Here is a 72,089-nt window from a genome sequence, read left to right as displayed (position 1 = left end):
TGTGCTAGCAGCTATTTTCCTTCTGTACGTGATTCTTTGAATCCAACAACTCAGTGAGTTTCTTGCTGTTGTTTTACTATGCCTTGTAATGTTAGCATTGGGTTGTAGTGTGTAGAAAATTTAAAGGAATGGCATGCAAACTATGCTCTGGAAAACCATGGGGTTTCTCAGAAGCTTATCTGGATTTCCCAGTGAGAAGATCTGTAATGGCAGACAAGTTGCCTTGCAAGATAGTTTACTCAGCACAACCAACCTTCTTTTGAAATTCGTGTTGCCAACTCTGACTGAAGCTATTCTTGGAGTCCACCCCCACCCCCAGTATTTCTCAATACCAAGCCATTAAAATCTTCTGGGTTGCTTTCAATAGGCACATGAAGATTGATGCAGACTCCTGGAGAGTCCAGGCCAATCCTGGAGGCTGGTTACCCTCCCTCAAAGGCACCAGCTGAAAGGGGGTTCTTAGCATCATCTGTTCATGCAGGGCCATTCAGTGTCGTCCAACAGATCAGATGACTTGTTCTAGGATTTAATGCCCTCTGCAATTCACAGGGAACTGTTGATGTTCCTCAGCAGAGGAGTCAATGTGGACCGGAATTCCAGAAGGGAGGATGTTTTTCTGCCCATTTTTAAAAAGCTTTAGATTAATGAAGTAGTTAGTAATTGTTATTGTCCTCACAACAACCCTGAGGTAGACCATTTATTTATGTCTACAAATATTTGTTTCACACTTTTCTGTTTCATATAAAATGCTAAGTGGTGGCTAACAGCATAAGTATATGAATATTCACTTTACACAAGAGAATCCAAACGGAGAAGAAGGGATTTGCCCAAGGACACCCAGCGAATTCATGGCAGAGGTCTCTTTCTCATAATAGCTTAGAGACTTCCAGTTGCCTTTCTGACAGAAGAATAATTTGGAGATATTTTCAGAGTGTGAACTACAATTAATCCAAAGAGTACATGCAAGCACTGCCTAAGGCATCTTTCTTGTGCAGTACCAGGTAATTTCCAGCCTAGCCCAACCTTGTATAATTATAATTAAAAGCTATTTTGTCAGAAGTCACATCCTCATCAAATTTAATCTTGCTCATTCTCCTAGTTCTATGTCATCCTTTTGCAATTTACAGTCTGTTTCAGAATGAATTTTTTAAAAGAAGTTTATACACTCTGGATTTATTTATTTATTTGGTAGGTACTGTAATGTATAGTCCATAGTAGCTATTAATGCTAAATGTCACAGGTCCCAACGCTGACATTTGCACACATGCATTCTAAATATTGGCCAGTTTTGCCTTTGTTTAACTGCCCTGTCTTTTAGGCAGTTGCCAGTACATGAAAGGAACTCAACATGACTATTTTGCTTTTGTTTGTTTGTTAAGGAAACTTTACAGGAATTCTGAAAATCTAAAGAATACAACATCAATTCTATCAAATTAATCAAGGCTTAATTCAATGTTACACCTTGTTTTGAATGCTGGGATCAGCCACAGAATATTTTTTTTTGTGGGGGGGGGGAGACTGCATCAGAGCATGTGCAGATGAAGTCTCTCTTCTCCACCACTGAGAAACTACACCAGCCTTAAAACATCAAAGAGGATGCTTAACATCTCCCCCCCCCCCAAAAAAGAGAGAAAAGTATTCCCTAGCATACAGCTTTTATCCACATATATAATGCCTGTTCATTTCTAACAAGTTTACCTGGCATGGGATTCAAGTTTACTTTCTTCCAGGATAAGGAATGCTTTTTGTTTTGTTTTGTTTTGTGTTGTTTAAATTGCTGTTACATTAGCTACATCTTATGTAACACCAGAGTCAATTTTTAGCTGAGTTTGAAACAACCCAAATGGAAAGGGGGAACCCCCCTGCAAAAACCATCTTGCAAACTCTAAAATGCTCTAAACCCCACTTTATGGGCAATTCAAACCATTTTATGAGCAATTTGTGATAATTATTCAGGTCCACCAACCAAAAAGAATGGTTTAGATGCAGGTATCACTCAAACAGCATTCACTTACTCCCCACCCCCCTCCATCCTGGTATTCCTTAAGTACTTATCTCACACCTGGGTGGTCCAAGAGCTACAGAGATTCTTTGGCAGGCTTCCTCTTCATAATTTATTTGGACGAAAAAGAGAAAGAAAAGAAAGAAAGAACAATCCCAAAACAAAATACCACCCTCTATTGTTGCCATTTGTGTTGAATGTCTTTAGCTAGTAGCTCCTCAAGTTCCTTCTTGGCTTATGTTGTTATCCTCTTCTGTTTAACTTGCCAAAGCACATGTTCTCTGCCTTTTTGCTCATTTGAATTCCTGTGCTTTTAAAAGGAGGCTTCCTTCCTCTTAGTGCCTTCCTTGATACTACTGTTGAGCCTGGCTTGGATATTTCCCCTGCATCTCTCTGTTTTTGAGGTGGAGCTTACTTTTATTCATAGAACCATGGGATGGGAAGGAAACCAAAGCCACCCACAACACCAAAAAATAAAAAAACCACTATCCTAAAACGGAATCCTTAATTCCAACCCAATCCTTAATAATTAGCTTCTTCAGATAAGCCCCCTCCCAATTCAGAACATAGCGTGCTGTGAGCAGAAATGAAAAAAGTGCCCGTGCCAAAGTGCCCATGAAAGCCTGCAGCCCAAGCCAGGTGTATTAGAACTCCACAAGGACCAGCCATGGCAGGGAGGGGGGCATTTGGCAGGAAATGGCAAGTGAGTGAGAAAACTGTTCCTGCTCCACTTCTCGGATCACCCTTCCATCAAGAAGTGGCATTTCCCATTTAAACATTTTCATAATGTGCTTTACATGGGACTTTCTGCCGAGTTCTCAGGAATTACAATTGCCATGGTGGAGCCAGACCACGAATGGCCCATGCCCAGCTGCTGCGGCAGCCCTGCTCACCCATTCAGGAGTTCGCAGTGCAGCCAGGAGAGCTCTTCCCTGGCTTAAAGGCAGGGGAGATCCGCTTCTGGCCGTGCTGCGAACGCAGTGTTGGCCGTTCAACTCCCTAATGGGGTGGTGTGGCCCTGTTCGGGAGCTAGATTGGGGCTGGTGCTGCGTTCGCAGCGCAGTCAGGAGCAGCTCTTGGCTGTGCCGCAATCGCAGCACCAGCCATTTAACTCTCGAATGGGGCTGTGTGGCCCCGCTGAGGAGCTAAACCAGCACCCTTCCCCGCGTCTAATGTCAGATGTGGGGGGCCATGTCGAGGCCGCGACGAGCAGCCCCTGGGGGGCGGTAGCCTGGGTTCTTTGAACCCATTCGCCCAATGGTGGCTCCGCCCCTGACAATTGGTCCCGAGTGTGGCTTCCCCTCCAGGTGTCAACTAGAGCAAGCTGTAGGGAATAGGCTTTAAGACAACATCATTGCTTCCTTTTTGGGTTCTGGACCCAATTCAAGATGATGGATTTCATTTTCAAAGCCCCAAATGACCTGGGTACAAGGTACCTAAAGGACTGCCATATGAATCTACTCCATAAGAACATAAGAACAGCCCTGCTGGATCAGGCCCACGGCCCATCTAGTCCAACATCCTGTTTCGCACAATGGCCCACCAGATGCCGCTGGAAGCCTACAGGCAGGAGTTGAGGGCGTGCCCTCTCTCCTGCTGTTACTCCCCTGCAACTGGTACTCAGAGGCATCCTGCCTTTGAGGCTGGAGGTGGCCTATAGCCCTCCGACTAGTAGCCGTTGATAGACCTCTCCTCAGTGAAGTTATCAAAACCCCTCTTAAAGCCATGCAGGTTGTTGGCTGACACCACATCTCATGGCAGAGAATTACACAAGTTGATTATAGATTGTGTGAAAAAGTACTTCCGTTTGTTGGTCCTAGATTTCCTAGCAATCAGTTTCACGGGATGACCCCTGGCTCTAGTGTTATGTGAGAGGGAGAAGAATTTCTCTCTATCCATATTCTCCACACCATGCACGATTTTATAGACTTCTATCATGTCTCACTGCAGTCGTATTTTTTCTAAACTAAATAGCCCCAGGTGTTGTAGCCTTGCCTCATAAGAAAGGTGATCTAGGCCCCTGATCATCATGGTTCAGTGGTTGCCCTCTTCTGATCTTTTCCAGTTCTACAATGTCCTTTCTAAGATGTGGTGACCAGAATTGTACGCAGTACTCCAGGTATGGCCGCACCATAGTTTTGTACAAGGGCATTATAATATTAGCCTTTTTTTTTTCACTCCCATTCCTAATGATCCCTAGCATGGAATTGGCCTTTTTCACAGCTGCCGTACATTGAGTCAACACTTTCAACAAGCTGTCCACCATAACCCCAAGATTCCTCTCCTGGTCAGTCACTGACAGCTCAGATCCCATCAGCGTATACTTGAAGTTTGGGTTTTTCGTCCCAATGTGCATCACTTTACACTTGGCAACATTGAACTGCATTTGCCACTTTGTCGCCCACTCACCCAGTTTGGAGAGATCCTTTTGGAGCTCCTCACAATCCATTTTGGATTTCACTACTGGAAAGAGTTTGGTATCATCTGTAAATTTGGCCACCTCGCTGCTTACCCCTGCTTCTAGATCATTTATGAATCAATTAAAAAGCACCAGGCACAGTACAGATCCCTGGGGGACCCCACTTCTTACTTCCTTCCATTGTGAAAACTCTCCATTTATACCTGTTTCCTGTCCTTCAACCAGTTAGCAATCCACATATGTACTTGTTCCCTTATCCCATGACCCCTAAGTTTCCTCAGGAGTCTTTGATGAGGAACTTTGTCAAAAGCTTTTTGTAAGTCCAGGTATACTATGTCAACTGGATCACCTTCATCCACATACTTGTTGACACTCTCAAAGAACTCCAAAAGTTTTGTGAGGCAAGACTTACCTTTGCGGAAGCCATGCTTGTTCACTCCCAGCATGGCCTGTTCTTCTATGTGCTTTACAGTTTTATCCTTGAGGATGCTTTCCATCAATTTGCCTGTAACGGACGTTAGGCTAACCGGCCTGTAATTTCCCAGATCGCCCCTGGATCCCTTTTTGAAAATCAGTGTTACATTTGCTACTTTCCAGTCCTCCGGTACAGAGCCCAGTTGCAGGGATAAGTTATAGATCCCTGCAGTCCCCAGATAGGGCTTTTTCTATAGTGCTTCCTTTGAGATTAGGAAATGTTCTTCCTAGGGAGGTTTCCCCTGCCCCCACCCTGCTGGCTTTCAGGCACCTGAGAAGGGCAAATTGTTTGGAGAGGGCTTTGGGGGCTAATGGATTGTTTTTAATCTTTGAGAGGATCTGTGCCCAGTGGTTGACATCCTAACAAGATGAGCATGAAAAAAGGCTCTATTGAGGGCACACCAGGTGCTCATGAGTAACTCTTCCATGCAGCTAGATTGGTAATAATCGCATAGGTTTAGTAGAGGATAGTCTGAGCCAGTAGCAGAGGATGGCCATCCACACCCTAGCCTCCAACTTGATCAGGCTTGTCTCCAGGTGCAGAGTGGCACTGGAGACACATTTTGGTACTTGGAGCCCTGCCCGCAGAAATTTAGATTGTACAAGTTCCAGAGTTGCCAAGTCGCCACTATTATAGAGCACTTCTGGGGCATGAAAAGTGCAGTCTTAGCCCCTGTACACAACAGCACACATGTAGGAGGACTGGGGAAGCTGTGAGTGGGTTCCAGGTATGCCACCCACAGAGCCTCCCTTACACTGATGTCAGCCTCAGGTTTGTTATATTGAGGAGGGGAAAAGCAACTGTTCTTCTCCAAACCCAGCACACCATCCTTCCATTTCTTGTTTCTGGTGCTATCTTATATTTCTTTTTAGATTGCAAGTCCTTTTGAGACAGGGAAGCATCTTGTTTGTTTATTTTTCTATGTAAACCACGTGAGCACTTTGTTGAAAAGCAGTATATAAATATTCATAGAAGTTGCCAGTGCCTCTGCTAATTTTTATGCTGCTCAATTCACTGTTAAATTTCTGCTGCTTTATTAAGATTTTAAAAATATGTTTTTGGTTAGCATTTTCAAAATTGTACTATGGATTTTAAAGATTTTGTTAGCCACCTTGTAGATCTTTCGGATCAAAAGGCAGGATACGCATGTTTCAAACAAATAAATAAGGTTGCCAGGATAGAGTTACATACAGGGCAGCCCAAAGTATTGTGAGGCCTGAGGCAAGACCACTAACTGAGCAAACTCCCGCTAACTGAGCAAAGAGGCACCTTATAAAAGTGGCGATTCTCTTTATTTAGCAAGGAGAGAGCAACTGGCCCTATCCATCCCCAGCACAGCATCCTTCCAGTGGATGTTGCTGGTGTCAATCTTATGCTTCTTTTTAAGATTGTGGGCCCTTTAGGGACAGGGAGCCATTTTATTTATATCTATGTAAACCACTTTGGGAACTTTTGTTGAAAAGCGGTATATTTTGTTGAAAAGCGGTATATGAAAAAGCGGTATATAAGACACCAAATGCTACCCTGCCCAAAGACCCTGGTGGGGACCAGCCTCCTTGACTTGCAAACTGACTTGTGGTTGAGGCAGGGCCAGGGGTGTAACTATAATCGAAAAAGGGAGGACAAGTGTCCCTGGGCCTGCAGAGACCTGGGCATTTCTGGAAGCCCCAGAAGCTCTCCCCACGCCCTCGCATCAAAAAGACTGGCCACCCTCTGCCAAAGTGGAGTTTCTTCCCTTTCTGTTGCCCCTCGTTGCTGCTGACGCCATTAGCAGAAACGGGGAGGGAAGGGTTATTCATCTTCCATCTTCCCTTCCAGTTCTGCCTTCTCTCAGGGCACCATCAGCAGCAGCAGCAGCAGCCTAACTGGTGCTCCTGGAGTTCCTTCCCTTGAACTCCTCCCTCACTTGGCATTTGAATGCAAATGCAGAGCCAGCCAGCCACCAGGAAAAGCTGAGCAAGTAAACATTAAAATACCTTATCTGTTCTTCTCTCTCTCTCTCTCTCTCTCTCTCTCTCTCTCTGAGACATTCTCCCCCCGCCCCCCCCCCCACACTTTCTTCCCTGTCTTCTCCTCTGTGTGAGTGAGAGATTTTTAAACTTTTTTTAAAAAAATCATTTTCAAAGCAGCACAAGGTGCTAACTGTAAGCCAAAACTATTCTAATACAAACTTGTAAGCCCCCCCACCCCCCAAATAGTGTACTTTCCTGTGAGGAAGTTAATCACTACAAAAACTATTAAAAGCTTTAAAAACAATAAGAGGGGAGGAAAATGCTCTAACAAAATTGATCTGTTTCTGTTTTCCCCCCACTGTCTTTTGGCTAATTATGTGCGGTTGGGTTTGAAGATACCGTACTAAACTGCTTATAGTCTTCATTCATTCATTCATTCACTCTATTTCTATACCACCCTTCCAAAAATAGCTCAGGGCTGTTTACATAGAGAAATAATAAATAAATAAGATGGATCCCTGTCCCCAAAGGGCTCACAATCTAAAAAGAAACATAAGACACCAGCAACAGTCACTGGAAGTACTGTGCTGGGGGTGGATATGGCCAGTTACTTTCCCCCTGCTAAATAAAGAGAATCACCACGTTAAAAGGTGCCTCTTTGACAAGTTAGCAGGGATGTGTATTTGTAATCCATGGTGTATTTGTTTTCTTATGTCTTTGCCTTATAATTTTAAAATTTGTATACAGTACACTCCTTTTTAGCAACAAAATTCTCAAAATGACTTACATAGCAAAATGTGAGGAAAATGGTTTTCTATACCAATGTGTTTCTCCCTATAATATTTACTGACTATTTTATTTTGCTGTGTGCTTGTAACAGTATATGAATCACTTACATAATGTGTTTTTTAAAATAAGCTTGTAGTGGACTAACATATCCCAAGTTCTTGAAAGTAGCTTCACAAATGGCTAAAATGAACATTAAAGCCTAGGCCTATCATTTCAGTACATGTTCATTTTTTCAGCTGTGTACTGGTACAACACTTGTACTATTCTTTCTAGTGCAAGCTGCCATATGAAAACATGTGAGAAATCTCTAAGTGCATAACTAAGTATGCACTGAGTTATTTTCAGTGCTTCTCATTTCTTACGTCTGGAAACATAGGGCTACCTTTGACCATGGCTCATTTTATTGTCCTTTGTGTACATATCTTGCCAGCCCTCAAAAGTCAAGTCCTTTCTTACTTCTCCTCATGTTGAATCCAGAGACTTTGCAGCAACTTTGATAAGTTTCAGGTCCCCTTTCTGAGATGTGGTAGCTCTAAACTATAATTCCCTAGACTGCGTGCTTGGAAATAAACTGTTTGTGTATGTGTGTGTGTGAGAGAGAAACAGAGAGAGAGTGCACAAATGGGCAAATATTTTATTTATTTATTTTGCACTTATATCCTGCTCTTCCTCCAAGGAGCTCAGAGCAGTATACATGGCTATTTTTATATAGGGATAGTAACATTGCTAGGATTGTATGTAGGCACATATCAGGTCACAGTAGTAGGTATATATGTTAAAAATGTTTCTGAGCTGGGGGAATAAGCATGCACAAGTATATGTGTGAAAATGTATGCATATATGGAGAGGGTATAATATTATATGCATAGAAGGGAAAGAAAGGGTATGCTAAGAATCTGATTTTCATCATGTCCTTACAGTTTTTCCGCAACAAATATATGGGGGAGGAGGAAACAAAGAAGATGGGGAGCAAGGGGGCCCATCTTCACTTTTTGTCCCTAGGCCCATACCAACCTTGCTAGCCCACCGGGGGCGGGGGAGGGAAAATTGCCAGAAGCCTCCTTTTCTTTCTTTGAGCTTCTTGCAAGGAGTGTGAGGAGAGGCACTCTTTGCAAAGTTTGCAAGGACTAGATTGGTCCCAAAGAACTGCTCCAAAGGCAGGGTGGTAGGTGCGGGCATCTTGTCACCCTACTGATAACCCAGTAATCTGCCACCTGAGGCACCTCACCTCATGAAAGGACTGCTCCTGGTTACATACACCTGTGCATCAACTCTAATCTAGTCCTGAGATTGAGTGCAAGTGGAGAATATGGTACTAGATGAAGATTTCAAGGCTGTTTCATACATTGAAGCCAAAAGCCCAACATTCAACAGGGCCCCACAGCTAATCCAGGCTCCAAGTTTACCTGTATTATTATTATTATTATTATTATTATTATTATTATTATTAATTTATTTACACAGTCAGACAGGTGTTATTGACTGGTTTGTTTTATCCAGACATCGAGTCCTTGCCAAGGACCTGGGATGGCTGAATTTTATTGTCAATTGTTATAGATATCGTCGCAGAATATAGGCTGTTCCCAGTAAAGCTGCTTTTTGGAATTGGCTGATGGTGATTTCTGTGACCCCTATGGTGTTGAGGTGCTCTTCAAGGTCTTTTGGAACTGCACCCAGGGCGCCAATTACCACTGGGATTATTTGGGTCTTTTTCTGCCACAGCCTTTCAATTTCAATTTGTAGATCTTTGTATTTCTTCTATTCTGCTATCCCCTGGTATTGCTATGTTGATTATTTTGACTTGTTTTTCTTTCTTCTCGACTACAGTGATATCTGGTGTATTGTGTGGCAGATGTTTGTCTGTTTGTAGTCGGAAGTCCCATAATATTTTTACATCTTTATTTTCTTCAACTTTTTCAATTTTATGGTCCCACCAATTTTTGGCTACAGGTAGCTTGTATTTTTTGCAGATGTTCCAGTGTATCATCCCTGCTACCTTGTCATACCTTTGTTTGTAGTCAGTCTGTGCGATCTTTTTACAACAGCTGATTAGGTGGTCCACTGTTTCATCTGCTTCTTTACAAAGGCGGCACTTGCTGTTTGTTGTTGACTTTTCTACTTTTGCTCTTATTGCATTTGTTCTTAGTGCCTGTTCTTGTGCAGCCAGTATTAAACACTGTTTCTTTCTTCAAATTGTCATTCTTAAGCCATTGCCAGGTCATGGTGATGTCTGATTTTCCACTTATATTGTGCAAATATTGACCATGTAGGGGCTTATTTTTTCCATTTTTCTGCTCGGTTCTTGACTTGTTCTTTCTTGTAGGCCTGCTTTGTTTCATTGGTGTTGAATAGTTTCTCGTTATTGACCATTTGAAGTGCATCTTCTTCACTGTCCTTGATATATTCTTCAAGGCCTCTTTTCTCCTCCTCTGCTGTTTGATGGACTTGCAGCATTCCTCTTCCACCTGAGCTGTGAGGGAGGTAGAGCCTATCTACATCACTGCGGGCGTGCAGAGCATGATTGATGGTCATTATTTTCCTGTTCTTATGATCCAGCATCTCTAGCTCTGCCTGGTTCTAGTCTATTATTACTGCAGTGTATCTGATAACAGGTATAGCCCAGGTATTTATGGCTTGTATGGTGTTCCCGCCATTGAGTTTGGATTTGAGGATTTTTCTAACTCTCCTGATGTATTCACTTCCAATTTTTCTTTTAACTTCAATGTGTGCGATGTTATCAGTCTGGAGAATGCCCAAGTATTTGTAATGTTCTTTCTCTTCCAGGTTCTTGATCTATTATTATTAATTATTATTATTATTATTATTATTACATTTATATCCCACTCTTCCTCCAAGGAGTCCCGAGTGCTGTACTACATACTTGAGTTTCTCCTCACAACAACCATGTGAAGTAGGTTAGGCTGAGAGAGAAGTGACTGGCTCAGAGTCACCCAGCTAGTATCATGGCTGAATGGGGATTTGAACTCGGGTCTCCCCGGTCCTAGTTCAGCACTCTAACCACTACACCACGCTGGTGTAGTGGTGATATATGTTTCCACATACCATATTCATACTTTATATTTGTAGGTGTTTGTTTAGTATGCTCTTAAAATGTTAGGTGTACATCTAAAAAAAAAAAAAATCAGAATATGTGAAAACTGTTGGACTAGGAATGGGGAAACCTCGGGGCACAAAGCTTACCTTGGGCCAGTCACTCTATTTCTGTTTCAGCCTAACCAATCTCCTAGGATTATTGTGAGGATAAAATGAGGATGGGTGAGGACTATACATGCTGCCCAGAGCTTCTTGGAGGAAGGGTGGGATATAAACAAATACATAAAGGGAACCAATACAGTATGTGGCCTGCGATATTCTGAGAATCTAAACTTTGGTTAAAAAGCAATTTTATTCTTAGGAATTTGAAGATAAAGCTTAGAAAGAAGTGTGAAATCTCTGAAGCCCAAGAGAATGGAATTTCCGTTGGCCAAGGGGTGGTATGCCTTCACCTTCCCCACAGCTAGCAGAAGCAGGATGAAAGGTGCAAAATAGGAAAACAAATGGAAACATAAAATTTACATAATTGACAGAGATTGTAGAATTTGACTTTACTTGGCACAGAGCTTGGATTTTTAACAGCAAAATATATAAACCCTGAGTATAAACTCCAGATGATTCAAGAAACCAAGCTGAACCACATGACTTAGGGAAGATAAAAGGGGTGGGTGGGCACGGCAAAAGTTATTCAGTGGCTGGTCTGATGCAGATATAAACTACATAGGAACATAGGAAGCTGCCATATACTGAGTCAGGCCATTGGTCTATCTAGCTCATTATTGTCTTCACAGACTGGCAGTGGCTCTCTCAGCCCCATCTTGGAGAAGCCAGGGAGGGAACTTGGAACCTTCTGCTCTTCCCAGAGCGGCTCCATCCCCAGGGGAATATCTTACAGTGCTCACACTTCTAGTCTCCCATTCATATGCAACCAGGGTAGACCCTGCTTAGCTAAGGGGACACGTCATGCTTGCTGCCACAAGACCAGCTCTTCTCTGGCCTAAAACTAAAAGAGAGGCTGGTGAAGAAAAATGCCTACAGAGGGCATTGTCATTTTAATATACTACAGCAGAGGTTAATGTGTTAGTTTCAAGGCAGAACTGGATACAGTTATAAAGAATATCTTTATTTCTAACTCAAACAGCAACTAAATTGCAGTGACTTCAAGAGGATTTACTTTCAAACTAAAGATAATCATAATCTATCTTAATCTAATGCTTTGCTCACTAGAATTAGGAAGCTTCACTATCTCATTTCCTTTGGGGCATCATAAATAAGGTTAATGGCTACACCCAGAGTGAAAATTGTACTCCTCAAGTTATTGGTCCTGGGAGGGAAGCTACCATTGGCATTAACAGAAGTTTCCCCCTCAGGGCTAATAGCAGTTTTGGAGGGGACCACAGCAGCATATATTAAATGAAATGGGTCTGTGCCATGGATGGTCCCAGTTCTGATTGATCTTCACTCCATTGCTGCTATTTCACTCAACACACACACACACACACACACACACACACACACACACGGCCAAACTATGTGTTTCATGCAATATGAAGTTTGGCCCTCAGAGCTTGTAGACAGGCATTTTATAGCAGTCTTGTGAGCATCTCCACAAAGAAATATCACACATGGGTTAGCCATCTATGTCACTTTCCTGAACCTGACAAAAGTCTAGGGTCTTGGTCACACATATTTATGGAAGAAGCTGCCATATATGGTTTCCATGGGGAGGTCAGAGGCATATCACATGTTACCCATACAAACACCATCTGCAACTATCCATGTTTTCATACAGTACATTGCAATGATCAGTTTTTACAATGCTGAACACACATGGCAGGATGCAGGCTGAGAAAGGTACTTAATCACGATTCAGTAGTGTGGGAAAGGTCAATCTTGTCATGAGGGTGTTCATGAAGCTGCTTCCCACTGAGACAACCCACTGCTGCCGTTTCTGCAGCACCAGGGCTGCCCTTAGAGAGCCCTGGCGGGGTGTGGGGCCCCCTTCCAGTTAATTCTAAAGGGGGTTAAAAGAGCAGAGCCCGGAGCAGTCGCCCTGCTTGCCATGCCCTAAGGACAGCCCTGTCCTGCGTTGACTGGCAGCAACTCTCCAAGCTTCCAGACTGAAAGAGGTCTTCCCTAGGCACTACCTTGAGATGATGAGATGCAACCTGGACCTTCCGCATGCAAAGCACCGACTTAACCCCTGAGCTACAGCCCCTTCCTGAGCCTTATTACGACACGGAAGAGGGAAACATCTCACAGTTCAAGCTGTAAATTCTATTTAGGCACATTTCAAACTGGCTTTTGGGTGGAGACTGCCTTGGTCAGCCTGGTGGATGATCTCCAATTGGGTACTGACAGAGGGAGTGTGACTCTGTTGATCCTTTTGGATCTCTTGGCAGCTTTTGATACCATCAACCATGGTATCCTCCTGGGTTGCCTGAGGAAACTGGGATTGGGTGGCACTGTTTTATCGTGGTTCCGTTCCTATGCCTCTGGCAGATCCCAGATGGTGTTGCTTGTAAACTGTTGCTTTGCAAAGTGGGAATTAATGTACAGAATTCCACAAGGCTCCATACTGTCTCCAATCTTCCACACATGGTGGCGCAGTGGTAAAACTGCTAAAATCTTCCACACATGGTGGCACCTGGTGGCGCAGTGGTAAAACTGCTGCCCTGTAACCAGAAGGTTACAAGTTCGATCCTGACCGGGGCTCAAGGTTTACTCAGCCTTCCATCCTTCCGAGGTCGGTAAAATGAGTACTCAGAATGTTGGGGGCAATATGCTAAATCATTGTAAACCACTTAGAGAGCTCCGGCTATAAAGCGGTATATAAATGTAAGTGCTAATGCATTTTTTTAACATCTACATGAAACTGCTGGGAATCATCAGGAGGCTGGTGCAGGTTGTTATCAATATGCTGATGACACCCAAATTTATTTATTCATATTAACTTCATCAGGAAATGGCATAACTTCCCCAAATGCCTGCCTGGAGGCAGTACTGGGCTGGATAAGAGATAACAAACTGAAGTTGAATGCAAATAAGATGTAGGTACTGACTGGGGGAGGGGATCAGAATTGAGAGATGGTTTAGATCTGCCTGTTCTGGATGGGGTTACATTCCCACAGAAATAACAAGTATATAGCTTGGGAGTGCTCCTGGATCCAAAATTCTTTCTGGTTTCTCAGGTTGAGGCAATGGCCAGGGGAGCTTTTTATCAGCTTTGGCTGATATGTCAACATGTCCATTAGATAGATAGATAGATAGATACTGTCATTTGAACTGTTCTCCACTACCTACAACCCAATGCATTTACTAAGAAAGCAAGTCCAATTGATTTAATGGAATTTCTAACTTCCAGATGTACATAAAAGCTTGGCAATGTGATTTAACTACTATCCAAGCAATGCCCTAATCAACAGCATCAACAAGAGTAGCATTTCCTGTATGGCTTTGACCTAAGAATGCAATGAAATTAAGAAGATACAAAGGAACAATATAAAGAATTTGAATTAACTTCTAACTGGTAATGATTCTGTTCCTATATTGTATACATTTGGGATCTACAGATTAATGTCACATATCAACCGCTATCCTTGCATTTCATGGCCTTTTGGATTCACTGTTTGCTTGACTTTTAAAATGCATGTACACACAAACACACACACACCCCTCTATATCCATTTGTATGTGTAGCAATTTATCTGCCAATTGATTATGATACTTCATTCATCTGACAAAGTGGGCTCTCATTCACAAAAACTTATGCCACAATAATTCTGCCAGTCTTCAGAAATCATTATTAGGTAATTGTCATGGCAATTCAAGATTACTTTTACAGCTTATCCAGGTCTGGGGAAAAAGTCTAGTTCTGAGCTAAATGTGATGCATTATAAACCCACAGTTAAAATCTGCTGACCATGCACTTACTCCATTGTTCTTTAGAAATTTATGGGCATATGCCAGGAGAATTGTAGACTCAGGCTGAAAATGTAAGACAATTTGTTCAGCAAGCAGAAGGAGGTTCAAAAAAGGAATGGCTTTTTATACGATGTCCCCTCACGTTCATAAACAGGTCTTGCCAATTTTTGCATTGTTTGACCTGAGTGATAAAAACATGTGCACTCCATGGGATCCTTTTCTTACATTGCTTTCCCCCTACAAAGGAGTGGCTGTCTCTAGTCTTAAGAATCACTGTAGACTTCAGCCTTGTTCTCTGATCTTGGACACATGATTTGGAAGCAAGTCCCATACTTTCAGTAAGGGATTTACTTCCATTTATTTGCATTTAGGAGCAAAATGCCCCCTACGCCTGAATCCTCACACATTATAATTTAAAATTCCACCTTCTTTTCACATTTGAAAGATTCCCCTTACAATTTTCTATTTCAGCATATTCAGCAGGAAAGCAAGTCCCATTGATGATAATTAAATTTGCTTCCAAAGATGTATGTACAATATTATTGTGATGGGATCACAGCCTTAGAAACAAATTCACTGAAATCCATGTGCTAAGTAATGCGTTTAGGGACTAAGCCAACTTCTTAGAGGTAGATCCCACTGAAATCCATGGGGACCTCAAATATATTCAAGTTCAGGGTTACAATAGGACAGTTTCAAGGTATGCATACACCATTATACTTTTAAAGATAGCTGCGTCAATACAATATATACATATGTGGCTCATTCTATGACACACACATACACATATTCCACCACAGGACTGCAGTGTCAAATGTAATCCTTTCAATATCCCTTTGTTATCAATATCCTTTCAATATCAGTAGGAAGGGGAGATATATATAGATAGATAGATAGATAGATAGATATATGAATATGAGTCTGGACACTGATATAACTAGAAAGTAAGACTGAAAACATTTCAAGAGGGTTTTTTTATTATTATTATTCCCATGCTCTTAATTTTGAAAAAAAAAATCACAAAAACATAACTTATAAAACAATATATATACTGCATCCTCCACAACAGTATTATTGAAACATCCAGCGTAACGGTTACCACAGGTGGGAATACACTGGGAAAGAAGTACCTTGTGCATTTTATATTATGTTTGTCATTACAGGTAATAAGTATCGACAGAAAGAAGCAACAAATATAGACATAACGAGTAAAACTTCATATGCGTTTTGTATGCGTATTACTATTTAAAGATCATATTTATCATTTCCATTTTTTTTAATTTGACAACAAAAACAACTCATTTAAGTATTATCTACATTTACATCATAACACCTTTAATATTTCTAGTTTGGGTTCCTTGTTTTTTTGTTCAGAGTTGGAAAAACAAGTCACTTTTTCAAACATTTTCCCATCCGAAGGTCACTCAACTCCTTTATTTAAGATGCAGTATCAACATTTTAGGATAGTCCTTTTTTGTGACTTTTAGATTCCCCCCACCCCGATTCTCTAGGAGAATTCTTTTTTAAAAAATTTAAATCCCACACACACACGCCTTTAAATAAGGATGAATGATAATTTGATTATCAGGGTAAGGCTTTAGAAAGGAAGCGGGCAGTTCCCATAAAGTTCCTTGTTTGTAGGGTTATTTTTTTTTTAAGGGAGAAGATTTAAGAGGGATACTGCAGTCTTGGGAGAGACAAAATGAGACAGAGGTAGGAACCTTTTTAGCTGCTTAGTGCTCGGAATGGTTGAATCCTCATCGCTTTCAGCTAATGAAACAAACCCCTTCAAGAATCATGCATCGTATTCCACGGCCAAACACAAGGAAAGGCAGAGCTATAAATAGAACCTTACTGAAGTAAGTGGTTGACCCTTGTCGTGATGACTTTGCTTGCAGACTCATCCTTAATCATCCGGAGTCCCTCCCATCGCTCCCCCTCCCCCACAACCCATCGCTCCTGCTGAACTGTCCTCCCCACCCCTTCCCCTGAAGCGGCAAACACTGAACCTTGCCCGCCCGCCCCCGCTCCCCACGCACGCGCCCACCCTCAGCCACAAAGAGACCCAGCCCAACCCAGAGAGTCCACCAAAGCCATCGCTCTCCTCCCCCCCCCGCAACCGTTACCGTATTTCCTTGTATAAAGTGGACGCTTATAGCAGAAAGTCCTGTGCAAGTTCAAGTAAACACACATACAAAACCCGCATCATCCAGAGGAGAAAAAAAAAATTGCAACTCATCCATGAATTTAGGTTCGATTTGGGCGTCACTCTCCCTCCTCTCTCCTGGCCAGAGATGGCTGGTCCGTCCGTCCTTCTCTTCCCCCCTCCAGAGCGTCTCCTCCTCGTCGTGCCTCCTCTTGCCCCTGGGCGCCGCAGCCGGTCCCTTGACGGGGGAGGCCCGTCAACTGTTGTACTGGCAGGCGTTGAGCGTGGAGCCGGGGCTCTGCAGGCTGCTGTAGCCGAAGTTCGAGTGCTGCTTGGATTTCAGCCGCAGGCTGGCCAAGCTGGAGTTGCAAGTGTCCCTGTAGACGCTGTAGGGGGAGCCCGGCGGGCCGTAGGGGCAGGCGGGCGACGACATGGCCGTGTTGAGCGACGAGCCGCTCAGGTTGTTGAGGCCGGCGTTGGGCACGCCCGGCACGGCCGAGTGGCCCATGGAGGACGGCATGCTCATGGTGGGCAGCGTGCTGGGCGCCGAGAACATGGACTGCGCCGACGAGAGCGGGCTCATGGAGTTGAAGAAGGTGAAGCTCTTGGAGGAGAGCGGCGCCGGCGCCAGGCTCTTGGCGTGCCAGTAGTTGGACGGGTAGCCGGCGTACACGTCCTCGTAGGGCTGCATCAGGCCGCTGAACTGCGGCACGTAGCCGTTCTTGCACAGGTCCATCTGCTGGTTGCGCTCCCGCTTCCGCCACTTGGCGCGCCGGTTCTTGAACCACACCTGCGGGCGGCGAAGAGACAAGGCACGCCCGGAGGCTTAGCGCGGGCCGGCAGCGGCAGCAGCGGCAGCACACACACCACCCCCCACCAGCCTCTGCCCAGCACTCGCTAGATGCCCCCACCCCCCACCCCTTGCCTCGGGGCAAACATGGAGTAGGGTTGCAGGCCACCACCTGAGTCTCTCAGGGCTGGATGATTGGATCCGGAGGTGGGCCTAGGTAATTCTGGAGCCTGGACCTAAAGGCCTTTGGAGGCCACCCCCTTGCTGCAATTAAGCATCATTTTTCTTTTCTTTTTTAACACGTTGGTTCTTGAGGGCACAAACCACACCACCCAGGACAGACTATTTGGGGGCCCCAGGGGGTGTGGAGGCCCTGGACCTCGGCCCCACAGTCCAGGGGTAAGAGCACCTTGGGGATCACACCCAAGAGCACCCTGCTGGATCAAACCAAAGGCCCACCTAACCCTGCATCTGGTTTCCAGCAGCCAGATGTTTGAGGAAGTCACAAGCAGGTTATGAAAGCAATAGCTCTCCCGCCCCGGAGGTTCTATTCAGTTATCATCATAGCTGCCTGCCTTCATCCTTGCATTTTCATCTCAAGAAAAGGTATCACCTGCTGAATTTCTGTTCACTGTGCTGCTATTTAAGGCTCAAGAGCTCTGCCAAAGAAAGGGGGGCACCCTAGCTAAGGGGAGGAGGCTCTGTACATGCTCAAAATAACACTTCTTTTTAAAGAGATGCCAAGGCGCAATGCACATCTGCTGGTTGACATAGCTTTCTCCCCAGTCCCAAAATTGTGAAGTCTGGCTATGGTTATTCAGAGAGGAAAGACAAACTCCCTGCACATGCTCAGAAATACTCTTCACATGGTCTAGCCCTGGCAATGAAATAGATTCGGACCTTCATTGACTTTTGGTCCAAATGAAGTTTGGGGGATGGAGCTTTTTAAAATGTCCTCATGTCCTACATTATTTTTCATTTTTATCCACAGATGTACAAAGTAGATTTGGAGGGTGGTTGGAGTTTTAGAAGTTCACCTTTCAGAATTCATTTGTATCTATTCTGTCACAATCTAGGTTAATATATAAACCCTAAACATTTTGCTCAGTTCATGTATCTAATGGTGTAAACTCTCACCTACAAAAGCACAAAACTGTCTTTAAGGCACTACAGGACCTTTGGGCATCTTTCTACTACAGATGAATATGGCTGTCCTGGACTGTCCTTCCTCTCTGGCAATGTACCCCATGCTCATACTGCTAACTCCACCAACCTCTCTGCAAAGCAGGGAAAGGCTTTGGGTGCCTGCCACAATGCAGAAGGCTTGAGAACAGCTAGGAGAAGCTGACGTGCTGGAGAAACCATTCAGCCTTCTCTTTCAAAAGGAACAGCTTCAGCTGTCACCCAAGAGAGTCAGTATATTAATTCAACATTTCCATTCTGCCTTGCTATAAAATCATACCCAAGGCAAACAAATACAATATAAATTTTAAAAAATAAATAAATCTAAAATTGTCTATAATAATACTTAACACCACAGTAAAAACCACAATTATGTAAGAACAGCAATAATATTTTAAATGGCAGCACCTAATATAGCAACATTTAGAATCTCCTAGGTGCAGCTTTCAGTCTCCAGAGAGCAGTTATAATGGATGGGAATCTTTAGATTTGTCGAGGCTTTTAAATGATATACATTAAATGAATTAAATTTAAATCAATAAGCAGATCAGTAAAACTACAATATAAGTGGCTGGTGGGGATACTGAAAAGGGGGCATTTCCCCCTTCTTACACATAACATACCCAACCTGATCTGATGAGCAGTTGGGCTTGCTTAAAATCATCTACATCAGGCTAATATATTTCCATCCACCTAGGAATCTGGCATATAAGTTATTTTTGTATCTGCCCTTGAGGAGCTCATGGCAGCAGACAAGGTCAGACAGCATATCCCCTTCTACAGTAAAATACCAAAGCTAACGTGCCTTCCAAAAAATGAGGACATTCAAATCCAGTTAATATTATGCAAGATCAAGATTTAAGAGGCATCTTGATTTCAGTCTAGCACTGCCAGCTCTAATTATCTATGGTTCTTATTGCTAGAAAAGCCGCTAAGGTTTTGCATTGAAACACAGACTCTGGTACTTTACATACAAATTGGAATGAAATGCCATCTTTACATTGGCATCACATTGTTATGGGGGAGGGGTTGGTGCACCTGCATGGCTTGGCTTAGCCTTGGCTTAAAGGTTAACCTTGGCTTAAAGGCACACTTGTGTGGCTTCAGCCTTGGCTTAAAATGATTAAAGCTTGCAATCCTAGTGGAAACCTCTTTCAAGGAAATGAGGATAGGACCTGTAGGCCTTAGGAATCCCCTCGTTTTGCACTGTGGGTTCCAATTTAGAGGCAACTAGGTACTTTCTTTTGGAGTGCTCTAAGACTTCCCCTTCCTCTGCTAACTGAGCAAAGAGGTACCTTTTTAAAGTGGTGATGATCTTTATTTAGCAGGGGGAGAGCAACTGACGCTATCCACCCCCAGCACAGCATCCCCCCAGTGGGTATTGCTGGTGTCTATCTTTTTTAGATTGTGAGCCCTTTTGGGACAGGGAGCCATTTTTATCTCTTTATATCTATGTAAACCACTTTGGGGACTTTTGCTGAAAAGCGGTATATAAATATTTGTCATATTTGTATTCTTTTGAGGGCTATGATTTCAGTTGGGATTCCTTCACTTTTCTACTGAACTTTCCCCTTGATCCACAGAAGTCCCTCACTTTATTGAGATACACTCTATTTCCTTTTGCAGTCTTTTGCTTTACTTTATGGATCCCAATTCTCTTCAATGGCTTTACAGGGTTGTCTTTGGTAAAATACAGGAGAGGTTTACCTTTGCCATCTCCCGCACAGTGTGAGATGATGCCTTTCAGCATCTTCTTATATTGCTGCTGCCCAATATAGGTGTTTTCCATAGTCTTGGAAACATACCAGGGGGGTTCGAACTAGCAACTTCTGTCAAGTAATTTCCCCACTGCACCATTGTCTGTAGGAGTCCATTATATCTTTAGACTTGTTCACTACCTTTGAGAGGCTGTGCTTTCACTTCTCTTTAGATAACCATGTTTGTACCCCTCCAGTTCCCTTATCAGCCCAACATTCTCATGGGAAAGTTCCCTTATATCAAACTTGCTTTTAGATCCGGTCCTGTCCCTGGATAAACCTGACCCAGAAAACACACACCTCGCTTCTGCCTCATATATCAATGCAATCAGTACTGCCCCTTTCCCCAACATTATGTATTTGGGTTACCAGACCTCCATGACCTATAGCTGATACTGAGAGATTTACAATGTAGGAACTTTTTTTTTAAACCACCATTCTCTATATGGCTTTATCCATCTATAGGTGGCTAGGCTGGCTTTGCATCCCTCCTTGATGATCTCCAAATTTACTCTGCCCCTATCTGCAGAATATTCTCTAGCTTTGACAAAGCCCCTTGCCAAACTGAGTTCTGATCAGGCTTTGGTTGAGGCGGCTGTTCTGCTTTCTCTGGTGCTGTTAATGCTGCCCTATAACATGCCTTTGTTACAGATCTGCAAGGGGAGGGGGTTGGATTAGGCTGTTGAAAATAAACACACACACACACACCTCTACATATTTTGCATTTTGAATGGAGGAGGCAGACTTGGACTTTACATTTAATAAACAGAATTTACAGCTTGGCTGCCGGAGAGAAAAGGAGGACTGTCGGAGGGGCTTTAATGTTTAAAAGAAAACATTGAGGGGGTGGGGTGGGGAGAATCTGATTGAGGTTTAAGGAAAGGGCATCTTAGGAAAAGGCTTTGAGTCCCCTTTCATAAAAATCCAGGACCCACAGAACAGGAAAAGCCACCCATCTGGTTCAGCATCCTGTTAGAGGCTGCGTGATCTAATGGGAGGTATCAGCGCCATCCACGTGGTGGCTCCAGGTTACAAAATCTTCCCCTCCTCGGATGAAAGACACCGGCCTCTGGAACTGCCTTTTTAGGGGTTGATTTAGCCAAAATCGAGGAGAGGCCGAAAAGAAGGGAAAGATATCCTGTCAATTCGATCGAATTTGGGAGATGGAGGCCCTTCCTCTACAGAAACGTATTTTCTTTAAGGCGGGTCCTCCTCAAATGTAGAAGGCCTGCTCCGTGATTCAGGAGGAATTTTAAATCAGTTCTCTGTATTTCAAAATCCACTCCATAGTGTGTGCATGCATGGAGCTGTCAGAGACCTCTGCTGCTTTTTACGAGATTTTAAAGACAACAACCCAATCTTAAAGAACGAAAACAGAGAGGCAAATTTCGAGGGGAGAGAATCCGGTGTAAAAATAAAAGAGGAAGCGAAGAAAGGCAACACGTTCAAAACCCGTAATTCACTTCTCAGAAGGTGCTTCCAGACAGGAATTTCCTGAAAATGAGGGTAAGAGCTTTAATGATGGCTTCTAGGCATTTTAAAGGAAGGTTTCCCTAGCAAATTAAGGTTGGACTGGCAATACTAGAATTTGAGGGCAGTTCCAGTGAGTTTCTTTTCACAAGAGGGGAGGGAGGAACAAAATCTGCTGAACAGTAATGCCCTGATCTCCAACACTTTTCCTGGGAGGTAAGCCCCCCGACCTTTATTTCCGTGGGACTGACTGTCCCACGATTAGGGTCGAGATCTTGGTCTCTGTGCGCTGTTCTGAGTTTGCTTGTTTGTTGAATGTCCCCGACAAAATAAAGGGACATTCTTGAAAGCGATTTATACACATATAGTCTTAAACATGGAAATGGTCACGCTTTGGCACAAATCGAGTTCCACTGGTTGTAATGAGCCAGTTAAACACTACTTATGGGTGCATTCCTACTCCTAGTTAGCTGGAAGTAAGCTCCTGTAGAATACCCTGTGAAATTTCCAAGTAAATACGGATAGGCCGGCTGAACATTACCCGGAATAACATCAAGTGGGCTTTAAAATGCTTCACTTTAGTTGGATTCTGCCCAAAATTAAGTTGAATATTCCGCTACAAAAATACAGCATGTTACCCAATGTTCCGCAGGAAAGAAAGCCTACTGATCTCTCTGGGACTGACTTGGGGGTAAGCGTGCAACTTTGATTTCTCTACAAAACCGCCCATTCTTTTCGAAGATTAGATCCCCGCTCTAAGTCTTCCGACAAAGTGTTTGTCGCAATAGCATTCCATATATCTTCAGTTCTGAGATATCAAGCCGCCTCTCAGGATTTACCACCTCAAACAGCCCGATCCCCAAGCCCGTTAACAATGCGACCTTTTGGCCTTTTGCTTCTACCTGCATTCTCTTACAAACGTTCCGCTGATTTCGGGTCCCACTTTGGAATCAAATATTCCCATTTAAGCCGACTAAATTGAGGTCGAAGCACACTTACTTATGAGTAAACACGCACGCGGATCGGGCCGCACAACTTTTTTAAATCTACATCTTATAAAACGGCCTACAGTGTTAACCAGACTGTAGGAAAAATCCAGGAGGATTTCCCGATGCCTTGCCTAGCTTTTTAGGGACGTTAGAACTGCTGGAGTTTTCTGTTCCCCAAGACCTATCACTTTTGGGATGGTTGTTAGTCAGATACTCATTAGGAGGCTTAGAATGCATCATAAAAAGAGAAATCCAATTCAATGGGCGGGTGGTTTTTTGGTGGGATGCGGGGCGGGTTGTTGACATCACCTTCAGTCGTGCGGTGGGCTCTGCATTGGCGTTCCTTAGCGAATTCAGCAGGGATTAAAGACATTCAGGCCTCAGGCGTTAGGAGGATGCGCCCTTTTCTACTAGAAGCTCAAAGGAGGGTAAGATCCAGGACTAAGAAAGTGGGGGCGGGGGGAGCAGAGGAGCAATCTTCAGACAGACTCCATAAACTAAAAATCCAAGGTAGAAACAAGTAAAGTGAAAGTCTAATGAAACCCTAATCCCCCTCCCTCGGCACTTTCTCTTCTTCTACCATTTTGGGCCACTTTAAACACACACACACACACACACAACCTCTGCAGAGATGCAGTCAAGACAGACCGGTAAAGTTCAGCTCTACGAATATTTGTGTCTCCACCGGTTTGTTGATTTGAGGTCGCAGACTGCAACCCTGCCCAGAGATTATCGATTGACACAGTCTGTACCAGTGGGCTAGCCTGTAAGGACATTGCTTGGAAATAAGATCCATTGATTTGAACGAAGCCTTTTTAAAAATAAAGGCCCTTAAGTTTGTTGTTAAGGTGAAAGTGTTTTGCTCTCACTTCACACGGCTCCACGTCCTCACTTGAAGCCAAAACACTTTGGCTTCAAGTGAGGGACTACTTCTTGCCCTCCCCCTTCTCCGTTCCAGACACTGAACTTGAAAGCCAGGGCCCTCAGTTTCAGGGAACTTCTGCTAAACTTGCGGTCCTAAAGACACGTGGTCGAAATTAACTTCTAGTGAAATCGGATGCACAAGAAGATGTGATTTGGCTGGCGGGCGAAAAGCCGAGTTCGTGAATCAGGCTGTAAAACAATTACTGTAGGAGCCAGCCAAAATCGAACTTAAAATGGGAAATTCCTCAGATTGTACCACATTTCCTATAAGTCCCCATGTTGGTTTTATGGGCCGTATATAATATCTATCTATAAATAAATAAATATATAGATATTATATATATATATATATATATATATATATATATATATATATATATATATATATATATATATATATATATTACAAGCGCCTGTATCGTTAAGGTGAGAAGTAAAAACAATTCGCTTCCATAATACGCCTAAGCATTCTATAGGTAATAAAATGTGAACCAATCCGCCGCCCAATCCGTCCGATGTTGGCACACACGCATTCGAACACACCTAGAGGGAGCAAATACCATCCACGACACAGGGGTTTACCTTCCACGGCCACGACATGGGCATTGCCGCATAAGCCAGCCCCTGGCTCATGCGGTGCGACCCTAAGCATGTTTCTCAGAAGTCAGCCCCAGGGAGCGCAAGGACACGAGCTCCCCCAAGAAGCGTGCTTCGAACCGCAGTCGGAGGAGTCTGGTCCTCCTGAAAAGCGGGAGGAAGTCGTCGCTGCTGAACTCTCCCGCTACCATCCGTGGCACTTTCAGTCCAATGCTGTGCACTGGGAAAACTCGGTCCCACCACGGAGCTCCCAAGGAGGTGCTTCTCTTTCGTTGGACCATCGAGACCAGATGTTTAGGCTCCAGGGACCCCCCTCGCTGTGAAATGAGCGGCAAGAGGCCCATTTCTTTTAAAGCGACACCTTTCATATTCAAAACGTCAGAACTACTCCTATATTACCATACCTGGATTACTAGCTGCGATGTATGCAGCTAGTAATCCAGAATACACAGTTGCCCAGATGCGGCCTGGCTTTAAGACAGAGAAAATGCGCGCCCGCCAGGAAACGGCACGCTATCTTCTGGAGGAAGGAGCCAAAGTGTTCCTCGGATTCTTCCCGGCGACTTTCTCCATGTTTCTCTATTTTATGCCTTTATTTCTCAACAGAAAGCGCCTTCATTTCCTCAACGCCCCAAGAGTTCTGTTCTAATTTGTATCCGTTTGTATTTCCTTGGAAATTTCCAACTTGTACTCTGCTCTGGTCTATCATCTAGAATATGGGGGGGGGGGATACCCCATCCTTTTCGTTGGGGCCCAGGTTCCGCAGCAAAGAATGGGAACCTCAAGCATTCATTGCCTTCCTAGATCTGATGGTAAAATTAATTTAGGAAAAGAAAAGATCCCTCTCTGGTCCCATGAAAAAGAGTGCATTCATAAAACGTATTTACCCGGATGCCTGTGTTCCCTCTCTCCCCCAACAATCGCCCGAAGAGAAAATAGATTTCCTGCTTGGTATTAAATGGCTGCATTTAATTAATCCAGGGGAAAACAGTAAATCCTGAAAGATGTCTCTCCTGGCCAAGTCCCGTTTTTCCCAGGCCACAGAAGAGGACAATGCTTGGCAACCCAACTGGGGATTTTTCTCTACAAGGATTACATTGTTTTTTTGTAACAACTGTAATGGAGGGAAGATGGGGGTGTGCGGGCACTTTTATTTTAAATAAGCTATCCAGAGAAGGGTCCCACCTCATCACCGTTAGTTGCCCCTAGACCCCCGAGGTCTTCCCCGTATTTCCCGAGGGCACCCTCTCAGCTCTTAGGACTGCGAATGCCGGGATGCCCTTCCCCAGCTGGGCTTGAAAGGCACCGAATTCATTTAAATAAATGGAGTAATTGAAGCACGTTTTAAAAACCTTTCTAAAAACACTTTGCATATTTACTCCAGGAAGCTCCCAGGCTGCTTCCCAGAGAACGCCTTCCTCTGGGAAGCAGCAGACCCCTGTCGACCGAGCTAACTTCGGGGCCGAAGTTTCCCCTGGATTTACGCCTGCTGATCACAACACAGCAAAGGGGTGCCTGCTTGCGCCTGGAGGTGCCTGAAAGCACCTCTGGACCTCCGGAAAGCACCCCCGGACGCGGACGCCCGGTTTAAAAATGCACAACAGCCCGATGTTCACTCAGGAGTAAGTCCCACTGATTTCGGTGGGAGTTACCCCCAGAACTGCAACCTGTGCAAACCAATTTGTTTGGCATGCTTCCTGTCACGGTTTCCCGGGGAAATGTCTTGACAGTAAATAGACTTGCAACCCCAACCGTGGGGGTGGGGGTGGGGGTGGTTGTTTTGAACTCGGAAGCAAATATTAATTTCTCACTCCGAGTCAGTGTGTACGGGAGGATACCGGCTGCAATCTCATACGCTTGCTTGGAAAGAAGTCCCCCTGAAATCAGCGAGGTTTACTTCTTGCTCCGAGTCTATTTCCTTTCAAATCGAGCCCAAGGAACGGAGCACGCCACATAACTTGCGCTCCACCGGACTGGGCTGTTGAGTGTTGTACTGAAAGCCTTAGCAAGGATTTTATCGTGACTGAGGCTCGAAGGCCTCGAAGCCCAAGGACAGAATTCTGCGCGGAGCACCGACGGAGACCGGATTTCCCGCCGAGCCTTTATTCTGGAGTGCTGAAGACCTTTTCCTGCAACAATCGGCTTCGATCTCATTCTCTGCTCTGAATTTAGAGTTGCAGTAAAGTCATATATTATAACTACATGCCTCATATTTATTCATCTATATATGCCTCTTACGTTTCCCTAAAATATTTCTAACCAAGTGAAATTGACAGAAAGATAGTTTACAACAACAAGGTCTGTAAACAGACAGAGTCATTTTAGCCTCTAGAGTGGTGGTGGGCAAACATCCCCCCGTTCTCTTTCTTACCCCCCCAATAGGCCCCACCCCTTCATTTTCCATCCTAACCGCCTTACATTTCCTCCCAACCAGCCTATTTTATATGCATATTTTTGCTGTATTGTTTTTTAAAAATATCTATAATAATTATTATTAATATTAATATTAACGTAATAAGACACAAGGTTCCGATAACCAGTAAGCACTCTTACTGGTTATAAGACAGCGCTCCAGTGAACACTTACTTGGGAGTAGGCCCCATTGAACACAGTGGAACTTACTTCCGAGTAAACATGTTTCCGATCCCGGCTCCAGCAGTGCCTGGTCAAAGGCAGCGGCCCAGGGGAGTTGCAATTGACTAGACTTTTACTAGCGGAGTTCTAGTTCTCTCCAGACAGCCTGGGAAATGGCTGGATTAGCAAGGGACTCCTTGGAGACGCCCTGCATAGGGGAGCGGAGCGGGGCTCACCCTGACTCTGGGCTCCGTGAGGTTGGTCCACACCGCGATCTCCTCCCTCATGCTCATGTCGGGATAGCGGTTCCTCTGGAAAGTGGCCTCCAGCTCCTGAAGTTGCTGACTGGTAAAGTGAGTCCTTTGCCGCCTTTGCTTTTTCTTCTTTGCCGGATCGTCGGCATTCCCATCGTCGCTCTTTTGAGCTCCGCCTCGCTCTTTTTCTAGAAAGCATAGGAGCAGACATAACAAGACAAAATAAAACTGTTCATAAGTGAGAAAGTGAATCAAAATGCTTCTCTGGGCCCCTTAACTTAACACTTCACCAAGACTCCAAATTTAATAAGAAAAGCTCGATTCTCCCTAATCCTCCTTTTTGCACGGCACTGAATGTGCTAAAGATTATTCCACAGCACTGAGAGCCCTTGGATAGGAACCAGCTCCTTTGCTCAACCACAGGCCAGAAGAGTTTCCATTACAAAATCAAAGTCCAGCCAAAGCCGGAACTAGATGAAAACTTCCTACTCTGTGGAGAAGCTCCTGAAAATTGCTAACGTGAAAATAATTCATTTTTCCCTATGGCCTTTCCCCCCCCCCAAGTCAGAAAAGAAGGGTTTGGTTTTGTCCTATGAAAGAAAGGAACCACAAAACTTTCTTTACGAATTATTCCTCTCCACAAAGATGGAGAAGTTCGTTACAAGATTTTTGTTGAATTCTTTGGACATCATGTCAAGAGGGTAAAATAAGGAATAGGGGGGAACCTTCCACTGCCCTGGGGGCAAGGGAGAGTTGTTGGAATTTGCTTAACCAGAGAATGAGGCTTTTCATAAAACCGAAGTAGTTTTCTGTTTTTAAAGGGCCTTACTTTGAGAATGTCAGACTCATACACTCCAACCGATTTGTACATATATCAGCGAAATATATGATCAGTTATGTTTGTTTTTAAAATACCAACCCCTTTTAGTTACTCATTTGGTCCTACCACCAATCTAAGCGTTTGGAACAAAGACAAAGATGAGATCTTGACACTGTACGTTTTAAAATGCAAGATGTGTGCATATTTATTTACATTCCCACCAAAAATAGTATCCACTTGCGCGTGGATACAAATGGTACATGAGAGAACGGGTTTCAATAATTAATGAAGATAAACTTTCAGGGCACGATTCAGTTAGCTAGAAATGTCTAAGCTATATTGATTTCAATAGAGACAAATTAAACGCACGCTCAACTCGTATCACAGAAATCGATAGGACTGCAATCAACAGGCTACAATCCTGCGCACATTTGAACTGGGAACAAGCTTCCTTCAAAGCAGTAATGGGACTTCTTTCGCTTGTACTGCGCTCATTGAATGAGCTCCGGATTGCTCCCCATGTTTGTGTTTTTATTATAGTATATAGGTTTTTAACCAATAAGTATAGCAATTAGAGACCCTTCATTTTCACAGAAGTTGATTGTACAGTCTTGAAAAAATCGACGGGGAGAGAAATCAATGGCTTCTTACACAGATGACATGTCTGGACATGGGCCAGTTTTTAGTTTATGTCCACCGCAGGGGCACTGGGTCGCTAGTACAGTTATATAGAAGCCACTGATTTCAAGCCGACATGGTCCAAATTGCTGCCCAATATGTGTTAATTTAAAATTAAGGCCCAGTAAATTCAATGGGATTTACTCCCAAGTAAATATTCATATTAATTAAAAATAAATGCTCATTGAATGGGAGGGCGTGATCTTTGACGTAGAGAGTTTTAAATTCAAATACTTTACAGTGTACATGAATATTAAAGAAGGCTATTCCCATTGAAGTCATTTAGCTTGCCTACACCTCCTTGGGAGTAAGGGCCATTGAACTCAGCGGGGCTTGTTTCCGAGTAGAATTGTTCCAAATCAGGTTTATCAGTGGCCTAATCTGGATTAACATATTTCTTCGTTATTGATGAACCGCTCTGGTTATATGAAATCAAGCCTTGCAACCCGATTTCTAAATTAGTGTGACAAAGAATTTTGAAATCCTGCTAGGGCTTGCGTTAATCTATGTTTACGGACTGTGTGTTTATTCGAATACATGCGACTGTAAATCCACATGTAAATTCTTAATTTAGTATACACACACACACTCCCCACACATAAGGCTGCAACAGCAACAACTTTACTCCACAATGCCTTTTCTTCTGAGGTATCTTATTTTTAAAAATCGCGTGGTAGAGAAAAAACTATAATTCAACAACCTCAGCCTTAGACTATTGTGCGTATTTGTAGGAAATAAGAGAGATTCTATATGCCCCAATATAATGCTATGTTATCTGCATGAACACAAATAACTATATACAGAAACTGTGTATCTAGTTTCTGTTCCGTCCTCTTCTGTTCTGTTTTCTTTAAGTCCCCTTACTTAACACCATTATTTGAAGTCTCCTTTCAGTGAGATTTACTTGGGCTCATCACCTTCTGCTTTTTGTGTGTATCTCCGTGCACAATGTATAACTAAATGCCTGCGTAAATATGTGCACAGCACATTGGTGGTTATATACATGTAACAAACCGGAGGGCACAGTCCGGCCATAGTTAAACTCCGTATATTTCAGTGGTAGAGGGTCAAGGATGTGCTTAACTTCTCTTCTGGAAACCAGTGAGATTTCCAAAGTGCTTAACTTTTGCTGGATCGTGCGCTACGGAAAGAAGACAGGAATCACATGTGCCCATTTCATAGAAACAGGACCAAGAAAGTGTACATATCGCACAGAAATAAGATTAGATCCATGTCGATGTGTAACTAGCACACTGGTTCACAAAAATATATTTACAAAAGATTTTAATCTATCAGATAGTTCGGATAGTCTAACCCTTACAGACCCTATATGCATAAATAAATCTATTTAATTATTAAATTTCAGCTCATGTGCGTGTGCGTGCTGTGCCTGTGTGTTGTTTCGCTACTTCTTGCCAGAATCGCCAATTCATTATCTCTCTTGCTTTAAAGTCATTTCTGCGCTAATCTGTGAGCTCTGAAAGTCAACTAGGCGAGTTCAAACGGTTAAAAGCAACCCCCCGAGTGGTAAATGGCCTTATTTGCATCTCTGAGGGCCCCTCTCTCCAGTAAGCGGTTTGCAAAGCAAACAAGGCCTGGAACACAACAAGCCTCGTTAAAATGTCCTTGGTGGGCTCCAGACATTCTTACAGCTCAGCAATCGCCCCCCACCCCACCCCGCCCGGTCCCCGGGGCTCTTTGTAGGATCCAGAAACTCGCCGCCGGTCGAAAAGTGGGCTCGGGGAAGGATCTCCGCTTTGGAAAAGGCCAACTGTGGAGGTGAACGCATTTCTGAATGCTCGCGAGGGAGCTGAAACAGGGAGGGACGGGCGGGAGGCGAGTTGCTCCTTCCCGGGAGAGGAATACGGAGAGCAAAACTCGCGAGGCAAGGGGAATCTCTCTCTCTCTCTCTCTCTCTCTCTGTGGCCTCCTCAAGGCAGCCCTCATCCATCAAGGTGATGGCGATCTGGGCTATTGATTTATCCCCCTGCCCGCTTCATTAAAAAGGCTGCTTTCTCCAGCCGGCCTCTGAAGCTGAAATCCAAACTCGAAGGGGGCTTAATTAGCCTCAGCATATTCTCTCCCCCCGCCCCTCGCCACTTGCAAGAAGTGAAAAGGGACTTTGTGCTTCGGCGCGGATGACTTAGGCCCGTTTCGCCGAGCTAGTCCGCCACACCTTAGCGGTAAGACGACAAGGTGGAGCAGTCCCCCGACCTCTCTCCCACGGGCCCGGGTAAGCCCATCTCCGCGGTCCGCCTAGGCCTTGCTGGGTGTTGCCTCCCCCGCTCGCTCCCGCGATTTGGTTTCGAGCAGGCGCTTAGTTCTCCTCGGAGCGCCGAAAACCGAACTTCCCGGTGAGCGAAGGACTCCGGCGGCAGAACACTCCGAACGCGAGAGCCGCGCAGCGAATTTCAGGCCACCTTCCATACCTGTGGTGGACTGAAAGGCTGCTTCCAGACGACTGGCTTTTTTTACAGGGAGGTTAGCTGTGATTACACAAATGAAGCGTAATTCTAACTGGAGATAGTAAAAACAAAACGAAGACACCCCCGACCCCCCGCAATTGGCCCTGTACTTCTTCGCCTTTTTCTTCTGAATTTATGCAGCAGCATTAACCACTCACGGGGTGTGTCTGTGTGTGTGTGTATGCAAACGTGTACCACCTCCCCCCCCATCATTTGTTTTCTTACACTCTTGTGGGATTTACATTATAAAGCCACGACCAATTCACATTGGGGGCACTCCTGAGAGACTCACTGAGGACACTTAGAAGCCTTTGAAATCAAAAGGAATTGCAGACCGATCCTCCCTACGTGAGCTCGGGCGTTAGGTTCCGTGTATTTCGATGTGTAATTCAATGTGTTTAGGATGGCAACCACAACCTCTTACGATGCAGCAGCTTGGGTTGCCTTCCTAAGCATGTCAGCTTGGAGAAAAGATCGATCGAAACAGAATTTACTCCCAAGTGACCATCTGTGATGACATCTGGGCCTCTTGGATTCCGGCGGGCCTCTGAGCATGGGATTGCAACCTCTGAGGCTGCAACCGGAACAAACGTTCAAGCTCAGAGACCTGCTGGTGGCCAGCACGCACTCTCTTTGGGGGCATGCCCTCAGTTCTGTGAGGCTGTATGCTGGCTGCTGAACTAGAAGATCATCTCACCAGCGGAAGGACCTTTTTGCGCAGGGGAACCGCCAGCCTTGCTACACACTGACACACTCTTTTTTGCAGGGGAGCAATCCAGCAGCCTCCTTAAAGAAGCATTCACTTGAAGTTATAGCATTCACTTGGAAAACGGCAAACTTTTGCACAGCCGCACTGATCTCAGCGTGACTTACTCGCGAGTAAACACCCAGAGATGCTGTACATCTCGCCCCCCTGTACAATGTGTCTTCTCTCTACGAAGACATCTTGTGTGAAAAGTCAAGTCGTGTGTCCTGTGCAACTTATGGAATAATAGGAACCTTTAGACTACCTACTGTCCTCCCAAATCTGGAATGTTATCTCTGTTTTTCCCCCTTAAACACTGCCCCCTCCAACCCCGCGCTCTTTTGGATGTCTTTCCCACTCCCCTCCCTGTTTGACAGGGAGATCTTTTTACATGTGTGCACTGGAAAATAAATCCAGCAGAGCTGACATGATTTCAGAAGCATTCTGTAAAACCGCAGCCCGAATGGAAGCCCTCCGAGAAATTAATAGCAACAAATATATTTTTCACACACACACCCCTACCCCTTCTCGAGTGGAAATTGGTGGCGATCGATATGCTGTTACACATGGGACGTGGAAAAAAGCCCTTTGAATCTCTCCCTGTCCCCTTCCCATTGGGAGGCGAATGCATTCATCCACCCAAATCTGAGCTAACAAACCCCTCCGATGTGCCTTGCCTCTTCAGGGAAAGAAGGAAGGATTTGTCTGCAGATTTCACGTAAACAACCCACAACAGGAGTAAGGAGACTGAGTTTTACCTGGTGCCTCGGTGTCTGACGATTCGCTGGCGGAATTCTCAATCGGTTCTCTGGCTTCGGAAGATCTTTGCAAATGGAAGCTGGAAGCCATGTCGTGGGGCGCCTGAGAAGGTCTTAAGCCGTCGGGGAGCCTTTCCAAATTCATCCCACCTTTAAAGGAATCCATAGCAAGAAGAAGAAGAAGAAGAAGAAGGCTCAGTCGCCGCCTGCTTCAGAAGCAGGTGGGTATGGGGTGTTTGGATAGTTTTAAGGATTATTCCACACAGGTCGAAAGAGGTCTGCTTGGGGGGGTGGCTGATGTGGCTTTTAAACTTTAAATCCACTTGGCTTTGGCATGGGCTCTGCTTGCTCAAGGATAGCCGATCGCTTGGCGAGAGCTTCGACGTGCTCCGGCCGCCTAGGCGGCGAAGTGGCACCGAGTCTCCCCGCCGCCCCGTCTAGAGAAACAGGCTAGGCGCGAGAGGTGGCTGGTTTCGAGCGAAAAAGCTCCAAGTGACCTGCCCCAGAACCGAGTGCCTGCAAGTGGAAGCGGAGCTCCTCCCCGCGAAGGTTCAAAACCTCCCCGTCCTCCTCCTCGCTCAGAGCGCTCTAGCAGCCTAATGGAGCCGCCTGCAAACGGCTGGTCCCGGCGAGCGCTCCCTAAGGCCGGCTTGGCACATTTCTCCTTAAAGAGACAGCGCCCGCTCTGAAGCCCGGGAGGATCTTCTTTCCCCCGTGGCTTTGCCCTCCTCGTCCTCTCCCCTTTGCTTTAAAGAATCCAGACTGCTGGAAGGTCGCTCTTTCCCCCAGAGAAGCCTTGAACCAATCAGCTTGCTCTCCTCTCTCCAGCACCGCCGGCCTCCTGCCAGAATTTATGGTGCGCTCCCAGGTCCATTCCAATCAAGGGGACCTTCTGTCATTGACATCACGAGGAGGTGGATCAACTCCTCATGATGCGATCTTCGCAGGAAGCCAGTCCTGCTGAAGTCCACGGGGTTTTCTCCCGGGAAATGTTACCCACTCAGGCATTACCCACTCAGGCAACATCCTTACACCCGCATCCTGCTGAAGTGCACAAACAGCCCCCTCTGTTTGTAACACCCACTATTTGGAAGTCAGGGCGCATACTCACCCTCACTTCCAGGGGTTTAGTTACTCCCTGAGGCTGCAACCCTGTGCACACCGAATGTGCGAAGTGGATCCAGTGGGGTTTTGCTTCCAGTAAACTAGCATGGGATCGGCCTGTGCGGCCTTTGAACAATAGTCCACCGTGCTCTTCATTAGGGCCGGAGAAAGAGTCCACTGTGACTTGGGTGGCTAATGACTTTACCCTTTGCATGTTTACTCAGACGTAAGTCCCACTTTATCGAAGAAACTCGCTTCCAATTAAGCGTGCATAAGAATTACTAAACCACTAGGGACTGGGAATAAACCACCACCGCCTTTTAAAAGCAAAACAGAATACATAGATCTGGAAATCGCCTCTGCCCTGCAGTGGCTTTATGGTAAAGTGGAAACGTTGAATACAGCCTACTTTTAAAAGCCTTAGTCAAGGAACCGGCTTTCAGTTTGGGGTAAGAGAGCCATCCTTTGTTTCTATGAGGCAGTGGTCCCACCGTGTCCGCCAACGATATCTGAAGCCTTTGGGTGGGTAACACGAGGATTTAGATTCCCGCCCACTGACTTTCATGGCTTCAGCGGGGCTAATCCATGCCCTACCCTTGTTTCTTTAAGCCCACCCAGAGGGCATTTATGTTTTCTGAGGCATCAGGAGGATTTACATGGTTTTTAAAGCAGGGTTTGGGATGTTTCGAGATGTTACCGCTGTAGGTGGGCTACAGCACGTGTGAATGATGTTGTTCCTGAAAGATCCCATTTCAAACCAATTCTTACATCTATATGGGGGACATTTTTACATGTGGCACTTGAATTTGTGTTTGCAGTTCCTTCTGACTTCTGTAATTCCAGTATAAAACGTCTGGAGCATCCATTGCCTTTATAAATGGCTCTACTTCGATTTCTAATGCAGCACTATTACCATGTATAGCCCATGCTCCCTAGACTTACAGCACTATCTTAACCATGGTTACTTACTTTTAATAAAAAGCCCACGTCTGCAGCTTAGGGGTGTTCACACGTGACACTACACTAGTATCGCTCGAGAAACACCTTTAAAAAGTGCACACCAGAGCCATTATATTCAATGGGCGTTTTGTCACGGACTTCCCTTGCTATTTGGATTGCAGCCCACGTTTACTTAAATTCTAGTTCTTCTGGTTCACTGGGCGGGCGGCATATTGGAGCTGTCACTATCTGCAACGCACTCATACCGAAGCAGTGCCAAGGACTTTAGGAGGACTACTTGGTAAACTGGTTGTGGATTACAGACTCAAATGATTCCCTGTGCTTCTATGGCGACATGAAACTTGTCACCCGATTGGCTCCCGAACTCATCCTCCTTTGGGCCAATTCCACCTTTTCTTTGGTGGCTGATGTTAGCAAAGTGCTGGTGGGTGTGGGCGTGTGTGAATGACTTTGGGGATTCCGTACAACGTTGTTTACAGATTTGCTACTCACTCTGACCCGCTATTAACCCGCAAGAGGCCAGCCTCTGAAGCTCACATACTGAAGTACTCAATGGGGATTTCAATGTGTGAGTGAGTGCAGCGTCTCTTTCCCCGGTTGATGTTCCTTCCAATATATTCTTTGAGTTCGCTTTATGATCTGTCTGACAGGCGAAAGATAAAGCTTGAGCCTCCCCGCATATTCCGAAAGCAACAACTCCAGTTTCGGATCCACTCCACGCCAGACTAGTTTTGCTGTGCTGCTCTGGATTGCGGTCTGATCACTCCCTAACTAAAACTTCACAAACATAACATGTATCATGACTAGGGCTTTCAGAGGATGGCCATAAACCAATGGGTAACTGCCAGAGAATCGAGTATGTATATCCCTTCACATGAATCCTCTTCATACATTGTGTTCAACACTCTTAGAAGGGTATAGAGTACAGAGGTACAGATCTGTACATGGGTACAGTTATTCACACATTATGCTGACACTTCCTATCCGTACCATGTATCTGAGGGGCCTGTACTCACATTAACTTCTTAAATGAATGCAAGTACAGCCATTTAAACGAAAAAACGTACTTGCGTACAGACATCTATACACTCATGCAACATAATGTCTGAAGAGGGTTGTAGTATTGGCATATGTAACATTCCATATTCATCTTGGAAAAGACCATTTAATCTCTCTGCTTATTGGACAAACCTGTGATGGAAGTGTGTCTGTGTATTTGTACTGTGTGTGTGTATGTATGCACATGTGCGTGTATAGATAGATTGTGTGTGTGACTAGAAAGATTGTGTGTATGTATGTTCACATGTAAGGATCAGGCCTTACACCCCTGCTAACTTGGCAAAGAGGCACCTTTTTAACGTGGTGATTCTCTTCATTTAGCAGGGGGAGAGTAACTGGCCCTATCCACCCCCAGCACAGTACTTCCAGTGACTGTTGCTGGTGTCTATCCTATGATTATTTTTAGATTGTGAGCCCTTTGGGGACAGGGATCCATCTTATTTATTTATTATTTCTCTGTGTAAACCTCCCCGAGCCATTTTTTGGAAGGGTGGTATAGAAATCGAATAAACAACAAACAAACATCATTTTCTCCACACCCATTATTGAAGTATTTAGATTAATAACGAATAGTAATTAATGCTGGCATTAGGCATGGTTCTCCTGAGAACGAGTCTGTTCTGCATGGAATAGGCATTTGGATATAAACTTCTAGTTTGGATATTGGACAGGTTGCAATAAACAGAAAGCAGATCAAAAGCTCAGCCTTTTCCTATTGTCAAAGTAGATTTTTTTTTTTTTTTTAGATTGTGGAATACTCCCCCCACCCCCACAAAAATGCCTTGAAGGCAGGAGGCTTTCAGTGACATCAGTCCTACCTGGTGCCAAGTCAAGGCAAACCAAAGGCAAACCGAAGTTTGCTTCCTTGGATCCCACTCCATTTGAAAACAATGAGGACACTCGCTCCAGACATATGTGGTTAGATCCGGAGGGTCAGCCAGGCCAGCCGTCCAAGATTCCGCTCGCTTGTTGGCTCAAGGTGAGCGCTTGACGGAATCGGGTAAAAGCATACCTCAGAAGAACTCAACTCCAATGGTCAAAGGCTGCTGTCCACGCCCAGCTGAGGTCAGAAGCAAACCTTTCCATGGAAGAACTGTGGATTTCATTTAAAATAACAGAATCATGGAAAGCATCTAAAGGGTCGACTTCTCCAGTCCCCAGAACAGGCTGTCCTGTGAATCAGAGGAACTCAGCCTTGTCTGTCACTTTTGGAAATGGGACTGTGACCTTCTCTTGCTTTGCTGTGGGAGAGTGCCTTTTAGGTCTTCTTTGAAATGGAGTTTTCCGAAGGAGGAAAAATACCCCAAGAAGCCAGTTTCGGTTTAGCAAACTTCTGAAGTCCACTGTATTTAGGATCAGTGTAAAGAGAGACTCTCTTTCAGCATTCTTTCAGTCCTCCCCTCGCCTCCCACCCAAGCGTGCATTAAATGATGACTGAGTGGAGTCCACACTTGCTAGTACGTTTACTTTCCCGAAACATGTCCAGAGTAAATGACTTTTAGGGGAGTGCAGTCTTCAAGCCGACCTTCTGCCTTGTTTAAAGGGGCCTATAACGATTTAATGCCACCTCCCTATATAAACTACCGGCAGCCAGTTCGGAAGTTAGGCGCTTGGAGTGTCATGGAATTTAAAATTTACACGTCTAAGTAAGTGTGATTCGGATTGCAGCCTTAATCCGACATCCTTGCACTTAAACTGATTTAGGCTCCGATCCTAAACACACAGCGTGTAAATAGCACTCAGATAGATGGGCCAAGCTTCCAGTGTGGTCAGGAGCCCTGTGCCGTCTGCTAAGGGGACTTAGGCTACACTCTATAAATCCCACACTCTAGAAGGACATATTCAAAGAAGTCTGTGGCCTGCCCAGGATAACTCTGGAATCAAGGTGTCAGAGTCGGTTCACGTGCCAATGGACTGATTAAAGGGGGTTGTCACCATAATCTGCCTGAGATTCGGGTCCACTCAGCTGGGTGTGTGATGTGTGGTGTGTTTTAATCCATTCCTCCACATTTAGCTCAACAGGACGTAGCACTTAAAATCCAGATACTTTTTACTTAACCGATGTGTAGCCTTTGGCTTGGATTGAAACATAACACCCTTTTAAACAGTGCATTTTTGTAGATGAGCTGCTGAACAAATATATTTGCCATTTAGCCATCTTTTCTGCCATCATCTTCATGGTTTCTATTGACAAAGCACAGCACGTTGTGACTATCTCAGAAACTAACCACTTAAAAAAATAAAACAAAATCCCTTCCCCCTGTTCAGTCCCAAACCTGCGACCTCTGGACTGTGCTTTAGAGTGACAAAATATTTGCGTATGCTGATTTCAGAGACAAGGAAGCCAATTTGTCTTGAGTGTGGGGAGAGATGGAATGATTCCCCTTGAAGTGGAGTTTTCCAAAACAGAGACACCCCGCGAAGACAGTTTCGGTTAAGCAAACTCCCAAAGTACACGGTACTTTGCTCTCCTTGGGCTAATCCAGTCTTATTGCTCACCCAGCAGCCTCCCAGCGTCCAATGCGCACGTGGCAAGGTAGGAACTGAAGGCTGGAGTTTGGAGCTTACTACTGCTACTTGTTGCTTAGCTCAAGAAGGGGCCTCTCATTTCAAATGATTGGCCCTAGAGCCAGAACATCTCGGCGGCTCAGAACAGAACAGGTCTCCCCGATTTCAGATATCACCTCAGAACTCAGGATATCACCTCAGGAATCACCAGAAACCACATACAGGCCTCTAAGGGATTTTTTTTTTTTAAATTGTTCGTCTTAAATTTTAGTTGCCACCAAGCTAGAGAACATAGCAGATATTTCGAATTCAGAAAACTTCACTGCAGCCAAACACTATACTAATGGAATGTAATATTCTGCCGGAGCACGAAACATCTTTGGTACTTTAAGGTGGCAAGTGGCACTCCGCGCCCGTTTATAAGACTTGTTAGACTGACTGGTGGTCGTGACTGGCCCAAGTTCACCCAGGAAGCCCCATGGCTGAGTGGGCTTTGGACTCAAGACTGCCCGGTCCTAGTCCGACCCCTAATCAATACACGGGGCTGACTCAGTCTCCTTTAGAGCAGCCAGCAGACTAAAGCAGGGTGCTGTGTGGTACCTGCCAGATGAGTTTCTTGGAGGCATGGGCTCACACTGGGCAGCTTCATTTGTGCCAGGGCTCATAACTATAACAGGGCAAGGGGCACATTTTAAAGTGGTAAACATAAGGTAAAGTTGTGCCTTCCGTCGGTGTTGACTCCTGGCGACCACAGAGCCACGTGGTTGTCTTTGGTAAAACACAGGAGGGGTTTACCATTGTCATTGTTTCACATAGATTGTGAGCCCTTTGAGGACAGGGAGCCATCTTATTTATTTGTTATTTCTCTGTGTAAACGCCCTGAGCCATTTTTGGAAGGGCGGTATAGAAATTGAATACATACATACAAACATACAATCTCCAGCGCAGCATGAGATGATGCCTTTCGGCACCTTCCTATATCGCTGCTGCCGATATAGGTGTTTCCCATAGTCTGGGAAACATGAGCCTGAAAAGACTATAGATCTCGGTTACCATGAAAAGACAAAGAGGTGTGAACAGCAGACTTGATTAAAAACAACGGATCAAACAGCGTTCTTTCAAGACTAAGATTTCCCCAGAAAGTCTTTCCCCAGAAAGTCATACTTTCTCGGTCAAGCCCCTACATTAAATCCGGTGCGGCTAGACGTCGCTTTATCATTAGAATGCAGACATCCTTGGCGAAAATGTTGAGGGAGATCATGGATGGAAGCCCAGCATGACACCAGGGCAGGGGCAACAGTCTCATCCGCTTCACACGTTTTCAAGCTTACAAAGATTTCGATCTCCCGACCCACGATCCACTAATGTTAAATATGCGGAAGTAGCCACTTCAGCAACGTTTCCTTAAGAAGACACTCGTATATATGACAGTATATATACGAGAGTATATATGACAGCAAGTCCGACGGAAATTACTGCTGTCAAGGTGCAAACAACACTCTCCCGTTCCCGAAGTAAGTCCTGCTGTCATCTGTGGAACTTTCTTTCAAGCGAAGTGAATGATTGGGCGACCTCAGTTTGAATCTAGATGTTTTCTCTCAATTGGGGTTCTATTATTATTATTAATTATTATTATTATTATTATTATCACATTTATATCCCGCTCTTCATCCAAGGAGCCCAGAGCGGTGTACTACATACTTGAGTTTCTCTTTCACAACAACCCTGTGAAGTAGGTTAGGCTGAGAGAGAAGTGACTGGCCCAGAGTCACCCAGCTAGTTTCATGGCTGAATGGGGATTTGAACTCTGGTCTCCCCGGTCCTAGTCCAGCACTCTAACCACTATACCACACTGGCTCCTTTTATGCATCCTGGTTTGCATATGTGTGGAGGATCACCAAATTGCTAAAATGCGACTCAAAGACCCTATTGGCACACTATTGCTAAAATGTGAGTCAACATCTAAAGCTGAGATCCATAAATCACACAAATTTACTGATAAGTAGCCTCTTAGACTTCAATTGGACTACTCAACAGTAAGTTTCTTAGCACTTGGGAGTTTCTTTCCTTGAGCTAAGCACTCCTGATCACTGAGAGTCAGTTAAGGGAGCTGCACTGCCTGGTGTCTCCTCTTCCAGGGTCACCAGGTCCTGTGCTAAAGATGGCAGGTCTGGAGCCTGTGTCCTTGAACTTGCTGTGCCCGTAATCACTGTGCAGAATGTGGACAGGTGCAGCCAGGCAAATGGTTGGGTGGGTGGGAACCATCATGCTACCCAGATTGTTATTAGGACCAACTAACTGTCACAGAATAGTGAGCAAGCTTTGGAGTTCACCAGAGCCACTTATTCCTTATTCTGGCTGGATGTTCAGTCTAAATAAATAAATAAATAAATAAATAAAGTAATTAATGTGGGAGAGAAAAATATGTTTTGTTCATAATGAAACAGCCTCAGTCATGTTTCCAAGCTGGTTCTTTCCCGCATCATGCACCCCCAAACACCTATCCTATCCTATCCTATCCTATCCTATCCTATCCTATTGCTTAACTAAGTTCCAGCCTGAAGAAGAGTCATTGTGAATGCTAAAGTTTACTCTCTATTCTGTCATGTCCAAGTTGGTCCTACTTTTTTTCTAACGTCTAAAAGAAATAGTAGGACCAAAATATAACAGTTGCCATCACTGACTGTTAAAGAAAACTAGCTGATACACATATTTTCAGCACTTCTGTACAAAAATGGGGGGAGGGGGCTTGTCTTCCACTGCATTTGGTCACCCGGCTGCCACGGCTTCAGCAAAACTAGTAAGGGTTTCTGCATCCTGGAGACCCCCTTGGGGCAGCTTTAACATCAATAGGCCTTTGTTCCTAGATTCCTTTGATAAGGGAGTGTCAATCAAAGAGTTAAGAGTATAGCGTTTTTGGTTGATAAAGTGGACATAGACATTTGTAATATGTCTGTTTTAAACTTCGGTGACTTCTCCCAAAGTATTCCAGCAAGTTTAGTTTTACTACTGTGAGAATTGTGTCTGTGGAGGACTGTGAGATTGCCTTTCCTATTCAGTTACAGTTCCCAGAATTCCTTGAGGGTGAAGCCATGACGGCTGAACCAGTTCAACTTTGTAGCATGGGTGTGGGGGGGGGAACAACTCAGGGAAGTATAGGACAGAGGTAGCAAAATGTTAGGAAGAAGGGTTCCAGTACACACTAGGTCATTCCCTGGCTCAAATTGGAGCAGCCATTTCTAAACGTCCTGTTCATGGACATCAAGGAGAAACTCAGAATCTTGGTGTACCTGCGACTGGGCACCAGCGTGTCCGGCAAAAGCAAAGAAAGGAGTCCTAAAGTCTTATTTTGAGAGATTTTTGTTAATTATGTCTACAGCGGCAATCATAGAGAATCATGGCCAGTAGCAGGAATTTTTACCTAGCATTCAGGTTGTAATACTGTATGTCACATTAATTCAACTTAGTCTAGAGGAGCTGTTGCTTCCTCTCTTGGCAGTTTTTTAGGGTGCCCTTTAAAACCAGCGGAACTGACTGCATTATATAGGTTCTCATTCAATGAGAAGGAACAGAAAGTGAGAATTTTGGTTAAGGGACACTGAAAGATGCTACCGTGGAGGCACAAAATCTTTCTGATAGGCCTGTTCTCAGTGGTGAATGTGACCTTCCCATAATAGAATGAGATGTCTTTTATTCTCTAGGACCACTTCTTTATACATGGATTGATCCACTCAGGTTCCTGCTACAAATCACTTGCCTTGCACTAGTTGCTGTTGGATGTTCTGGCCTTTCTACACCCAATTTAAACAATTTTGCTTCCCCTAAACTTCCCCTGGACTTTGGGACATTATAAGCACCATTAGACATTATATTCAACCCTAATCCAATGAGTACAGAGCGTACACAGGTACAGATTTGTATGCAGGTAGAGTTTTTCAGACGTTATGCTGAACCCAAGTGCATACCATGCATTTGGGTGACGTGTGCCCAGGTTCATTTTTCAATTCACACAAAACCCTGTACGAGTGTACAGACATCTGTACACTCGTACAGCCTGAATAGTTTATTGGGTATTTCAGCGTTCCTTCTGGCAACAAAACTGCACTTCTCACAGTTCACTGCGGGAAGACATGGCTTTTAAGACGGGTTTCTTTCTAGCACCGAGGAGAATTTTCTACAGAATTGATAATGTTTCGTTGTTTCCAACCGTTCGAAGATCCTCGGCGAATTCACACGGAACTCCTGTGCCCAAGATATTCCGACTGACTTCCTGTTGGCTCGGGTCCACTTACACAAACGTGCTGCCCATCTCCAGAAAACTGTGTAAAAAAATCCTCCCAAAAGTCGTTTATCTGGAATTCCAATGATTTCCTCCAGGGCGGACTCCTTACAAGGAAGCTGTTTAGGGTCGAGGTGTTAATCGGAACCCTCCCTTCCCCGGTGGGCATTTTCTAGGAAAATGGACTAAGGCATCCACCCCAACACGACCCCCCCCCCCAATATACAAATCTGGAAACAAATCTGCTGTTTTTTTCCGCCTAAAATGCCCGACGAGAAACAAGAGCGGATATATAAACCCAAACAAATCCTAAAAATCCGATTCCCAACCCAAGCAAAGACAGACACAGGTCTGAGGAGGGGCAGCACTAACATAGGCCCATCCACTCCAGTAGGCCTACTAGGCCATTGTGAAATGGACATATACACGCAATACAAACGCAAGCTCATTCTTTAAACGCAAGATCTTCCTTTGGCTCCCCTTTACTGGGTTTCTGTCTCTCCCCACGGCTCTCTCTGCAATGGGCTGTCGAACAGGGGAGGGATCTAGTAGGGAGCCAAGCTATATTGTGAATGAAGTCTTAAAGTCCTGCAGCAGCGCCTTCAAAACTGGGCTCTGCCAAGGCGCTTGCGACGGAGCCGCAGAAGGGTCCCAAGCCTGGCTTGCCTCTTCCCTCTTGGCGCCTTTCAAATTGGTCATTGTCAGAAGCAGCAGCAGCGTGTCATCTTTTCCGAGCGCGGAGGGGCGTCCGGAGGCAGCAGTCTGGTGCCAGCGGCGGGACTCTCTTTCCTCCTCTTGGAGCTGTCAGAGTTACACAGCCCTTTCCACTGGAGGGAGGGAGGGACTAGAGAGAGAGAGAGAGAGGCAGGGCGAGTGGCTTTCAATGAACTCTCCCAGCGGAGCCTCCGGGTTTGTGGCTTGGAGACATTTTCCAAACTAAACAACCAAACAACCGCCGTCGGTTGGTTAGCAGCTTTAGGGGAGTGCAAAGTACAGAGGCAGCCTGCAATTGTCACCGCGGCCAATCTCTGCCGTGGCCAGCGAAGAGTAGCTGGGATTGGGATAGCCTCGCCAGCTACTGTAGCGCCGCAGACTGAAGCACCAGTTAGGCGCAGTCTCAGGTTCGAGTCCGGGGGAGAGGCTATAGACCAGCTGATTTCCCCCTGTCTGCTCTTGCCGGATTACAGTCTAACGCACAGAACGGAATATTACCGTTTTCTGTTAACTTGGACCCGATCCCAGACATCCTTTCTTGCTTGGAATTACGCTTCTTGATCTCAGTGGAACTGGCTTCAAGATCCGTATGAACCCCTAAGCATTTACCTGGAAGTAAATCCCTTAGATTTCATTTTGGATTAGTTTCCAGATCAGCACAAGTAACATTACAGTCCATTTCGTTAAGCACATATGTATCCTCTTTCCCTCTTCCACCTATTATTTCATCAGAACATGCAATCCTGTGTCTATTTATTTGGAAGTAAGTCCCAATGGCTGACGTCCACTCCTGACTAAATTTACTAGAGAGGGTTCTACTGAAATTTAGTAATCTAAAGTAACTCCTGAGCAGTATTATTGAGCAATTTAGTCAGGCTGTCAGCCATTGTATTAAGTGGGTAGGAAGTGTGTTATGAGTACTCACCTTAAGTGGCAGGAAAATGCTTGACTAACAAGCAGAAGGTTGCTGGTTCGAATTCCTGCTGGCACTATATTAGGCAGCAGCTATATAGGAAGATGCTGAAAGGCATCATCTCATATTGTGTGGGAGGAGGCAAGGGTAAACCCCTCCTGTGTTCTACCAAAGACAACTACGGGGCTCTGTGGGCGCCAGGAGTCAACACCCACTGGAAGGCATACTTTGCTTTAAGTGTGTTTTGACAGCAGTACCGAATGGTGCAGTGGAGAAATGACTTGATTATCAAGCCAAAGGTTGCTGGTTCGAATCCCACTGGTATGTTTCTCAGACTGTAGGAAGTACCTATATTGCAGCAATATAGGGAGATGCTGAAAGACATTATCTCATACTGCGCAGGAGGAGGCAATGGTAAATCCCTTCTCTATTCTACCAAAGACAACCACAGGGCTCTGTGGTCACCAGGAGTCGAAACCGGCTCGACAAGACACTTTACCTTAAGTGTGTTGTAACTGCAGCCTTGGGCTGTAATCCTCTGCACATTTAGCCTGGGAGTAAGCTCTAGGAGTTACAGGGAGTCTTACATGGGGTGTACTTCCGAGCAAACATACATAGTTCTGAACAAAAATGGCGTGTACGCGTCATATGATATCCAAGAAAGGACGACCTGTGTTCTAGTTAGGCGTGGTAGCCGTGGAAATTGTCTAGGTGGAGTATCTACAAAGACTGCTCAGATATTATTCCCATTGTACTGATTTTGTACTGATGCCATAAGAAGTAACTAACCCACATTCCTAATACTGTATGACTACCAGTGTAATACATTACAAAGGTTACAACCTTGTGTTAGGGTAGGACTATCGCTAGGTTTGCCCCCACCCCAACCCCACCCCAGTCTTTCCAACTAAGCAAGTCTGGTCCGGGCAGCGTCTGCTTGGAAACCCCATCTGCGCCGCCTTGAGCTCCGTGAGGGAAGAAGGGCGGAATACTGTACATGAGAAACAAATAGGCAAAATAGTCGCTCTATTTTAGCCATGTTTACTCCTCCGAAGTAAACCCTATTGGGTGACATGATGAAGAAAATAGTGCCATTGGAATCGCAATAAGGCTACTTTGAGTAATTTCCCTCACCCATTGGATGTCAGCTACACTTCAGATTAACCGTTTTTATTTGAATGAAAATAGTTATGTATACCGTATTTGAAGGTATTAATGTTTTATGTATTTTATTTATTTTATTGTTGTTGTTTCCCTTCTTTTTCTTGTATTTATGCTGGCTTTGGGCCGAAATAAACTCATACATACATACATACATCGGTCAAACTCTTTTGGAAGTGTGCTAGGACTGCATATTCCTTAGGCGCTCTTCCCCCGTCCCCACTACGTCTATATCAGTAGGAATCGCAAATGCGGGGGGGGGGGCTGATGTCAGAGTATTTTAGTGAATTGGGCGTGTGGCGTCATCACACGGGGGCGCGGGGGGGGGTCTTAATCCCTGTCCAGTGGACACTCTCAGCCTTGGCTCCTTCTATGGCATTCGCGGAGCAATGCACGCCCGGAAATCCTGGGCGGGACTCTCCGGGTTTTGATTTTCCGCTTTGCTTTTCGTATAAATCAACGGGATCCGTTCGTAAGGAGGTGTATAAGCGCCGTACTATTAGTTTGTACTACCTTGGCTTGTTATTCTTTGTGCAGGACAACATAGCAACGAGGAAGGGAGATATGTAGGACTCTGGAAGTATCTAGGGGGGGAAGTTCTTAAGAGGTTTCATAGGAGAGGATGGAGAGGAGGAGGAAGGGGGGCTCTGTCTTGCAGGGAACGTGGGTGCAACGCCACAGAGCAGGGCGGTGGTGGCGTTGCGAGAAATAGTGGCGGGACATGAGGTTGCTTATGCTTAGACCCAATACGATGAAGTAGGACTGCAGGATCGCGCAATGGGCTAGTCTATAGGGCCAGGGCAGACTCCGGCCTGATCAGTCGTCTGAAGGAGAAGATGTATCGTGAAGAAATGCCGTTTAATGTTAGTAGCAGCGCGTCTCCATGTTGAGGGCTGCACTTCTTTACGCTGGATGGGGATTTATTTCTGAGTAAAAATATGTAGGATTGCAGGGCACGCACGTAACCTAACACATCTATATTTGTATCCTCGCACACGCTGGCTGCTGTCAGATGCGCACCTAGTTGAGCGGAGGCTCCACTGAACAACACGGTGGGTCTTGCTTCACGGTTTGAGACGGGACCGTAAGTCCCCGATCCAAGCTGGGCTTGCTGGGTCGCAGATACTGTTGAAACCAGTGCAGGCCTCCTTCCTTCCAAGCAAATAGGTTTCGAAGCCGGGATGTGGTATAGGCATTAATAACAACTTCCCTCTCCCCCTTGAGACTAGACAAAGGGCAGGCAAGAAGGTTGAAAAAAAAGCAAATCATATGGCAAACACACACCAGCCGATTCACAAAACCGTTGCGCCGGAACGGTTGACTGGCGCAGCCCATTTGGTTCCAAATAGGCATAAACTGGCTAAACAGTCAGTTTTTACCAGCGTGTGGGTGTAGCAGGTTAGAAGCCACCCAGATTTCAATGCATTCTTCCTGAAAGACTGAGGTCTGTTTGCGTTCAAGGCAATCCAGTGAACTTCCTACTGAAGATCTAAATGATTCGGAATCGATTAACCATTTGATTACCCCAAGCGCCCCATGACAGGTGTGACACTTCCATGCAGGTGCTTTCCTCCTCTTGCCAAGGACACAGGCCCATTACATATCCTGATTTCATCCTGATTGCTGAAAACATCCTGATTTCTACCTACTGACTAATCAAGTAGTGTATGTAGGGACGCTAAATTAAGGACCAGTTATGAAACTAGATGTCTGAAGTGATAAAAAGTTGTAGAATTGTTTCTAGCAATCCTGGCAACAACAAGCAACCTCCGGTAGGAAACTGTTTTAAATCCAAATCGTCTGAATCTTGTTAGTTCTATGGAAGAGTGAAGAAGAGAAATAGTGAACGAAATCTGCTCTGGCTGTGGCGATTCCCCTTCTCCACTCTTTCCGAGGAGAGGTTGACAGGTGAAAAAAAAAATACCTTGGCTAATCTACACAGCCGCATTAAAGCGGGAAATGGCGGTGAAGAATGAAAAAAAAAGAAGTGCTTCAAATATCACCAGTGACGCAACAAACGGACGAAAGGGAGTTGTAAATCAAGCTCCCTACAGAGGATTTTGGTTTAAACCTGATACAAGGGCATTTCCACCGTCCACACATGTACACCAACAGTTGGGAGAGTGGTTCAGAAGCACTTTAACTGGTACGTGTGATGTTTGGGGTTTGTGGATGCCACTGTCAAGGGCTGCTCCTTGCCAATAGTGCGCCGCCTCTGGAAACGTTGCAGAAGACGCTCTTTAGAAATTATTTTTGTTTAAAAATCGAGACCAAGCGTTGTTCAAGTTGATCTCCGCGGTTCGCCTAAATGGAACTGTGGATTGGTGAGTTGATAGTTTTTACTAACAAAGGTTGGCGCCCTCCTCACATTCTGCACATGAGAAGTAAGCCTCCTAGAGTTCAGGGGCACCAACAGGCCAGCCTCATGCAGGTTTACTCGGAAGCCACTCCGATCGATTTCTATGGGACTTACTCACACGTACGTTTGTGCATAGGAAGAGCCTGCATAGGTCTACAAACCGATCTGCCTTTTTCCTTTTTGGAAAACCCTCCTGTGGATGAAATATTCAAGTCTGCAGCCCTAGGGGAAATAGGCTATGCAGACTTCTTGCTGTCACAGAACTCAGAGTGAAATCCAATGGGGCTTTGTCCAAGCCCTGTGACAAACAAGAAAGAATGTGTATCTCTCCCGTCACATTGCCACTACTCTCTCTCTCTCTCTCTCTCTGTGCTCTGTGTGTGTTTGTGTGCGGGCGTTCAGATAGTTTAAACTCCTTAGATGCTGCTTAAAGATCTGTTAAAATATTTTGATACACACACTTCTTAAGCCACAAAAATTAGCTTGCTTGTTGAAGAGGCCTATGTACACAGTTTGAAAACCGACAACAACAAATATTTATATACCGCTTTTCAACCAAAGTTTCCAAAGAGGTCTACACAGAGAAATAATAAATAAATAAGCTAGATCCCTGTCCCCAAAGGGCTCACAATCTAAAAAGAAACATAAGAGAGACACCATCAACAGTCACTGGAGGTACTGTGCTGGGGGTGTAGAGGGCCAGTTACTCTCCCCCTGCTAAATAAAAGAGAATCAGCACGTTTAAAAGGTGCCTCTTTGCCCAGTTAGCATTGGGCACAGGGATGCATTGGTTTCAACGCAGTCGACTTTCGAGCCAGCGGGCTTCGGGGAGCAAGCCTGAAATCTCCTTGAAAAGCCACCTGGCTGCACAATGCGGGGTCCGCCCTCCCGGCGGATTTGGTGCAGGTTTATTAGCGCTAAACAGAGTCATGTTTCGCCGATAAATTATTGAAAATCGTTAAACAGTAAGTGACACCGTTTCCTCTCAGATTCCAAGGAGAAGCCTATTATAATGAACTAGTAATTTAAAAAGAGGGGGGGGGTGAACTACTCCTCTGTCATACAGGACACATTTCTGGTGGGTATCTCTAGACTTTTACGTATAGAATGTTTAAAAAAAAGTTTGGGGGAAAAAACATTTTAATCAGGTTGATGTAATTTAACGGATTGATAGTTCCCGGGCATTTCATGGTGGTTTCAGTTATGGGGGAAAGCGTCGGTGACCCTCAACAGGGCAGAGGGCTTCTGGATTGGAAGTATTCTCGATGCCCAGAAGAGACTGAGAGCAATCAACTGCTGATGCAATCGATCGATTAATGCACGGTAAACAAGTGGATTTCAATAGGATGTGATCTGTGCTCATAATTGCCTAATTCATGCAGGGAGTTTTGCTCTCAGGCAGCTAAGAGCATTTTGCTGTTTCACCCGCAGAAAGAGCACGAGATACAGTCTAATTTTCCCAAGTCCCATGGGCTTCGGTGAGTATGTTATGCTCCCATGGAAACAAAGGACTTTAGAGTGGATCTTGTCCCAAATGGTAGGGCTGCAGCAATCCTATCCATACTTGTTTACACAAGTTGTAGAATAACTGGATAAACATGTATGGGAGTAAACCTGTACAGGATCTGGCTACAGCTCCAAGTCAGAGGTCAGCTGGTGAATGAATTAATGAGGTTCTTTTCCCTTCTTTAAAAAAAACCATATTGCTCGAAAGTCCTAACCAAGGGGCACCTAGGAAGACTTCGTCAATCCTGTGGTGGAGAGTCCCCAGCTACCAAGGAACTTGATTGCTCGTAGTGCTCTCGCTAACTTCCATTGGGACATCAGGCAGGAGTAGAGGTCGTAGGGTAAACTCTGGTGGTAAGATAAACCGTCAGGGAGAAACAGTTAAAATCCTTTATCATGCAATAAGGGCCTACCCCTTTAGGCTCTGGGACTCTATTTCATTGTGTGCTGCTTACCTAAGCAAAAACGCCCTAAGATTTCCAAGGAAAATATCTCATTCTTTTATCAGAGGACAATGAAGCCCTTGAAAGATGCTCCCATTCTCCTCTTCCAGACAACAAAGAGCAACAATCATTTCTGTCTCCTGGGGAAAGAGAAGGCCCCTCTCTGAATAAATGTTCTAGGACAGGTAATTGGTTTCCACGAGGGACAAATATGCTTCTCTCGTGGGTGCAGCCTAGGAAGGGAGGCGGCGAGGAAGCCAGAGATGGATTGAATAGGCAAAAATACTCAAATATTAGAAGTGAGAATACAGCTACTGCAGACTATATATGAGGCTTTAGCAACCATTTTTACACCTAAAACTTGAAAATAAGGCTCTTTGTTTATTATCATTTATTATACACTGTTTTGTAGAATGTCAGCTTCCATGGCCCTTGACAGTGATGCAAACCTAACTGAAAACAAAACAAACAAGTCTCTGCCCCGAGGACCTAAATTATGCCAGGAGGAAGAGGATAGGAAAAATACAAGAAGCGTTCACAGGCTACGTGGCAGTAAGGCCGGCTGGCTGATTAAACCTGAGCGGATCTAAAATTAACTGAGAAGACGTCAACAAAATGTTAGAGGGAACACTGGACACAAGTCTAAACTCACCCATTGGCTGGCATGATAAGGAAAAATACTCAAAGTATTTCCCTTGAAATCAAAATGACCATGGGACTCACTATGAGTAATTTTCCTAATGGCCACTGGGACTTATTTCCAGTAAACATACATAGATTGGGCCGCAAGTTAATTTGCTAATTTTCCCAGTCCTGGTTTATTTTAAGAGGTGGCTTTTTTCTCATATCAAAAACTGCTGTCCACAGTTAGCTCTGAGTAAAACCATTGGTTTATGGGTTCAAATTGCACCCATCAGCTTAAAATTTGGGGCACTATCCCAATTCCATTGATTTTAATGAAAGAATTGGGAACGTACATAAATCTTTCCGACCTGGAATTTACTTCAGCTTAGTCCTCTTCCTTCATCTGCCTCCCCCTTCCCCATTTCTTTGGCCAGGGGTTAATGCCTAATATTTATCTGTCTGCTTACAATGGAGCAATTTACTATATAGGTGATAGAAAAAAACCTTACTATTCTCTGTTTAATTTTAGTAGTGTTGTTGTTGCATTATTATTCGTATTTGTATTTTGCTTACTTTCTGTTTCAGCATCTTCTCTTAGCCGTTTGTGAACATATTACAGGCTCACCAACAAACTACATGCAGACAGTCTCATGTTAAATAAGAATACCTGGATTTAAACCGATTAAATTCAAATCGATTTATACAGTCTGAATTAACTGGTTTGTGGTAATTTTACAACATGTCTGTTTACAGTTGTACAACTGGTTAAAACCATCGGGAATATATAATACATACTGATGTTACAGAACACAACGGTTGTTATACATATATTCACAACTGAGGGCGCACCCGCGAAGGCACACTCACTCTCACACAACACACACTAATCTCAGGCTATAAAAGCATTAAATCGAAAATGAACACCCACATGTGGTATATGCAACCACTCAGGCAAATCCAAAGCATACAACTGCAACATAAGGTCTTACTTGAGAGGAACGCGCCATCCACACACAAACCCCACTGAGATTTCGGTAGGCAAAATTCCCATTGATTGCAATAGTCCCGCGTTAATTAGGCGAGCCTATTCGTGCAAGAAATTTACGTCCCAGAGCACGAAATCAAGCGGGATTAAAAAAACAACCACACTTTCCCAAGTGCTGATGCAACAACGCCAGTCACTCACAGACATGACCTGCCGATCCACAGCCTACATAGTACAAACCTCAGGCCAGAAAGAGCTGGATGCGGTCCGCTCCTGCGCACCTTCACTCGGAAGTGAAGTCCCGACAGACCACAATACTCAGTGCCCACCTATCACAGTTCGATAGTGACCCGGCGGGAGTGACCCGACTCCTGACCTCATTGAGGCGCTAGATGGTTCTTCACGAACTCGCTGAAATCTGTTTTGGAATCATTTGTTTGGGATCGATCAGGGTGTGTAAAGTCATCAAGCCCACTGAACGGGTGTTTTTAGAATGGGTATCAAATATTCTGTCCTTCAAGACAAATGTCATTTGTGCTCATCGATCTGTATCCCTGGGTGTTTAATAAAGTGCAGGGGTGTGTGTGTGTGTGAATTCTAATAAACTTTGGCGGCAATTCTAATGGCCCGCTGGCCGCTTTCTCCCAGTCCTCAAGACAAGAGCTGTTTGTCACTCCGAATTGCCACCGAATCTGGCCTCTCTAGTCTAGTGCCGACAGCGCGGCACTTCCCCGGCACCACAGCCGCCCTTTTCTAGGAAGGCTCGGGCGCGAAAGGGTGGAGGATGCGAAACCGATCAAAACAGCCTGTCCTTGGAAGCGACTCCGCTCCTTTGGCCCTTGCAGGCGGACTCTTCGCCAGAGGGGATGCTAGAGGGGGAGGCGGCGTCGGCGGCTGCCAGGGCTCGAGGTGTCCCCAGCGTCCACCTCCGTGGCAGCAGTCCAGGGCCAGGCAGATTTTATAGAGCATTTTGTTTTACGTGGGACAATAAAACGGCTCCCCGAGCCGTTTGGGGAAGAAGAAAAAATACCCGGCGACGGAGGTGCCAAAGTCAAGCGAAGAGCAAGAGGTGGGCAGCTTGAAGGAGACTGGTGTGTGTGAGGGTGTGTGGGGCTGCGGGGCGGGGGCGGAGGAAGACCCTCCCCCCCCCCCCCATAAGTGCCCCGCAGTCCTTTGGGGTTAGAACGGGCGAGCCGCTCTCCCAGGTGATGTGATGGGGCAGTGAAGGGAAGAAGGCACAGGGAGGGGAACCGCGCTAGAGTGCTTTCTGGGGAGGGGCGGGTCTGGTGGTCAGAGGGGCACCTCGGGAGTCTGGACCTAAAGGCCTTTGGAGCCCCCCGCCCAGCTGGAGCCGTCCCCTGCAAGTAAAGCATCACCCACCCCACACCCCCGCCGTGACACGTAGTATTTTGTAACATGTGGGTTCTTGAGGGCCCAAACAGCAACTGCTCACAGGAACGTAAGAATATAAAATGGGTATATGTATGCAAGTATGCATTAGCGGGCACATTTCAACACGCAATCTAACATATCCCCACCCCATCTATTTCTTTCCCCACGCCCCCCTCTGTCTCGAAAGCACCCAGCGCAGGTCACAATCACCCTCAGGCAGCTGGTACAGTGCGGGCCAGCGTTGACCACACCACCCAGGACAAACTGAAGAGGATTTGATGGCCCTTAGGGGGTGTGGAGGCCCTGGACCTCAGCCCTGAAGTCCTGGGGTAAGAGCGCCACTACCCACAGCCACTGATACAGCCGGCCCGTTTCCGTGGGGCGGCGGATTGAGGGCCATGGGAAGCTTTCTAGTCCGTTACTCGCCCCGCTTGCTGCTGTAGTGGCCACCGCCTGGTTACTGGCAGCCAAACAGCGAGCAGTAGTTTGAGGGCCCTCGTCCAGAGGTGGGGGGAGGGGGGCTAGGAGCCACACAGGCTGCATGCTCAATCGCTTAGAAGAAGGTGGCAAGTTACAGGGGCTGCCCGTCACCTGCCCTCCCCGCCTCCTTCACAAGGAAGGAGAGTTTTCCTCTTGGGTGTGCACCAGGCCATCGGCGAGATATCGACACACGTGAGAAAGGCTAAGCTCCTCCAAGATCAAACCCATTCCGACGCTTGTAGCCGACAGATCAGCCTCCACGCAGACAACGGGATTTTAGTAATCCCCACCCCCACCCCGTCATTACGCTCCAAAGAAGTGGCCTCCTCCTCCCTTTACCCCTTTTGAAGTATAAGGGAAAAGGGGGACACGAACAAAAGAATCGGCTTGGGAGTTTGGTCTGCGAAACTGCCTCTGGGCGATCTGCTCAAGCGACATTCCAGCTCTAAATCCCACAAGTGGAGGATACATTCAACCTAGAAAACCCAGATTACTTAAGTAAATGGGCAGGGAATGGGACCACCTACCTCTCTCTCTCGGACCCCCCGCCCCAATTCATTTTGCAAAACAGTCCAATTTCTAGAAAAAAAAAAGACGGGCTCCTTCAGACATTGGCAACAATACACGCCCAAGGACAAGAGCGTGGCTTCACTTTCATATGTGCCTGGACCGCCCATATGAAACTTTGACTGTAATGCGATGAGGCGGCACCGCCGGAGACCCGTGGATGCAAAGTCCTTCATATATTACTGTCCAAACAAATGATGGGACTTTAATAATAAAGCAGCAGCCCTGAACCAAACGTTGGGAGAGTTGACAAAAACCTGGGCTAAAAACATTGCCAGCTTAATTTCTCCTGACAGATACAAATGACACCCCAAGGCTTTTCCGAAGAGCAGCAACTGGCTGCCGGAACCGTGGCTGTTCCTTTGCCTTTAGCAGGCTTTCCAAAGCTGGGAAGAAAGGAACCCTCCCCCCCTCCCCCTCCCCCCCCTCCTCCTGCTGTTCAGGAAAGTCGACGGAGTTTTCCGCTTGGCGTCGGGACAAGCGTCCGCCCAAGGCGCGCCTGTTGAACTGCAGACCTCCAAGGCCGCCCAAACACGCGGGCTGAGCTTGCCGGCCTCCTCTAGTGTCCTCCCCAGAATGTAGTCTCTCTTCTGTACCGATCCTGACACATTCAGGACGTAGAGAAATGAGATCGCTGCAAAGCATGAACTCTGCTGGGACAAAACATGTCACAGAAAGCTTGATAAGTCTCATTTCTTTTCAGAGGGGCCGGGACCTGATCCTAAGGAAGAAGACGAGGGGTTTCAGCATCCATCCAGATGCTAAACAAAGTAGGCCCGACTGGCTCCTGAAGAAATCACACTGGAGTCAATATGCTTGGGATACAACAACGAAGTGCAAAGAAGATGGGGTAGAACTCAAATGAGACATGGTGTAAACAAACGTCTAAAGCAACGGTGAGTCTGCTAAATGTGAACTATAAAACACATATGATGTGAAAAGTACACTTGTGCAAACAAGCAGAGAAAGCTGTAGCGCCGGATGACCGTTTCGTAAACATTTAGCAGACTCTCACCGGTTATTATCTTGGTCTCATTTGCTTTTGTATGTTCAGTCTTCTATTGTTTTAAAACTCTTTAGCATTTCATTCTAGTTCGTACTCATTATACAGCTTGGGAAAACAACTCATCACACCTTGGGAAACAACAACAACAACAACAGCCTTACAGCACCGAGGTTTTTCAGTGGGAGTCACCACCCAAGTCTCTCCCACTGAAATCACTGAGACAGAAATGTTTAATTGTGACAAATCAATATCACTTTCTTGGGATTTATTCCCAAGCGTTGTTTAGGGGTGGAATCCCAGTCACGTTTTCTATGGGAGGGAAACCCATTGAATTCAGAGCCAACGCGCTCAGGGAATCGAGCCCGCAACTGATGGGGCCTGTTGATGGGTTTGGGGTTTATTTGCTGCTCTGGGCTGTATTCAAAAGGATTGCATTCTGACTTCGAAGCCCTTGCAACTCGCTCCTATGCATCCTTACTCCAAAGTAAGCCTCACTCGTTCTGATGGGATTTACGCCAAAGCAACTGTGCAGAGCATTTTCTCTGGGCGGTCCACTTAGTTCAGAGCCGCTCTACTGATTCTAGTAGGACCCAACAGGTCAATGAATTGTAGTCCTCCTAGGGCTGAATCGCTACAAGGGGTTCGGGGGCGGAGGCACCAGAGTAGGAAGGAGAGGAGGGAAGAATCGGAAGCGGCAGGGGAGGCAGGTCAGAGAACCATACGCCCTCCTGCGAACATGCTTTTCAGATTAATTGATGGAGAAAGGGCCAGAGGAGTTAGTTAACCAGCCTGCTCATGTTACCTAAGGCAGCTCTTCATCTGAATTGGGTGCCTTTTTTGTGGAATCAAAAAGATGCCTCTGATCCATTGTAATCAAAGGTCCAGGAACCAGGCCCCCTCCTTCGTGAGGGCATCTTCCAAAGCCGAAAAAGAAGCTGCAACCGGAGCCATTTGAGATTATGTTTCCATTTGGGTTTTAACTCCACTGCGTTCTCTCTCTCTCTCTCCCCCTCCCCCCCCATCTCAGTGCTTTTCTCTCCCTCTCCCTGTCCTTGTTTCATTCCAGCAGCCTCTTAATTATTGGCAGTATTTTGAAGGGGGGGGGGGAGGGAAACCACATTTCCCCTAAACAGGACATTTCCTGAAAGGCTGAAGTATTCTAATAATGCACAGTGCTTTTAATGTGCTCAGAGTAGCTCTGAAGCTTGCTAAAGCCAGGATATTTCCTGTTTCAAACTACAAAATCAGACAAATAATTAACCTTTGTGAAGGATCAACTCTCTCTCTTGTTTTAAGCCCAGAATGCACACACCCCACCCCACCCCACACACCGGATGATTCTGGTGAGGAAAATCGCAAGGACCGATATTCATAGTCACGATGACAAACATTGCAAAGGGAATCAGACAGCTCGATTCACAAGACAGCTATTTGCGGATCCGACAAGGGAACCTACTTAACTCTTTCGCCTTTGAAATTAGCCACAGATCAAGATGTACGTTTGCTCTGGAAAGCGTTTATATAGACGCTTTCAGCTGTTGAAAATCAAGCTGAAACACTACGAAAAGCGACCCACAGGGACTGCAGTCGTGCACACCATGTAACTGCTTAAACTTATGCTAGTCTAACAAAGATGTTAGTCTTTAAGGTGTCACAAGACTCTACTGAATCCTATGGGCCTGGGGGATCGCGCCCACGGATTTCAGCGAAGCTTCCAAATAACGGCCCCATCCTAACTAAACACGCATCCATGGAAGTGAGAAATCCACAGAACTGTATACTTCCAAATCCACCCGTGTCAGCTCCGCTCCAGTCATTATCTTCCTTCAGCCATGGTCGAGAAAACAAACAACACGACCGAGAAATAAGCGAGATAAGAGGTGACGTCTTCACAGTTTTATTGTAAGAACTGCTGTCTCTTAAGACAAGTAGCGACTGGGAGAAAGGGGGCAGGGTGAGGGGAGTCAAATATTCCCTTAAAGGGCGTGGGGAGCAGAGCTAATCGGCTGCACACGCAGGGTTATAGATAGGAGGAGGGTGAAAGCAAATAAAAGGAACAAGTTTCAATTAGTGTCTTCAGGAATCCGTCCAGCAAAAGGCTCATCAGACTTTACTAGAGTATTAAAAATGACGCAGATCTAATACTCAGGGCGCTCAGGAAGCCTCTCCCACCCCCACCTCCCTCTCCCACCCGGCGGCCTAGTCCCAATTTCTCTATAGAAAAGACACCGTCTTACCTAAATCCACATAGGGAGAGATAGTCTTGGGCAGACTCAGTTCCATAATACAATCTGTGTGGACAACAAAACAAACTGTAAACGAACAGCCGCGGGGTTGGACTCGAAGAATAATGCATACGATTTGTTGTTGGAAGAGTGAAATAAAAGGCATCAACCCTCCCCCCCACAATTTATTTTAATGCACATTTACTTTAAAATGCATGTGTACACTGAATTACCCCTATGGAGGACTATACGCTGTCATCCTAAAGATATGTGCCCGAACTAGTCCAAGCTAATTTTTACGGATTTCAGTGAGAATGTTAAGTATGTGGTTTCGCTGAATTCAGTACAAGATCAAACTGTTTTGCTTTGGCTGGATCATGCCCAGAATTTATTAGGAAGGAAGTTACACTGTTGTCAATGGGTCTTCCAAGCGACCCAGGGTGTCAATACTATTTTCATAAGGCAATAAGGAAAGGTTGCTTACTTGGAAGTAAGCAACTCCCTTTTATGGCACATTTTAGCAAAGAGCATCCCCAGCAACACACACAGATCCGAACGATATTCACATAGGTAAGGTCTGCACACTTACTTGGAAGTAAGTCCCACTGAACACAGTAGGACTCGCTTCCGAGGAATCATGGATGGATTTGCCATTGGATATGACTCAGATAGTCAAATGCTGGATTTATTATATGAAAACGTGTCAGATACTTCAAATAAAACGCTTGTAAAAGTTTCTTATTTTTCAACTCCCCCCTCCCCGCGATTATGATTGAGCTGTTCAGAATTCGGGGGTTAGCGAGGGTGGCTGCACAAGAAAACAGAATATAAGGGCAGTGTGGAATACTGAAATGAAATACTGTCTTTATCTTAGGTGACTCCCCAGGAAGCCCTTCTTTTTCATGCCAGTTCACACAGTGCCTTATGTACTTGGCAAATGCACTTTGCAAATGTTAGGCAATGTAGACATGCAACCCGATACTAAGTATGTTTACTCAGAAGTAAGTCTCATTGACTGAAATGGGACTGATTCTCTTAGTGTGTTTAGGGGTGTGTGTTTGTGAGAGAGGGGGGCAGGCGAGGGGGAGGGAGAGGGAACCTGTTTACGAATATAGATCGACAGGAAAATTATTCCTGCTCTTGCAATAGTGTCTCAAATAGTTATAATGGAAGCCAACTAACATACACATCTACACACGAGACAGACCAAAAGTGTTTTGTGTTCTTTTTAAATAAGAAAGGAAGTTAGAACTTGACACTGAGTTGCACAGATAATATGTGGAACTTGGATTTTGTGGTGAGGCTGTCACAATCCCAACCAACATGGCAGTTGTTGCCTGTTTTTGTTTCTAGGAAAGAAATACCCCACTTCACAGTCTATCTGAGGTAGAGTTTTGTTTGGATTAACACTGATTGTGGGGGACTCCACACACTCCGATTTGAACCTATGCTTTTAAGAGTAAGTACCCTTGATAGAAATGGGACTTCGTTCCAATTAAGATGAGAGTTCTAAACAAACTCTGAGCTACAAATAAGTCAGTTCCATCGAACTAAGGCACTTTACTGTCAAGACAAGGGTTGGTATTTAGGACCGTGTAAATCTGCTTAAACTTAAATATTCTGTCTTCTGTGAGGAGATTGCACATAGTGCTCACTGAGAATGGATTTCTAATATGGGGAACCACGGATCGTCCTCATCTTTGCAGCAGGAAGCAAATTACTGTAAAATACTTTGCATATAATAACGGATTATAGTAATATTATATTAATGGTTATATGAGGAGCTATATTAATAGCAAAAAACCCCCTTCCATTTCGGTTTTTAGTAAGCACAGTTTAATTTCCTACACACTTTTATTCAGATTCTTATTCCCAATTAAATAACTTCCGTTTAGGTATTTAAATAAGAACAGCTTTATTTCTATGTATGTTTATTGAAATGCTTAATTTCGGTTTATATCACTGGAATAAATATTTATTTCAGGTATCTCAAAAAGACACCATCTTTGCAAAGCTTCAGTTTCTACTTGATTTCTCTTTAGAGTAATGTATTTTCCGTTTTTTAAAAAACCCAATCATCTTAGGCTTTTGGCGAATTATTCGAGTCTGGCAGATAAAATAGCACTCTGAAAAAATCATTTGGATCGTAAGCGATTGTCACATGACCTCTAGAAAAAATACACCTGTGAAGTATTAGGGTAGGCTTTTCAAACTGCGAGAGAGACTTGAATCCCCGGGATATTTTTTAATACATCAAGATCAAGTAGCTGCGGCCATAAAAAGAAAATCGAATTCCATAAAAATATAACATTTATTAGCGACGTTCCAATGTGTTCCTTGTCATGCTGATACATCGTGTGCAGGAGATGAAATTGTCCCTCCAACTTTGATACTAGGCAGCCCCCGCAAGGTTCTCCCTTTAGCAAGAAGTGCTCGTTTGATTTCAGTCGTGCACTATGCAAAATGAAGTAACCCCCTTGGAATTATATTTTCGGGCATATTTGTCAGATTTGACGAAGCGCAGAAGCCCTCGAGAATTTATACAAGGTATAAAGATGTCAAGGACTTGCAACTTCAAGGCTAAACCAGGCTGCAATCAGGGAAGTCGCGGGGACGACGGCAGCTTTGACTGGGAACATGCCGAGATGGGGTGGGGTTAGGGTTGCCCAGCGATCTACACGGTTCCTGCCCAGGCTGCGCAGTTTACAAACTAGCGGCCGACCCGACAAGACGGTGAGGGGCTCCGCAGTCGGAGTCTGCGGCAAAGAAGGAGCAAGGATAACTTCTCCTTTCCCACCTCGCCCGAGAACTAGTCCTAGAGGAAGGAAGTGACTTGAAGTAGGGCAGGAACTCCAGATCCCCCCCGCCGATGGCCAGACTTGGACCTTGCCCTCTAGGGTTAGGTGGGAGATCCAGAGGTGGGGCAGAGGTACGGCCCGGGATCGGGGCGGGGGCAAGAGTTTCCCAGGACGGAGACTTTGCCCAGTTTCCCAGGACGGTTGAGGGAGAATTTCGACCTCCCCGTCGTGGGCAAGAGGCTCTGAGGGAGCGGCACTCTGCACACCTCTCCCCCCTCACGCGAAGCGGGGCGCTTACCCGTGCGCAGCGATCTTCTGGGGCGCCCTGTATATTATCCCAGCTGAGACGGGCTATTCCACCGGTCGGCTTGCTGGCCACCTCTCAGCGCGCTCTGGTGCGACGCCCAGGGTCCATGTAGACTCGGCTCCCTCACTGCGCGGCCAGCCGGCGGATGGTCCTTGAAGGGAGGAGGCCCTTCCCTCCAGATCTCTCCAGCTAAGGGTTGCTCTTGGCCCAGCAGGGGCTGGCCCCGCCTGCTCTGGTTCCAGGGTCCAGCAGTGAGCAGTGAGCTTCCTGGGCCGGGGCGTTAGGCTTTTCTCCGGGCGATCTCGACGGCTCCTGCTGACGTCACCCAGGGTACCAAACACTGGCGAGGGAGCCAAGCCGCGGGAGGCACCGAGAGCTGGGCGTTTTGGGGTGGAGAAACTCACCCTTTGGGTTCGCCCTCTGGCCTTGAACGACACTCTCCGCTCAGTGTGGTCTATACCAACCACCCGCCCCCCCCCGTGATTTTCCTCCCCTCCCTAGAGGGATCCACTACTCAGGTATGTGTCTGCGCTGTGGGTTGTGCCAACTGCTGATGCAGGCATCGACTGAGACCGGATTTCCCTGCTTTCGCTACTGGGAGAGCCTCAAAAGAGGAGGGCAGGTTTGTTTGCCCATCTTAGTAGTGACCGTCTGGCCAGCCTGCTACAGAGCCACGTTCCCTTTCCCTTGCACACACCGATCTCTTCTATCGCCTGCTATCCGCCCCTGCTCTCGCCCGCCCGCCCCCGCCTCCTTGATCCCCTTCCTTTATTCCCCCTTTCCCAATCAGGAACCAAGCACGGAGGAGGCCCCGAGCGGCCCTGATGAGGCGCAGCGTCTACAAATTGGCTGCCTCCGTTTCCTTCCCTCGCCGCACGCTCAAATTGCACCCCCTTCTTCCCCTGCCACAGCCGCCTGCTCGTTCCTGCCTCGCCATTGTAGTGACAGACACATTAACATTTTTCTTGCCTGCTCGGGGAATGATTATTATTGAGACCCTCACCCTGGCAGTGGATAACAAGGTCTTTGCCTGGGGATTTACAGGAGGGGGATTCCCTTCTCTTGCTAGGCCTAATCCTCCAGTTTCTCAACTCCGCAAGACCTTTTATTAAATCGCTAAATAACAGGATACAGAAAGGGAGGCCTAATAGGCGAGGAAGGGTGCGCGGGGTGGGGGGACGAACACGAAATAAAAGAGGGCTGGTGGCGTGCCTGTTGTTTCCCGTTAAAGTGAGATCAAGAGAAGGCGCCTCTCCTCCTTCCCACCTCGAGGTTTAGTTTGCTCCGGATTGGGACTTGATCTAATTGGTGTATGGACCTGGTTAAATACAGCCGCTATCCGACCCTCAATAACCCCCCACCCCTTCTCTGTTAGGAAAAAAAAAAGAGACAGCTAGAATTCATTTCCCTTTTACTTTATTGAGGAGTTTGGTGGTGATGATGATGAATTTCACAGCGAAAGGAAAAACACACTCTGTGACTCTGCCTTGTTGGCATGACTAAAAAGGCCTCGCGCCCGCTGCCGCTATCTATGCACCACGGACTCGCTGCCTGGATTCTATGCTGAATGTATATAAGTTTCGTTTCATGCTCTCGCGAGATTGAGGACGCCGGGGCGTCAATAGGACAACCTTGAGGCTATTTAACCGCGAACGGGTCAATGTCCAGCTTGAAAGAGAGGCTGGAGTTTTGCTCTGGGTGAAGGGCTTTGTGTCCTAAGGCTGTTTCACGTGACAATCTCAATTTGTTTTAGATTTGCGAATACGACAAATATGTATAAACTGCTTTTCAGCAAAAGTTCCCAAAGTGGTTTACATATAAATAAATAAATAAATAAACAAACAAACAGACCGGCTCCCTGTCCCCAAAGGGCTCACAATCTAAAAAAGAAACAGAAGATAGACACCAGCAACAGCCACTGGAGGGATGCTGTGCGGGGGATGGATAGGGCCAGTTGCTCTCCCCCTGCTAAATAAAGAGAATCACCACTTTAAAAGGTGCCTCTTTTGTTCATTTAGCAGAGGGTAAACTGAACAAAGACTTGCACACTGCAATCCTGAATCTAACCCCTAATTGTGTTCGTTTCTGAGTAAACATGTTTAGAATTAGTTGCTGCCAGTCTCAGTTGTGGAGAGAGCGAGTCCACAAGACACTTAATTAAAAATGGATTTAAAACAATTATGTCCTTATTCTCCAACTTGCATTCCCAAGTTCCCATGATGCCTTTATTGCAGCAGATATAGCCATGGCAGCAGAAGTGTTAGGATTCAGTGCCGGCCCAACTGGACTAACTACAAACCAGTTAGATTGAATGATTATATTTAAGCTGTTTAATTACCCTGTATATCCATTATGTAAAATAGGTTCCTGTGAAATCAACTGCACCCAATTCCATGTATATGTTTAAAGTCAGGGATAGTACCATTTACTTTACTGCTCTGTTGCCCAATGAAATGGAAGAAAATAGATTTAAACTGATTTATATTTGTGGAAATCAGTGTGGTGGTTTCTATGTGCACTGGGTACAATCTATTTACCCCTTCCTACCTGTATGACAAAACTTTTATTGGTTTGAATGGTGCTTGGTTGTATCAGTTATTGGAATGAAAGTCTATTGAAATCAGTGGGATTTAATAATGGCTACACACTGACTTGACAGCGAAACTTTACTTTATAGTCCAACCCAGAGCTAGGTACTCTTCAACCCATTGAAATCAGTGGGTTAAAGAGTGCCTATTCTGGATCACGTTCAGTGTGTTTAGGATGAATGAAAATTAGTTTAAATCTGAAAAATTAACTTTCATTGGGTTTTCAGTTTGTATTGGCCTATGGCCCTCTCCCCACTCATTGGTTTCAGTTTTGCCCTGACATTTTAACCCTAGCTTCCTGGCATCCTAAATCCCGGGAACCAGGCAATGGCGTGGCCTTTACATACAAAAGTGAATCAGGCAGTTCCTATCAGCTCTGCACTTTAGCTAGATTAGCAATTTTGTCTGAAGTTGTGTTTGCAACATCAATGATTCAGAGACAGAAGTGGTGGAGAGGGAAATATATAAAATATACATAATGTATGGTTAAGCACTACCTGTTTTAAAGAGATGAGTACAGAGGATCATCAGTATGTAGATTCCCTATCAATTTGATCATAGTATATATTGAATATGATTTCTGTCAATCAGAAAACAAATCAAAATCTGCCCAGAATCCAGCCTGATGTGGTTATGGCAGCAATATGTTCTATTACTTACATGTGCAAGTAAATGAAATATTCAGAGATCTTTAAATTCAATAGCCAAGTGGGCAGGAGTCTAAACAGCATAAATCCAACATATCCTAGGGACCATCTTCCATGGGTACTATTACAATTTTAGAAATCAACTGAAGTTGTCTTTTTAATGACTGCATCTTTGCATTAGGTTCAGATATCAAGAGTTCAGTTCTGGTGTCCTATAATAAAGGTGGTATAAAGATAAAAACCTATGGAGGAACTAAAAAAAATTAATGGACACTATTGGTTTAATTCCACCTCCAATTATGGAACTTCTTCCCTCTGAAAACTTTCCAAAGTCCAAGCCTGAGCATCTTTCCAAAATATTGTAAGAAGACCTGTCTATCTGGGATAGCATTTAGGAGTCAGGGTTAAGTCTTCAGAGTGGCGGGGATTTCCAGTGCATATTTTTATAAGCTTTATAGTGCATATCTGGAGCTGAACATCCAGGTTAAAACTAAAGGCACCCCTCACTTTCAAGCACTCCTGGATTTCTTTGGAATAAATACATTATGAATATGGAAAGCAATTGAAGTAAAACACAATCCCAGAACCAGGACTGACTTTAACTATTTTGTTAGAATATACTCTAGAGTCCCAGCTAAGTCATGATATGGTGCAATTAGTAGACTGTTCCTCCATATGGAAAATGTAAACATCCAGTTCTCTATGCAAGGCTTCTGTACAACTCTTCACAGTACAGACATGGCAAAGGAAAAGCATTGGCCATGTTTCAGTTGTGGAGAAGTTTAAAATATTCCTACATAACCATGAAGAGCAGAATGAATATGTTATTCACTATGGGCAACTGGATGCTGGACTAGATAGGCCTTGGGCCTGATTCAGCAGGGCTGTTCTTATGCTATGCCAGATTTCAGGGTTGTGTAGAATTGATGGAGCAGGAAAAAGATGTCCACTCTTTTGAGTTGTGGAGCTGCAGGAAGAAGAGGGTGAGGCAGAGATATGGATTCAGAATTTGGTCCTGTGTCTCTTCATCTGACACTGCCCACAACCTGGCGACAAATGATGCACCTGCTTACTTCTTCCTTCCTTCCCATATATTGTGTGAAGGCTAAGCACTGTCATGGCATCTGCAAAGGCTAGAGATCTTCCCAAAGTGAGGGGGTAAAGCTACCTTTGTATATAAATCTCCCAAGTGCATCATAGGCTCCACAACAAAATCTGAGCTTATCCCCTGCTTTGCATACAAAATAAAATGTGGGTACCCAATATGGATTGGATGAAGAAGATAAATGTCATTAAATGAGGAACAGTCCAATTGCACACTCACCATTTGCTTTACAGAGAAGAAAATGGAATTCACATGTGGGGCTTTAGTTGATTGTTAGATGGTATGACAATATTAATATTTTATGGGTTGCTCCAGCTAGAGAGCAACCCATGAAGAGACTATAGGGGGTGGGTTGATTTAGGATGGCACACACAGTGTGCAAGAGGCTTTGGTGCAAGAGACTACCCAACACATCAGGGTCGTGTACAAATAATAAAAACCTACTGCTCATAAATTAATGCATTCTACTGGTTTAATGCAGGCTGCTAACAACATATTTCCTGTTCAGCTGGGAGTCCCTGTTGCAGTACAGCAGCTGTCTTAAAGGAGCTGTGAAATAAATGAGAGGAAAATTGTCTTTAAATCAATGTTTATACTATATTATTAGAAAGTCTTTACCCCCCCCCCACCCTTTTTCCTTAAACAGATGATCACACACAGACATTAACATGGAGATGATGAAGCGGTACTTTACAGTGTGGTTTGTGATCCTGGGAACTTTGTGAGAGAGAAGGGGGAAAGATATACAGACAGGAAAGACAGGCAGAAAACAATAATTACAGCCAACATATTTCAACACTTCTCCTTGATTTTGCATTTGGGACTTCCTAATGAGATCTCTGTCCTAGTTCATTTTTTTAAATCCAAAAGTGAATAAGTGTTCTATGCACAGTTATTTGAATATTCCACTAAACTCCATGTTTACTTGGGGCTGATTCATATTTTCATTTCTGAGTTGCTCCAGGACTAGGGGATGTGCCATCCTGTTGTATGCGGGGAAGCATTTGTATGAAATTTAGCAAAGATTGCTATGCCAAAGAACACACTAAATCATATGAGTATTGCCCCACCTCAGACTTGCACATATAAATTGACTCCGGCTTTGAAACAGAATGTATTTAGGACTGAGGTGTAGGAAATCAAGCCCACATACCTGCAATGTATTTTGCCCTCCAGCTGGGATAATGGTGATTTATTATTTAGTTCCATCCAGGTCCATGGTGCTTTACAAAGAAGAATGAGATGACAGTCCTGAGGAACTTTCAATCTAGATATCAACACAAGGGAAATGGCGTAGGAAAGGGAGGGAAATGAAGGCAGAGATAATGGGGGAAGAAGATGCAAATATCTATCTGCCTACTGTAATTACATTTTTTGAATTTTTTTTCATAGGAGGCAGCTCTAATTGCAACCTATTGCTTGATTTTGTAATATATACATTAATTAATGGGTCACATATATTGAGTGCTTAATGCTCTTCGTCCTGTTTTCTGTAGCTGCTAGGAGTCTGCCAAGGCCACCTAGCTATTTCACTGCATACTGCCTGTCCTCTTCCCCACAAAACATAAATAGCTGTTTCAGCATTTTTTATCCAACCCGGTCATGCAGTCATTGGAGCAGCCTAGAAAATGAGCTTGCTCAGACTTTGTAGCTAATGAACTGCCTATTTAATGTGTACCAGGTCTGGTGATACAATTAAGGATGGTGAGACAATATAGTTTGTACCCCACACTAGGGTATTTCACTTTCATTTAATAATCCTTTTTCTTGCTCTCTTTGCCTATAATGAGGGATGTAATCCTCATTCTCTCCCTGAGGATTCTTAATAGCTCCACTGGAAATTTTGCCTTTTCATCTCTCAATCATGCTTCATGGGAAGTACTGTAAATTAGCTCTAGGGGAGACTAATCTAATGATTGGTTGTTAAGATACATTTCCAAAGGGGGATGTGTTGTGTGTTTAGCGCAAAACTGCAACTGTGCAACCATTTAAATAGTCAAATTTCTGCCTTACGTTTTAAAGATTCCTTCGTGAGATGTGCTTAAATTTTAAAGTTGTTAAGTTTCATATTCAGTATATGTGCTCTATACATAACACTGGAAAGAAAAAAAAATGTTGGTCTTTAATATTAACACAATGCATCCTACTTATTAGTAAATAAGTAGGATGCTTTGTGTTAATATTAAGGACCTACACACACTCTGAGTTGCTTTTTTCCTTTCCAGTATTATGTATAGAGCACATACACAGCTGCAGACTAGTGGCCATTTTTGTCATGGATGGTCATTATTAATCTTAGGTTATACTACCCAGTCTTATGGTGGACAAAATGAATTGCGCCACAGTATTTAGTGTAATGCTATGGTTGTTGTGATGATGATGATGATGATGATGATGATGATGATGATGATGGCAGTTCTACAGTTACTCTGTGCAAGTATGGACTTTGTTATTGGGCACAGAACTCAGCATTAAGATAATCTCAGCAACAGCAAGCTTTTTTTTTTTTTTAAAGCAAATTTATTGTCCTTTGGCTGCAAAGTTGGCATGGAAGCTTGGGGGTGGGGGCAATGCCTGGTGAAGTAGAACTTGCAGATGCTAGAGGGGAGGCTGAGTAGGATATCCAGGGGTCAGGCTGAGGTTCAGAGTCATGCCTAGATCCTTGCCCCTCTCTATGACCTGATGAGGCAGAAAAATATATATAAGAGAAGGAAAAACTGACAAATGTACACTGCATAACTTTCACACCAAGCCATTGAGCTTTTCTTGGTACTGCATTTCTGTTACTTTGGTACAGATGTTTCTTTGAAGTACAGAACCCACAATCTGGCATAAGTGGTTCCAGAGTGGGGGTGGGTGGGTGAGGGTGATCAGTTGCCTTCCCAGACAAGTAGCTTGTCCTCCCCCAGTTGGCACCTATTGCTGAATCATGGTCCTAGGGTTTTTTGGCACCCTAGGCAAAGTATGGCTTTGGTGCCCCCTCCACAATTATATTCTGTAATCTGCAGAATATTATTTGAACTGAATGTGGGGGGAGGGGGCACCAAAGTCATAATTGACAGCTGGTGCTGGCTGGGGTGGGGGGCCAGTGAGGAAGGAGATTATACCATTTAAGATTTGTGACACCATTGCTATCACCCCATGCCACTGCCCAGCTCTGTGCAGAGTCCTCACCCACTGCGTGCCCCACTTCTGCCACTCACCTGCCTGATGCTACACATTTCTATCAATGACTACTAGTCTGGTGTCTGTAGGCCACCTCCAACCTCAGAGGCCAGATGCTGCTGAATACCAGTAGCAGGGGAGCAACAGCGGGTGAGAGGGCATGTGGGCTTCTTAGGGGCATCTGCTGGGCTACTGTGTGAAACAGGATGCTGGACTAGATCCAGCAGGGCTGTTCGTAGGTTCTTATGCGCATGTGTGACGGCCATTTGAAGGATCAGCCTGGTTTGCTAGGCACATGCACATTAACCAGGTGAGATGCGGTGATGGGGCATGTGGTGGCTGTGGACTCTGCTCAGAGCTGGGCAGTAGTGAGGGGCAGCAGATTTCAAAAGATATAATCTCTTTCCTCACCTCTCCAGGGCCCTAACCGCCACTGTCCCAGGTGCCATGTTGTGAATAGGGCAGCTATTCATGGTGGCAGTGCCTTGCACCCCCCAAGATTTGCCGCTCCAGGTGACTGCCTGGTTCTGCCTAGTGGATGGGCTGGCCCTGATCATGAGCTATATTTCAGCAGTAAACATCAATTTTAAAGAAATCCCACTCACCAAACATGCAAAGTCGCTTTTAAGTAGATGCTACAATTAGGTTCTGCATTTTCCGTTGAATGTATTTAGGGCTTAGGGCCTTGGCAAGAACACACATCTTGCATCTCTCCCAGGCAGTCAAGACAAAAAATATTCCTTGAAAAAGATATGATCGGAATACATTGGGATAAATATTTTTTTCATCAGCTGCTCTTGTATTGTTGTTTATGTATGTTCCCCTAATAAACAAATGCAAAGACAAGATTCATGTTCAGCAATAAGCAGACATCTTTGTGGACGTTTGAAGTACATAAGCTAATAGTATTGAGCCTTTGAAAATAGTCACATTATTAGTGGTCAACAGAAAAGCAATTCAAGAGTTAAAGAACTTGACAGCTTCTGGAGAACTCAACTACTCTAATTGGTAATAAAGGCAGTAGGGTCTTTGGCTTTTGGCTATTTTTCCTGCAAGGCCCACAGATTGCAGTTTTTGTATGTTTCAGTTGTCATGCTTTCATTGATATTTCTTTTTTCCCCTTTGACATTTAGTAACTTCATACAGACAGCCTGATCTATGGCAACTCACAGCTTAGACGTTTGTACTGGTAATGGCAGGCGATTGCAGTGCCCCCTCCATGGGGCAGCGTGAGATGTTTGTAGCAGGCATGGGCACAAGGTATGGCAAGTGTCAGCTCCCTGCCACCATGGGTACAACCCCATGGGCCTGCTTGTGCTTGCTGCCATCCACCATTCCTCAACCCACTGGGGCATGCAGTTCATTTTCCACTCCTCACCCTGCTGTGGTATACATCTTCTTCCTCCTCTTCACCCACTTCTGTGAGCTAGGTAGTAGGTATGGACCTGCCACCATTGCCTGACTGGATGACATGGTCCAAGAGTGCTTCTGTGCCACTATCACTGCCTTGGCAGTATGACTCACTGATGTGTGTTTGTGTGTGTGTCCTATTACCCTTAACACCAGGCAGCAAAATATTGTGGTTCACCCCTGAAAACCCTAATGCTAAGTGCAGTTTTGCTGCCCACTGTGCTTCTTTAGTGACTTCTTCAGTGTAGGTGAAGAAGTCCATACTTCCATACTTCTCCTTAGTATGGAGAAGAGGAAGGGAAAAGATGGAGAAACAGGAGGAACTTTGCCTGATCTCCTCCCATAGAGTTAGAGGAAGTTGCTATAATAGGTCCCCTTTACAGTATCCTTGTGCTGTTCATGCATGTTTCCAGCTGACAGTAGAACTAGGGCCCAGTGCAAAGAGAATATAAGAAGAGCTCTGCTGGATCAGACAAAAGGTCCATCTAGTCCACCATTCTGTTTCCAGCAGAGGTGAGCCAGATGCTTCCAGAAAGCCCTCAAACATGTTATGAAGATGGTAACTGTCCTCTGTTATTTTTATTCCAAAAAGAATACCAGCAAGAGATATTCCAGCAAGAGCCAGATATACACCATACTGCCTCTGAATATAGTTAGGTTCCTCTAAATCATCATAGTCAATAGCCACTGATAGTCCTATCTTTTATGAATTTGTCTAACCCCCTTTTAAAGCTGTTCCAGAACATGGTCAACATCTTGTGGCATCATTTTAGAAATAAATTAATTATGCATTGTATGAAGAAATACTTGCTAATATACTGCTGATCAGTTTTATTGGATGACCCTGAGCTGTAGAATTATGAAAAAGGAAGGAATAAAATCAAATAAAACTCTCAATAATGTCTCTGTTTCCTCACCAGTTGTCTTGTTTCTAGCTTCAAAGCCTCCAAATGCTGTATCCCTTTTTATATATAAGAGAAGGTGTTCCAGCCCTTGATCGTTTTGGTTATTTTTCCCCAGCACCTTGTCTAGCTCTATGATATTGTTTTGAGATGGGAGGAATCAAAACTGAACACATTACAGTATTCCAAGAAATCATGTTCAACATGTTGTGGTCAGGCAGGTGCCCTTCTCTCCCTTTCAACTTTAAATTAATCCCCTCATTTTGGGTAGTTTCTTTTTTCTTTTTAAATTAAATGTTACAGTATTGGGCATTCTGGCCAATCTTCTTATCTATGCAACATATACCTGTTCTAGAAATATCTGTTCTAGAAATACCTATATTATAGGTAACCTATGTTACCTATACAACATATACAACATTTGTAGTTACTGTTCCTAAGTGGTTTGACAACACTGACAACTTGCACCAGATCCTGGGCACGATATAGGAAAAGGTCAAGGGCCACTCCCCCTTTGTTGGCTTCTTGATTCACTGATCTAAGTGCACAGTCATTTATCATATCCAGAAATATTGCCAATCAATGCGAAGCTGTTGAAATAAAGATATTGTAAAAACCAATAAAAATTTTTAAAAGCAGAAGTCAACTCTTATTCCAACATTTTATCCTTTGTCTGCCTCCCTGAATCTTCTTGGGAGAGCAGCAGAAGTGAGATAATAGCCCCTTTCAGATGTAATGTGGAACTGCACGTCCAATGGACCTGCAGTTCCACGCGCTCTCCCTCCACTCTCCCATCTGCTTTCGGACGTGCAAGAGTGCTGTCTCTCTCTGCAGTCAGTGAGCCTGCAGAGAGGCAAGGAATCCAGCTGTGCGGGTTTCCTTCTTGAAGGACAACCTGCTCAGCCAATTGGGAAGGAGTGAGGGAGGAGCTTCCTCCCTCAACTCTGGCTCCGTGGGGCTGAAACTGCAGTGCCACCATTGGTATATAACCACTATGGAGCCACAGAACTGGACTTGGAAGCACCCAAACTCCACTCTGAACTGAATATTCAGGGTGGAGTTCAGGGAGGGAAACTGTGGGTCCCTTCTTGCCTCCAATTCTGGTTTCCCGAATTCCTGTCCGTTCGGCCCAGCGGCTCTTGATAACTGTGAGGAGCTCCAGTGTGCCTGCGCAACTGAACTAGATTGTCCCAAGCCCGTGACATCACAGACTCGCAATGATCTATTTTAACTGTGTAGGCGCACTGGAGCGCCTTGCAGTTATCAAGAGCCGCTGGGCTGAACGGACAGGCCCAGCAGTTGCTCCAGCTGGCACCAGCACCGGGAGGAAGTGACAAGAGGCGAGGCCTGCTTGGCTCACCCCTTGGCGGCCACCTTTCGGCCATGTACATGGCAGCTTAAATTATGCAAAACCCCACCAAAAATGGAGGTATGGCATGGTGCAGTGGGCACAAGGTGGCTGTGGGAGGCCCCCTGGCCATTTGGAGGCCCCCCGGACATTGGAGGCCACGTACCGGGGCTCCAGGGTCCGGGGGTAAGAGTGTCTCTGGCTGCTGTTAAGCACATTGCTAGGACATCTCAGAGATCCAGGGTTGACACAAAACTACTCCTCTCTGGCTACCCAGACTATTCCAAAGGGGATAGGACCAACCACCCGAAGAAGAAGAAGAGGAGGAAACAATGGCTGACATACCGTGCAGTGGGCTGCCCAGCTAAGAATGATGTGCACTTGCTGCTTCTGAATCCGCCAAGAGACCATTCACCAGCTTCCCTAGGCAGGGGCTAGTCTGTGCCTCCAAAGCTCAGTGTTTATAATATAAACACCCCACCCCCCCACACGCAATTATCTTTTTGGCATTGGACCTAATCATGTACTCAATGAAGTTTTATCTCCTTTAAAGAAAAGTCCAACCTGTGTGGTTTTTGGTTTCTGTAATCTGAACATGCCTGCTATTCTTCACTGAAAATGGAGTAAGGCGAGGGGGAAGTAAACCTTTCTTTGTTGCGATTGTTTTAGTCCAGCAGAGTTCTTAGAAGCTGGATCTGTGCCTGCAGTAAAATTAAGGAAAAATACCCTGAAGCACTGAAGATTGCATTGTCTAATAAGAAGGAGGTTAA

At 45.1% G+C, this 72,089-nt stretch overlaps 1 protein-coding gene across 1 annotated transcript; it reads right to left on the bottom strand.

Annotated features, from left to right (window-relative positions):
- Positions 1-16,733: 16,733 nt before the first annotated feature.
- On the bottom strand, positions 16,734-60,427 carry PITX1 (paired like homeodomain 1). The gene is made up of 5 exons (XM_053298187.1): positions 60,146-60,427; positions 57,062-57,115; positions 32,765-32,914; positions 27,281-27,486; positions 16,734-17,551 (listed from the first exon to the last, which is right to left on the bottom strand). The coding sequence occupies exons 2-5, from the start codon at positions 57,105-57,107 to the stop codon at positions 17,018-17,020; spliced, it is 936 nt and encodes a 311-aa protein (XP_053154162.1). The 5' UTR covers positions 57,108-57,115; positions 60,146-60,427; the 3' UTR covers positions 16,734-17,017.
- Between the last annotated feature and the right edge of the window lie 11,662 nt (positions 60,428-72,089).

The sequence above is a fragment of the Hemicordylus capensis genome, chromosome 2, assembly GCF_027244095.1.
Source record: "Hemicordylus capensis ecotype Gifberg chromosome 2, rHemCap1.1.pri, whole genome shotgun sequence".
NCBI classification, from domain to species: Eukaryota; Metazoa; Chordata; class Lepidosauria; order Squamata; family Cordylidae; genus Hemicordylus; species Hemicordylus capensis.
The sequence above is the reverse complement of the archived record's forward strand: the minus strand, read 5'-3'. Positions and strand labels throughout refer to the sequence as shown.

What these genes read in the sequence shown, in the direction of transcription:
- PITX1 (XM_053298187.1), bottom strand. Translation starts at nt 57,107, where the DNA reads ATGGAACTGAGTCTGCCCAAGACTATCTCTCCCTATGTGGATTTAG. An exon ending in CTCTCCCTATGTGGATTTAG is followed by an intron (nt 32,915 to 57,061) that starts GTAAGACGGTGT and finishes ATTCCTTTAAAG; the next exon opens with GTGGGATGAATTTGGAAAGG. An exon ending in GTCAGACACCGAGGCACCAG is followed by an intron (nt 27,487 to 32,764) that starts GTAAAACTCAGT and finishes TATGCTTTCTAG; the next exon opens with AAAAAGAGCGAGGCGGAGCT.